The 57,659-nt window shown below is 36.0% G+C and overlaps 1 protein-coding gene across 1 annotated transcript; it reads left to right on the plus strand.

The window, feature by feature from the left end:
* Positions 1-22,413: 22,413 nt before the first annotated feature.
* On the plus strand, positions 22,414-56,797 carry LOC129263729 (uncharacterized). Its single transcript, XM_064100432.1, has 4 exons — positions 22,414-22,497; positions 49,113-49,313; positions 50,021-50,499; positions 53,899-56,797. Exons 1-3 carry the CDS (start codon positions 22,414-22,416, stop codon positions 50,468-50,470), a joined length of 735 nt encoding a protein of 244 aa, XP_063956502.1. The 3' UTR covers positions 50,471-50,499; positions 53,899-56,797.
* The last annotated feature ends 862 nt before the right edge of the window (positions 56,798-57,659 follow it).

The following is a 57,659-nucleotide window of genomic DNA, read 5'->3' on the forward strand; positions in this document are numbered from 1 at the left end:
ATGATTTTCATATACTACTTCGTTCATACATTGCGATTTTTTGCACTTTAGTGCTCATTTTTGTGAAAATTAGTTTTCCCTATTCATATTGTACATAATAAAGTATACAAGGGCCTTTGGCGGCCATTTTGAATATCAGGAAAATAAATATTTTGTCAAAAATTATTTTTTCAGAGAGTATTTCACTTCTGCCACACAATTTCATGCATTTCGTAGCCAATGTGTGGACAATTTTATGATTTTCATGGGTAATTTGCATATTTTGGCGGCCATATTGGATTTTGCCAATTTGCGGAAAATGCTCAAGGTTACACGAGTGGCATCATTCAGATTCGTAATCAGCACCCTCGAATTGACAATAAACCATCAAAAAATATTGTATATATGAAAAAACAAGGTTATGCCTCTTCTATCCTGGACTATTATGCTGTTTTACTATCCATCATTTAGCCACTCCACACACAATTTTGATATCATATGTTCATGGTTGAGTGAGCACAATGTATTGCAGGGGCCGCGGGGGGGGGGGGGGGCTGGGCAGGGACCTTCAGTCCCCCCCCCACTTTTTTCCAAAAGCATGTAAAAAAATGTAAAAATGACCATACGATTGTGATTTTTTGCATGGTCAGCCCCCCCCCCCCACTTTGAAAACCCTTCCCCGGCCCCTGTATTGTGACGTATCATCATAGGGGTTTATGGTAGTATCCTCTACAACTTATTAGATCATGTTAAAATTTGAAAATGTTGGTGGCTCCCCCCATTATAGACCCCTCCCCCATTTTAAAATTCTGTACCCACCACTGATTTGTCCATAAATTAAACTGATCATGAGAAATTGTTAGGAAAAGAATACATTTATGCAGTGTAAAGAGCATTCATTCCTAGGTTTTCGAATGTGCTCGCTCAACCATGAAAATGTTTAAAGTTCGGAAAGTGTTTGGTGATAGAAATGATGTATGATAAAAACATTAGCAATTAAAGTCTTATTTGAAACAGAATTTGCCCCCAATATTCACTTTATTACCCTTTAAAATGAGTCTGTGACATTGAAAATACAAATTTTCCCACTTTGATGCGTGCTCACTCATCCATAAATAAACAAATCGATTTCATTTTTGCACAGAATTCTGCCCATAGGTTGATAAACATTACTGCCAAATGACATTGCTAAAGACAGCCGTGAAAAAAAGTTCCACCATATTGAATAAGGGGTTACTTATTCTTAAACATGTGCACCCATAATGTACACAAGTCTATGAGAGACGAAGTCAAAATTTTAACAAATATGAAATGAGGGTTTGTTTCATGGACGGTTTTTATTACTTCTGCCAAAAGTTATTTCATGAAACTTCGTACATGGCTTCAGAGTAACACTATCCAAAAGGCGCGCACACCAAAATAACCATTCGATACGACACAGAGTGGGGCCAAGGCCTTGAACTTTCTTCTCGTTTGCATAATTTTCGAATATTGTGTGCTCACTGATGCATTAAACGTCGGGATTTTCATAAACATCGAATCAAATGAACTATGCAAGGAGGTTTGTGACAGATATCCATAGTAACAAATTGCATTTTTTCCAATAACGTACAAAAGAGCTAATCGCATTCCACATGTTCATTCAAGCGTGGATATTTGATTAAACGCCTTTGAATCATTGAAGCATGTTAATTGGTCATGAACATAACGAAAAAGTCGAGAAAATATCATTTTCAGTTCCAAAAATGAACCAATACTTGCCTATGATATTTGAAAATCGTATTTTTTGTTTTCAATAAATGTTCATTGAACCGTGAAACGATGAATATTTGTGAAGAAACTCTTCCAAAAATAACTGTCATCATATTCTATCATTTTTATTGATATAAATGTGTCAAAAATCCAATTATAGCAAATTTGGACTTGTGTTTATTCAACCGTGAAATTTAGCCAAAAAAGTTGTATCGTCTTTTAGAGAGTACCTTTTACAAGCCTTCTGACTATTTTTTATGATGAGAATGTGGAATTAGTTCCAATAAAATGGAATCAAAGTCATGATATTTGGCTTGTGACTTTTGAAAAGTGACATTTTTGCCTTCTGACGGTGCTCACTGAAGCATGAAGTGAAATGCGTTCATAACGTTTACTCAGAGGGTAGCTTATAAAATTACCTACACGCTCATGTAAAAATATATTAAAAACTCGCATTGGTTCGGAAATTATTGATGTTTGTTTAAGGGGGGACTTACTTTTTTTGTTGTGTATATATGGATCCGCTCAGTAGTTATTTAAACAGTTTAATCAATCTTAAACAATCATGCTTGAATTATTGATAATCAAATATTTGAATTTTTCTATTTTATTTTGTTATTAACGATTTTAAACATGTGTTTAAAATGTTTAAACAACCACTGTGCGATTCAGATAGTAATCAGCGTTGTTTAAATTATTTTTAACAGCGTATGAAGACAAACCGTAAAGTGACCAAAAACCCATTAGACTTGCACCAAACCATGTCTTAAATTCATGTCGGTTGACCATTATATGCTAATGCAATTATTCGATCGTCATGGTCGTGGCCAGGGAACAGCTTAGTGAAACTCATTTTTTTTTAAGTAGTTAACCATCATGGAAAGATCAACCAATGCAGATATCAGTATGACGTGTAAAAAATTGAGTCATAGGGTAACACAAGTCTTGGCTATACTCGTTCAAATAGCTTATTAATCTTATTTGTACATTCAAAGTACTTACAATACCTAAGTTAAGGTCAACCTCTGCATGTAGCAGAAGAAAAGCAAACAGACGTTGATTATGCTTTTGCTGTGTATTTTTCATTATCGAACGTTTGAAATCATTCATATTTCATAATAATGCACGATACTTTACCTACACGTTATGTTTCAGATAATGATAGTACATGTACAGTATTCAAAGCAACATCCTCTAGGACATGCTTGATTCTTGTCTTTTCTGTAAGAACCACACTCAGTGAATATCTTTCATAAATAATTGACAACCACGTTTAGATATTCGAAGTACCTGACTTAGCCAGGAAATTCTACTTTGCCCTCTTATTTAATTTGACACAGAGTCATATTTTACAACATTGACAATGGTTAGTGTTCACTGAAAGAAAAAGAAAGTGCCATCTGACATGGGACAAAAATCATACTATGAATCTTAGAAGACTTCTAAAAAGTGTAGACAAAATATAGATATAGGAACTTTTATACTCAAGCTCCGCAAACTCGAACACCATGCGTGCCTCCAAAAGAGCTAAGTGTGGCGGACTGAATCAAGGCACACACTATTGCATATTTTGGCGGAATATTGGAATTTGCCAATTTGCGGAAAATGCTCAAGGTTACAAGAGTGGCATCATTCAGATTCGGAATCAGCACCCTCGAATTGACAAGAAACCAGAAAAAATTATATATCTAAAAAAATAGGTTCGACCCCTTCTCTATGGGGCCTATCCTTTGTGTTACGGAGCCCGGTTAGCCTAATGCGGTGACACCTCCTACACAGAACGCAACTAGACATTTAAGTGCGACTCCAAGTCACTCTTAAATCTGTGTACTTACTCCGGGGCTGATATCAATATCTGATCACATCAAAGATGATGTGTCGAAACAACATTTTTTTAGCACTATTAGCTGATTTGTATACACCTTTACGAGCCCGAAACCGATCTGCTGCTGATTGACTCACAAATACACACACACGCCCACACCTGCATTACTTCACCCACACCCACGTCCTGAACAAGACACGCACGCACATGTTCATGTTCCGACAAAATCACACACAAACCTCAATACACATCTATACCATGGAGCTATTAATAGCTCCATGTCTATATACACCCTCAAACGCACGCTAAAACATAAAAATGCAAACTACAAAACCAAGCCAATTATTGTGAACTATACCACGCCAGGAAATCATTATGTTGGGTTTCTTATGAAATTATTTATTAATGGGGCATCCTTGGGTTACGGTGAAATTGAAAAGTGATAAAAGCCCTCAAGGGAGATGTCGAGTTAAAAGTGTGATATAACGCGTAAAAAAAATCAGGCGGATGGCAATATCAGGCTGCATCGCTAATGGTGGGAATGAATTTTCCATCTAATTTCTGAACAAAAGAAAAGATGAGCAATTTTTGAACACGATGTACTTCAAATTTCCATAGAAACACACTCACAAGAATCGGTCAAGCAAAAGCTTTGAACGTATTGACGTAAACCATTATAATTATATTATGTAGAGACATAGGGTCTTTATACATATTGCATGTCCTAGTCATGCAGTAAATTAAATGGACATGGAAAGTGAAATGTATACCTTGTTCACATATGGTACTTCGGTGTATAGATTAATTAAAGTCAAATATGTTCACCATCAATCCTCGTGCCATTATCGAATTGGGTGTAATGGTTTGAAACGCTGTGTTTTAATGAGTCTAGTTATACATGCTTTACGAGACGTCGTGAAGGTGGAGCCGGGATCATTAACAAAGTAATTGGGACATAAATAGTTTGGTACATAGATAAAATTGATAAGGACAATGGGACAGAAATTAGTTAATCAAGATCAATTAAGGCGTTTGTAATACTGTATGAAGTAAAGAAATCAACATAATTATTATAAAATCGGTTTCTATGAAATACCATCGCTAAACAGCTTCAAATCAAAACTCAACATACCAAGCGTTTGTAGCGTAATGTAATATTTAATTTGTTGAATAGTTTCTGCTCTCTATAAATCTAGTTGTTAGAAGTATTAGGAGCAGTACAAATATTAATAGTAGTATAGTACCACCACCACCATCATTATTTTAATTATCACAGTAGTAATAATGATAATGTTATCATTAATATCATAATTACTAGTAGTCATAGTAGTAGTGGTTATAGTAGTAGTAGTAGTTTTAGTAGTAGAAGTAATATAGTAGTAGAAGTAGTAGTATTAGTAGTATTAGTAGTATTAGTAGTATTAGTAGTAATATTCGTAGTAGAAGTGGTATCAACACTATATCATTATCACTGTTATAATTTTTAATTATTTTATTGTTATCATTATTATTATTTTTATGGTAATTACCATCATTAATATGATTAAACATTGTTATGTTATGTGTTCGAATTTAATAGTTTCCTGTATTTCAGATAAGAATCAAGTATATAATGATCAGGAAGATGGTGTTAATCATCCAAAAAATAAGTATCGTCAGAGAGAACAATGGATGAGTGCTATGAGGGTACAATGATTACTTAGTTTATATAGGAATCAAGAATCCCCAAACAGCTACAACAGATCATTGTATAAGTTTTTAACCCAACTGCACTATCCATTGCCCCTCACAAATGCACTATACAGTGCGTCCCACAAAAAACGAAACCGAGATTTATCGATGATTTATAATAACTTAATCGCAAATACAATAGACAAATGACCTACCATTTTAAAGCTTAGAATCTATTCTTTCATCTGAAATTACTTAGATTATTTCTCATTCACGCATGAGTGAGTAAAAAGAATTTGAAAAGGGGATACCAAAAAGTCACTTGGCGGGCCGTATCTGGGTTTTAAAAATAAAACCACATTTTTAAAAAGTTCAATATCTGCTCTTTAATTTGATACCTCAATTACAGAATATGGTCAAGAAATAACAAAGTTCTGGTTATTTGAAATAAGGCTTCAATTTCAATAATTTCATAAAATGAAGAGGTTTTACAGGCTATCGTTCAAACTCACTCGACACTCCGTTTTGTTGACGATCAGCCATGCATTAACTCTTTTGTTACCGTGCGATAGCTTCTGTGGGAAACCGGTGAAAACACGTTTATTTAATGAAATTATGGAAATACAAGCATTGTTTCGAGGGATCATAACTTTTTTACTACTTGATCCTTTTCTGTGATTTAGGTATCAAAGAAAAGAGAAGATATTGTACTTTTTAGTCATGTGATTTTCTTTTTGAAATTCAGATACCTCCCGCCAAATGAGTTTTTGGCATCCTTTCTTCGAATTGTTTTTGCTCAATCATGCGTGAATGAGGAATAATCTAAGTAATACCAGATGAAAGAGGAGATTCTAAGCTTTACATTGGTAGGTCTATTTTATTTGTCTATTTATTTATGATTAAGTTATGATAAATCATCGCTAAATCTCGGTTTCGTTTTTTCTGGGACGCACTGTACAATAATAAATGTCCTTGATCGCTTCAACGACCTAGGACGTATTCAGGAAAATAGAAAATCTATTGTCAGGTGCCTTTCACGACAATGAACAACCATGCAGTAGTTGTCGATAATTGATTAACCAAAACAAAATGTTTTCGAGATTCTAGACAAACGACATATTTGCAATTGTCCGCCAGCTCCGACACTTATGACGAAACTGCCGTACCGGTTCACCTATTTTCGACAAAGTGCTTCTAGCTGTTCGTTGTCAGTTGGCGGGCATTTTCAATTTGAATTGATATATTTTTATGGTTTCCTGTCAATTCGAGGGTGCGGATTCCGAATCTGAATTACTGTGTTCTTGAATTCATCGTGTGTCTTGGAAGCGAAAAATCCTTATTGTTTCTTTCTTAGCAACTAGTGGCCGGTCTAATTTCCATTTCCTTGAATATCCCAAATTCATCATTTTCTAGCTATACCACGAATTAAGTGCGATGGATCTTTATAAAAAAGAAAACATCTCTCCTCGCTCCGCCCCTCGAAATTTGGGCATGTTTGGGGGAAATTGTTCACCCTATCAAGCACTAACCCATTACACTTTTTCCCCCATTTTGTCACTGATGTGAGCCTTTTATGGACCCAAATAACGGTATATAAAATTATGGTTTCTTTAATAAACAAGTCGGTACAATTATCATTGACATATTTTTGTCATTATGCTTGGCCTAATCGCGAAATGTAATTGCCCCTAAATTTGCAGGTCGTTTAAGTGCATTAAAAGGTTCTGGAGTGGTTTGTTATATCCGGTTTGACTGACCATTGTACTAAAATGTCAATTTATTGGTTTGCCAATTGGAGTAGAATTAAGAGATCAATCCTGTTCTAAATTGGTTGCGAGGAACTTAAAACAAAATCATTTACCCCTCTTTTTTGTTTCTGATTTCTTTCTTTCTTTATTATTTATTTATGTTTTTTTATTTGGGGGGGGGGGGGGGCGAGGGTGTCGGTCGGCCAGGCTTCCACAGTGACATTTTGACAAGGTTTTCGTGGAAATTGCGATACAGAGAATGGGAATGGGCATGTTTAAACGACAAAGGAACGTACGACTTTGCCATGATTTTTATTTCTTCAACAAGTATGACACCGATATCATCAACGAAAACAACAACACAGATTAGAATTACGACAACATGTATTCATTATCCTATAATTGATGAACTTCCTTATCATTGCTAACAGAAATGTACAGAGAGCGCATGGAGGAGAGAGGAAATATGGAAAAAAGGTGCAGTTCTCATATATTACCCATTAAAACAGTTATGGATATAATCTATGTTACATGTTCATCAACATAATGGTGAGACAGGGAACCATTATGCTTGGTTAGGATATTGCAAAAAAAAAAATGGCCATCTCTTAATTTGAAATCATCTGCTATCATAATCATGTAAACTGTTACCACATTCGCCATGCTCGCTAAATAAAGGACAAATATTTTGTAGAACTAATTAACCTGCTAATATCATGCCATTCCATATGAAGAAATTAAAACGAATTTATCCAAAACATAGAAGAATGTTATTGTATTAACAAAATGTGAAGAAACCTTTGCTGATTTTGTAACTCGTCCAAAACTGAATAATGGAATAATGAACACGAATCAATCGAAAAAAATGATTAGTTTCAATATTATTTTGCAATAAATTGTAAAACCCAAGCGAGATTTATTAATGATGCATAATAATCGTATTCTACCGAACATTGTCAGATTGTAACGTAATATGAGGCCAAAGTGCAATATGATTAAAGATTACAAAACCGATATGGACAAAAATATTATTGCAGATTTGTTTTATACAGCTTATAAAGGCCTATCCATGTTTTCTGAGCTTTACTGGCAAACAGTTAAACATACTATCAAATCCTAAAACTATCGAATGCCTTCAAATTTGGAAAATGTAACCATTCCGAGAAAAGTTTCGGTTCGTTTCGCTTATTCTGCTATATTCCCCACTATTCTTAACAGCAGCGGAAACTGACCTTCTGTTTCCAACGTTTATGCTGCTCACTCCCCACTATACTATGTTTTAACAATTGTTAAGGAGACCTAAGTTAATTCTGATTTTACCCGTTATGCTGCAATCTCCCCACTTTTTATTACAATACTGAGAACTAATTTTTTTTTTCCGTTATGCTTTTAACTCCTCATTATTTTTAACGATACAGAAATGTTTCTGTTTCTACCAGTTATGCTGCTAACTCCCCACTATTTTTAACGATACCAAGAACTTAGTTTTTGTTTCTATCTGTTATGCTCTCACTCCCCGCCTACGCCCTTGCTGTTATCTTTAGAGTACGTGTGTCTGGATTGCGCGCGCATCCTTTGAACATTTTTTTTCTGTGAAATGAATAAAAAAAAAATCAATAATTTACTATAGAAACGTCAGTCTCTATAGGGCTACCCGTACTCGGCTTTCTGATGCTCGTGGAACCAAAAATGTGGATGACCCCGCCCTTGAACATGAATCATAACGTATCATTTCAAAATTTCGTCCGGCTGGCCTGGCTTTTCTATGAACAGGATAAAGTAAACAACTCACATCAGAGTTTATGATTCTTTTTAAGTAAAACTTTATTTCGTTATGTTAAACAATTGCTCAAGATCGACCGGAACCTACTATGTTGGTGGACATGGCTATTGTTTTATGACTAACGACCTTTCCTCCTATTTTGACCATAGACTCTCCTCTCCTTTCAAGACTGGCGACCCTATTCTACCAATATGACCAGTTACCCTCTTTTCGTATGACTAGCGACCTTCATACGCCATCACATACCACAATATAAACTTCCAAATCGTGGAAATAGCACAATTATGCAAATGAAAGAGACAATTGCAAAAAGGAGATATTTCTAATAGTTATTCGTTTAATCACCTTTAAATTATCTCTTTTTACAACGACACCCCACACTCACAAAAGCGGTAGAGTTGGCAACTCTGATTTAAATGTGGGTCCGCCGTGACAAACCTCCTGAACCCCTGTTACATAGTTTACACTGCCTCCCTAATAGACAACGGATCATTTTAAAACTACTTCTTTTGGTATACAAATCACTCAATAACCTAGCCCCAAAATATTTGTCTGATTGCTTAAAAATTTATGTCCCAGGTGCAGTGGCGTACCTAGGATTTTCCACAGGGGGGGGGGCAAAACCGTCCGCCAAAAAATTTGACAAGCAAAAAAAAAAAAAAAAAAAAAAAAAGGTCTTCAAGCTCGTCAGGGGGGGGGGGGGGGGCAAAAAGGTCTTTCAAGCTCGTCAGGGGGGGGGGCAGGGATACGTCCTTTGCATGGGTTGTGGCTCGTCAGGGGGGCAGACTGCCCCCCTGCCCCCCCGTAGGTACGCTAGTGCCCACGTGGAAGAAGTAGATCCTCTGAAGACCCACTTAATACTAAACGAACACAGACGTGAGATAGAACCTTCACTGTAGCATCGTCAATGGAATGGAACAAACCCCCTCTTACCTTAAGACAACCCCAAACAGATCAATCATTTAAGAAGTCCCTAAACACTTTTTTTGTTTTTCATTTTATATGTATGTCATCCTGTATAACTGGGGCTATTTGGGAAAAGCGCATTATAAATATTGGGTATAATTATTATTATCAAAAAATAATTGAGATTGAAATTTTATAATTATCATTAAAGTGGAATGAAACTTTTGGAACAAGTAGGCTTGTGTCGTAACAGAAAATCAAAGAATAAGAACAAGAAAATTTGAGAAAAATCGGACAAATAATGAGAAAGTTATGAGCATTTGAATATTGCAATCACTAATGCTATAGAGATCCTCCAATTGGCAACGCGACAAGGATGTGTGATGTCACACGTGAACAACTTTCCCTTTGATGGACTAAAAAATACCCCGAAAATGTCTCTTTTTGCTTTTTCTAATGGTGATGCAAAATCTTTATCCATGATGTATTTTAAAAAAATCTGTATTACATGCCCTCCTGTAGAAAGAGTATATGATCTACCGATAGATGTGATAAAAGAGGCAGTTTAAGTGAAATATATAATAAAGTAATAGGGAGAGTTATTCTCAAGTGACATCACACATCTTTGTCGCATTGCCAATGTGAGGATCTCCATTGCATAAGTGATCGCAATATTCATATGCTCATAACTTTCTAATCATTTGTCCGATTTTTCTCGAACTTTCGTTGATCTGTTTCTTTGATTTTTCTGTTATGACACAAGCTATCTTGTTCGAAAGGTTTCATCTCCTTTAAATTATGTTTTGGATTATATCACAATAAGATGTTACAACATCACATACAAACGCGTGCGCGCGCACATCCACCCACACAAGCTTACACCCACCTAAACCCACACCTATCGACCCCAACACACTCACCCCCACACCCTTAACCACCCCCACACATACCCTTACCACCCCCACTCACCACACACACCCTCACGTAAAGATGCATACTGCCAAGAAAAGAGATTAAACCCACGATGTCTTGGCATTCAATAAAGTCAACAAAGATGATTTGCTATAGTCAAGCAACTTTCCAGGAGAATGCTACACTGTAAAATCGCTGTTTAAGAATTCATGAAGTGCTGTTTACTGTATTAGATTTACAGTAATTGTTTAACAGTTCAAATAACCACGCCAAATTTAGTGAGAATCAGAAATTACACTTCGAATAAACAACTGCGTTAAGGCTTGTATAATAAAGAGTGTTGTATACAAAAACTAAACAACGTTTGTCGAGTACATCTTTGGACCAGTTCAATAAACTATTAAAAATGCCAATTTTATTTCAAAAGCGCTTTCATCGATTTTATTTCTCAACTTTATCGTTTGAATGAATTGCGAAACGCTTTGTAGTAAGCAGCTGCAAGGTAAAGGACACTATACCAACATAATACTTCATGGCTTTTTATTAGAAATGTGATTTTTTTTGTGTGGAAATTGTGACACCCCCCCCCCTTGGCGTTCTTTCTTTAAATTGTAAATGCTTATTTTCTTTTTTTTACTCACTCATGCGAGAATAAAGTTACACCAGGTAAAAAAAAACTTTGAAATGATATGTAATTTGTCTTTTGTACTTGTGATTAATTAAAAAAGAAAATCCACCATTTTCGTTTATTATATAAGGGACAGACTTTATGTAAATGTATAGATATATTCATATTTTAATGATATCTTATTTATCCTTCTTCAACTGTTCAAGCATGAAAATTGTTACAATAAGTCATACAAATTGTACATGGGCGATTCTTTTTCATTCAAATACTGAGAATGAAAAAGATTAATAGATCACCTTCCATCGAACACTTACACTGTATTTAACTTATATCCACACTCTTCTTCTAGTTTTTTTCCCGTTAAAGCCATTCATTAAACTAAATTTTCCATTAAACAAGAACACTGTTTGTATTAAGCAGGTGAAAAGAAGAAAATACCTAATAATAATATCAAACCCACCTCCTAATACCCCCTTTCCCTCCTTTCCCCAACACTACGTCTAAACACACACACACACACACACCCACACACACCAATCTTCAAACTCAAACCCGCACGCACATACGCACAAGAACAATTCATTATTATCAAATATTTTATGATGATTCAAACTATGCTATGCATTACTGGCAATTTATACGCTAATAAAATAATCTCTTAAAGTATATAGATATATATATATGAATATCTTACAATCTAAACATTGCTCGATTATGGGCGGGAATATAAAAGTTATTTTGTCATTGGTTGGAATAAGCCTCTAAATACCCCCTGAGCGGGCTTAATCTAAAAAAAACTCGTACAAAAATCTAGCAGTTCACACGTAAAATGATACGTATCAGTTCCAGGTATGAAAGATTACCCCTATAAAAAAAACATTCGTGCAGCTTACCTACTATAATTATCGAACACAACATACATCCATTGCATATCACCTATGATCAACTGGTCAACCCTAACAAAAAATAATATCAAACTTTTTCCATTTATCATGAATCAAAACAATTTTTTTTAAAGGCACGTGGATTGCTTATATTCAGCAAACACCATAAAATGTGTTACGGTGATACTGATATTGTTGGGTTATTGATGAACTTTTTGAAAATAAAACACAATGGGGGGGGGGGGCTATTTATGTTATCAAAATTTGAATGGCTGGATTGTATGAATGGAAAGTCGTGATGTATTTGGGAGAAGTAGAAAACTCTCAATCGTGAATTTTAAGATGTTTTCGTGATAGTTATCAAGGGCGAAATATGGTCCAAAATATATATAATCATTATGTGTTTGCTCAATGATTCCAAATATCCCCCCCCCCCCCGAAAAGGGGGGGGAAATGAAGGTCTGTGTGTATAGTGCATGTGACTTATTTACGATGAATCCGCTTTTTGAAAATGGACAAAATTTCAGATAATTCGCGTTCTCTTTATATAATTCTGATATGTTTCAGATTTTTGATACTGATACAATAGTCATATGTTTTGCTAATAAAGAAGATGGGTTTCATTTGTAGTGGACATTAGTGCATAAGTTGAAACCAGCTATAAAGTCGGTCTACAATCAATGTAATTTCAATAACTGAGCCAAAGGAATATATATATATATATATATATTGACATTACATTTTTAATAAAACTTACCCTATAGTCCCAGGTGTAAACACTCTTGAAGTCTGTACATCAGAATACCACTCATTACACTGGTTTCCATGGTTACAGAGAAGCTGAACACCAGTCATCACCCTGCGGAACGTGATAAATGACAATAATCTAAGAATAAACGACTGCTTAATATCCGCAGCTAGTTCAAGCTCATCTACAGCAATTACTCGACTAATATAAGTACGTGTCGTGTTTTCGACACGACTTATTGGCACGATATATATTATATTTCCGCCTATTCTCCGTTTGCACGCGCGTATGCGCGCGTTGTGCGTTTGATTCACGGATCTGTACCGCGGTGGTTGCTTGCTTTGTGGGGTCTGTTTGTTAATGATCGAGAGGACGTCGTTTTGAAAGTGGATGTTGATATAATTGATTATTGCATTAATAAAATAGTAGAAGTAGAAGTGTTATAAAACAACTGGCATTGTCATCCATGTATAATTTCCGACTATTTCACATTTGCACTCACGTCTCCGCGCGTTGTGCGTTTGATTCACGGATCTGTACCGCGGTGGTTGCTTGCTTTGTGGGGTCTGTTTGTTAATGATCGAGAGGACGTCGTTTTGAAAGTGAATGTTGATATAATTGATTATGGCATTAATAAAATGGTAGAAGTAGAAGTGTTATAAAACAGCTGGCATTGTCATCCATGTATAATTTCCGACTATTTCACGTTTGCAAGCACGTGTGCGCGCGTTGTGCGTTTGATTCGCGGATCTGTATCGCGGTGGTTACTTGCTTTGTTGACTCTGTTTGGTGATGATCGAGAGGATGTCTTTTTGAAAATGGATGCTGATATAATTGATTATTGCATTAATAAAATAGTAGAAGTAGAAGTGTTATAAAACAGCTGGCATTGTCACTCATGTATATATTTCCGACTATTTCACGTTTGCACGCGCGTATGGGCGTGTCGTGCATTTGATTCATGGATCTGTACCCCGCTGGTTACTTGATTTGTGAAGTCTGTTTGCTAATGATCGAGAGGATGTCTTTTTTAAAGTGGATGCTGATATAACCGATTATTGCATTAATAAAAATAGTAGAAGTAGACGTCTTACATAACAACTGGCAGTGTAATTTTCTTACGCTAAGTCACATTGACTGCAGACCAACCACAGATATTAAGGTACATCTAATTGAAAATAGATTTCCCTTATGTTGTAAAGTTTTGAACAATTGATTATTATGAAATTCAATCTACTGAACAGCCCTACTTATGTCATACTATGATGTCTCCATTAACATCGTAATCTTAAATATAAAAGAAAGTAGTTGCAGAAAACAAGGTTAAATGCTGCTAAAATTATATCATCGTTGATCTTATTCTGGAACATTAAAATAAACTATTTTCAGAGCTGTTTGGCACATATTTATGATTTATAATGCCCCAAAATTGGGTGGTCATTTTTATTGCATTCTGTTCGAACTTATTTTGAGATGGTCACCACAACTGGTATTTATCTTTAAGCCTTTGACCGAAAAACTGATTCACAATAAAAATAACTGCAGTGTGCGCGTTGACGATCCTTGAACATATTGCTCAAATTCACAAAGGTGGTTATTAAAACTATTGGTTTTGCAAATTGCAAATTTTCTGTATGAATTACCCTAGTACACCCGTTGTCGTAGTTATCCTCGCTATCCTATTCATGAGTCCACTGTTTTGAATTAGAGGCCAGAATTCACAAAGGTGTTTTTTAAAACCATCGGTTGAACCCATGGTTTATGCAAATATCCTGTATAAGTTACGCTTATTCACTGCGTGTATTAAAAATATTCAATGCTGATGCGCGCTTTTGTCACAGTGCGCTAATTTGACGCCTGTTGCCATGGTTAAGTACGCTATTTTATTCATTAGTCCACTGTTTGAAGAGTTGACTGATTTATTTAATACAGTGGACTAATGAATAAAATCGCGCGGATAACCAGGGCAACAGGCGTCAATATGGCGCACTGTGACATAAGCGCGCATCAGCATTGGACATGTTTTAATATGGGCGGTAAATAAGCGTATACAGACAATTTGCATAACCCATGGGTTCAACCGATGGTTTTAAAAACCACCTTTTTGAATTCGGGCCATATTGGCCCTAGTGTTTAGGCGAGGGCTATATAGTTCTTTTAAGAGCAATATATTTATTGTTTTTCCCCCCAAAAGAAGAGATAAAAAGAGTCAATATTCGTATTATTACCTACATAATTATGTATAATGTGTAATTCAAGCTATTATTTAGAACAATTTATATGTCGTGTGCTTATCACTACTTGTGATATCAAGCTATTCACAAACTAATAATCCTTGTCAAGCAATTGCGAAGTAATTGTTACTGCCCAGTCGCGCATCATGCATGGCGCGCAAATACACTTTAACGCGTAAAAAATATTGCGCTTGGGTCTGATTTGCTGGAATGCGTATGCACTGGCTGTGCCGCGAAATATCTACAATGCATATGTTCACAAACGGGTTTTAACCAGGGGGTGGGGGGGGGGGCGTTTCATGAAAGGACTTGTCAGACGTTTTATCCGACAAGTCCCATTTTATCCTACAGTTACCATAGTAACAGTACCTCTCAGCCAATCAACATCAGAGAAAGGTGTCAGATCTGACAACTTGTCGGATGGAAATGTTGATGAAACACTCCCCAGATCTCCTAAATACTAGAATTAGCGATCAAAATCGGCTTCTACTGCGCAAGCTCACTAGCAGAAATATAACCAATGTTGCATTTTGTTTTGTACAGTATTCCTATTGGCAAAGCCCGGAGAGGGCAACATGGCAAATGCTTTCCCCGTTTGCCTCGGGTCGAAAGTAGAGAGCGAAAAAATATGACATTTATTTATCTGCTAAAATGCCTGGTATATGTAATAATCTTCTATATACGTAGTATCCTTTAAAAAATATGCTGTTGCCCCTCCAAATACACAATTCACAATCCTTTTTTCTTTTTTGAATCTTTATTGCTTCAATAAAACAAAATATATGTACAATATTCATCGTGTACAACAAGATACATCAAGATACATCAATATTCATCGTAATGAAGATAAAGTATAAAATACATAACAAATACAAGCAAGTCTCAACTTGGTTCAAAATTAGTAAAAGGTCTCAATTTTTTATAATGTAGCATCTCCTTGCCCTTTTTGAAAGCAATAAACTTTTCAACATTTTCAACAAATTTCAACTCATTTATGAATATAGCTAACGAAAGTTGTCCTTCTTGACATTTTGTTCTGAAAATGAAGTATTTTGCAAATAAAATTATTGTGTTTGAGAGATGTTGAAACTTACTTGGAACACCAAAACATATGTCAATATTTGAAAATTTGTGATAACTTATATTGTGGAAATTCAACCAAGTATTTACCTCCGTCCAAAACTTAGAAACAATAGGGCATAAACAAAATAAGTGTATCAACGTTTGTGGTTCAGTTTTACAAAAATTACACAATGGTGAATTCTTCACACCTATCTTAAATAAATACTCATTAGTTGATATACGACGGTGAATAAACTTATACTGGAACATTCTGATTTTTGAATCCAAAGTAACCCAGTTAATAGTCAAAAATCTATTTTGCCATTGGATCAGAAGACTTAGATCTACATTTAAATCATTCGACCATTTTTTACACTGGTTGGTATCTGATATATCTAAACAATGTTTTTTTATAAGCGTTAAATAGCAGGATTTAGTTACCTTCTTATAACTTATAAATCTCTTTAAACTATTTACATCGTCAGATTCATCATTTGTAACACTTGATCTTAAAGTATTTTTCCATTCTTTTCTAAAACAAGAAATCAATGAAAAATATTCCAAATAACATCTTTTAGGCAGATTGAAGTCGTCTTGAAGTTCATGAAAAGTTTTAAATAGTCCATTGTTCTTTATAATATCTTTTACATATAAAATACCTGCTTCAAACCATTGTTAAAAAAATATCGTTTTACCGTCTATTTTAATATAAGAATTATTCCACAATGATTGATTAAAAATATCTTTATATTTAACTGGGTTGAAGTATCTGTAATGAGACCATGAAGTTAAAACATCTTTCCAAAAATTATTCAAGCGTTTATCCAAATCTTTACCTGTAAAGTTAGATTGTAAAATATAATCACCGCCTATCTTATTCATATTCATATAAAATAACATCTTCCAGTTACCTTCGTTTTCTTTGTCTAAAATTCTTTTGACCCAAGCTATTTTCAGTGCCTGACAAAAAGTTTATGTATGAATCATTTTCAAACCACCATCACCTATATCGTTATACAATATTTTTATTTTTATACGATCTTTCTTATTACTCCAAATAAATCGAAAAAGTTTACTTTGGAGAGAATAAAAAAAATGTTTTGGTGGATTTCGAATAATGCTAAATAAATATACAAATTTTGGAATTATTAGAGATTTGATGACAGTTATCTTCCCAGCTAATGATAACGTTCTCATATTCCATACTTTCAGTAGATTGTCAGCCTGTTGTATTTTATCATCAAAATTTAAATGGTATATGTCCAATTCATCAGAAACAGGTATTTTTATTCCTAAGTAAGAGAATGCGTCTTTTACCCATTTAACTTTACTTTCTTTGAAATTATTATTTTTAGCACTATCTAGCCGTATTACGTTACTCGTTTCTATGTTTATGTTTAAACCTGATATATTTCCAAAATGAGTTAGGATAGAACAACAATTTTCAAGATTCTTCTCCGTAGCTGATAAGTATATGATTGTATCATCTGCGTATTGGCTTAATCGTATTTCTTTATGTCCAACCTGAATCCCTTGTATCTCTTTAGATTGTCTTATCAATGCCCCTAAAATTTCGGCCCCTATTAGAAAAAGATATGGGGAGAGTGGGCACCCCTGCCTTACCCCTCTCTCGATATAAAAAACCGGGGAAGAATATCCATTATTAAGAACACAGCTTTCAATATTATTATATAAGGTTCGAATCCATCTTACACAGTCTTGTTTAAACCCAAATTTTTCGAGGCATTTAAATAAAAAATTCCATTCGATGGAGTCAAAGGCTTTTTCAAAATCAATTGAAAAAGCTAATCCAGGTCGTTTATTTTCCTTACAATATTCCAACATATCTAATAATAAACGAATATTTTCTCCTATATATCTCCCTTTCATAAATCCTGTTTGGTCTGCTGAAATTATCGAGGGTAATACTTTTTTTAATCTGTTTGCTATTATTTTTGCTAAAATGTTGTAGTCAGTATTTAAAAGAGAAAGGGGTCGCCATTTTTTTAATTGTGTTGTGTCCTTCCCAGACTTAGGGATCAAAGTTATAATGCCTCGTCTCATAGAAGAGCAAAGTTCACCATCGCTATAGCATTTGTTAAACAGTTTACATAAAATACCCTTAAGCTCATTTCAATAGCATTTGTAAAAGTTAGCAGAAAGTCCATCTGACCCAGGGGTTTTATCGTTTGGCGTTGACATCAGAGCTTCAAAGCATTCAATTTCTGTAATAGCGCCTTCACAAACCATAGCTAAGTCTTCTTCTAAAATAGGTAAGTTCAGTTCTTTGTCCCAAAATTCATTGTTACTTAAAGCAGTGTCATTTGACTTGTATAAATTTTCATAGAATTTTTTTCTTCCTCAAGGATATCTTTTTGCTCCGTTATCAGGTTTCCATCAACAAAAAGTTTTGTTATAAGTTTTTTGTTAAAGTTTCTTTTTTCTAAGTTAAAAAAATATTTAGTATTCTTTTCACCTTCCGCAACCCATAATGCTCTGGTGCGGACCATTACTCCTTTAATGTAACTTTCATGAAGATTTATCAAATCAGCTTCCTCACATTTCATACGTTTTTTTAGTTCTTCATTATTTGGATCTTGCTGTAATAATCGTCTAAAAAAATCAATGTTTTTTGTCTTTTTTTCTATTTTCTGTTTTCTTTCATTTTTGTCATATTTGGAAATTGTGATTACTTTTTGTTTAATATGATATTTAAAAAATTCCCATGTTTTTGTAACATCAGATATGTCATTTTCCTCTAAAAATGTTGTTATTGTTGTTCTTATGTCGTCTTTCATTCATAAGCAGTGAGTTATTTAATTTCCAAAATCCAGGCCCTCTCCTTGGAACCAATCTATTTATTTTGATACTGATTGCCGAATGATCGCTCCGATAACCATATTTCATATCACATTCATCAATAAAGTCTCTCAATGAGCTGGATATTAGAAAAAAATCTATTCTGCTTTGAGAAAAATTAGACTGCCATGTATACTGAATTTTACACGGATTCATGTCTCGCCATATATCAATTAGATCGTAATCACGTTTTAAAGTTTCGATGCAATCAAATGATTTAGGGTGATATTGTTTTGAGGTTGGATTTCTATCTAAATGTGGGTTTTGAACTAGATTCCAATCACCTCCAATAATCAAAGGTTCAAATGCATAATCTCTTACCATTTCATGTAAAGTAATAAAAATATTGTTATTATCATTATTTGGACCGTATATATTCACAACTGAAAAAGTAGTTTTACCATATGTAATATTCAAAAGAAGGATCCGTCCTGCGTCATCTTTTTGTATTGAACAAACTTTAAAATCAGCATTTGGTTTAAATAGAGCACAGACACCTGCACTGGACGATTTTCCATGTGAAAAATAACATTTGGATCCCCACTCACTTGACCAATATCTTTCAACTTCGGCGGTACTATGAGTTTCTCGTAAAATAAAGATATCATATTGTGTATTTCTTAACCAATCAAACATGCATCTTCTTTTTACTTTGTCTCTGAGACCTCTAACATTCAAAGAATATAGATTTATATCAAGACTTGTCTCCTCCATCATCATAATATATAAGTCTCATTGTAGATATCTTGGCCGTTACCTTTCCAAATCCCCTTTAAAATTATTGAAGATTCTCTGTCCGTTACCCCTCCTATACCCCTTCCCAATGCTTGAATACATTCTCTCTCCAAGCCCCCTCCCAATCCTTGAAGATATTCTGTCTGTTATCCTTCCAAGTCCCCTCCCGAAGATTTGAAAAATACTCTGTTACCCCTCTAAGTCCCCTTCCAAACGCTTGAATATATTCTCTTTTACCCCTCTTATTCCCCTTTTCAATGCTTGAAGATATTCTGTCTGTTACCCCTCCAAGCCCCCTTTCAAATCCTTGAATATATTCTGTCTGTTACCCGTCCTATACCCCTTCCCAATGCTTAAAGATATTATTTTTGTTACCCCTCCAAGCCCCCTCCAAATTATTGAAGACATTCTGTATGTTACCCCTCCAAGTCCCCTCCCCAATGCTTGAAGATATTTTGTCTGTCATTCCTTTGAGCCCCTTCCCAATCCTTGAAGATGTCCTTTCTGTTACCCCTCCAAGCCTCCTTTCAAATCCTTGAAGATATTCTGTCTGTTAAACCTCCAAGCCCCCTTTCAAATCATTGAATATATTCTGTCTGTTACCCATCCTACACCCCTACCCAATGCTGAGATATTCTCTCTGTTACCCCTCCAAATTAGTGAGGACATTCTGTATGTTACCCCTCCGAATCCCCTCCCCATTGCTTGAAGATTTTCTCTCTGTTACCCCTCCAAGCCCCCTCCCAATTAGTGAGGACATTCTGTATGTTACCCCTCCAAGTCCCCTCCACAATGCTTGAATATATCCTGTCTGTTACCCCCCCCTTCCAAGCCCCCTCTCAAATCTTTAAAGATATTCTGTCTCCCACCCTTCCTATACCCCTTCCGAATTCTTAAATATATTCTGTCTGTTACCCCTCCAAGCCTTCTAAATCTTTGAAGATAGGCTGTCTTTTACCCCTCAAAGCCCCCTTTCAAATCCTTGAAAATATTATGTCTGTTACCCCTCCAACACCCCTTCCAACTGTTGATTATATCCTCTATGTTACCCCTCTTTGCTTACTTCCCGATCCTGCCTGTTACCCCTCCAACACCCCTTCCAACTGTTGATTATATCCTCTATGTTACCCCTCTTTGCTTACTTCCCGATCCTGCCTGTTACCCCTCCTACAAGTACTCTACCCAATACGTGAAGATGTTATGTCTATTACCCTTCCAAGCCCCCTTCCCAATCCCGAGGTAACTAAGCGATCCTCACTTACTCATCCATCCGTTTGTCGAGTGACTCGTCCCTCGTCGTTGGTGCGTGGTACTCTCCTTCCAACCGAGGTTTACAGTCTCTAAATTCAAACCTTTCGAGGTTTTCAGATTTGTTTCCTTTACAAATTTTGTTAGGTAGAACTACGACCAGAGATTTTAAAGCTTGATTAAACCCCAACAATTTTTTCTGAGCATAATTCTAAAAAATCAGTGATAACCTATAAAGAAGCTATGAATAAAAAAAAATGTTCATGAAATTCGAACTCTAGTTAACTTGTTCGAAGACTGAAAAATACATTTTGAATGTGCCTGTGTTTTTTGCCGGCTACCCAACTTTTCTATATTTAGATGTTTAAATGAAATATTGGGACTGACTTTTTTTTTTAATTTCATGTCATTTCATAATTACTACCATTGGCGTAAATCCTCGCATCACACCTATTGTCAAGGGAGGAAAATCTAGTGTCCCCCCCCCCCTGTACAGTGTACAATATGTGTGATGCAAAAATTTACACCAGGGATGAATACACATTTTGGAAGATTAAGACTATTCATTTCAAAATTAATTCAATAATGTATTAATATTAGTCGACCTAGTCTAATTGGGAAGTTTCAGTTTGACCTAAAATCGATAATTTGTACAGTAATATATTTTTCAATTTGAATTTGCGTGTCAATAGTTACACCTGGTATATATAGGACGAATTTTCAGTTTAAAATAAATCATATATCTGATGGCTTTGCGTACTTCCAGTGCAAATATTTTGCCATGTATGTTATAAAAGATTATATACACTGTAAAAAATTAAGTGCTAATTTAGCACTTAGAGTGCTTGTATAGTGACTGCACTACGAGTGCTGATTTTCTAGTTTAAATTTGAACTAGAAAATCAGCACTAGTAGTGCAGTCACTATACAAGCACTGTAAGTGCTAAATTAACACTTCATTTTTTACAGTGTATATATTGGAAAAATATTAAATATTAGGGGCTCCAAAATGTGCCAAAAAGTAATAATAGGATTTAACAAAACGAAAAAAGTACAAGGGAAGAAGTAATCAGCAGCGATGGAGAATAAGATGATGAAGACTGAGACGAACTAACTCTATGGTTTTTGTTTTTAATACTTATCTTGTATCCCTGCACACGAGTTGAAACCCGACTGAAAATCAGACTAGCATTCGTTACTAAGAAGGTACCCTGGTACGTTATCACTGATCCCCAGCAACGTCTAATGCTACGAACTATGCACCTATCATAGAGTTCTTGTGTACCCCCTGCGATGCATGTACGGTAATACATTTTTTTTGTTATACGTAGCACATATCGTCGCGGCTGGTTGATAGCAAAAACTATTGCACTGTTTGGAATTAATCGACTATTTGTACGATTATTTGAATTTGTCAGGGACATAGTAAGTTCTCAAACATGGTGAAGCCTACGGTATTTTCCGTAGAACAGGACCCTAAAAAGGATAAGTCATCGGATGTTTGTCTTATCCCTGTAAAGGAGGTGAGTTTCTCTCTTTTAATAATCGTTTCATTTTACTTTTCATAGTTATTTTTCTTCCGACTTTATCGTCAAGTGTATCAACTTTTTGTTTCGGAAAATTTATCAAGTCATTTTCCCCCATTATTTCGTCCTCTCTTTACCAACAGAAGAATATACATTTAGGTTCAATTAACTTTTTTATATAAATAAAATCGAAAATGAATAAATAATAAATCTTAAAAACTTGTTGCTGCCAATCTATGATTATGTATGGTATAGTTAATTAATTATAAACTGTAACTAAACACAAGTCATGAATATACTAAGCAACAAAATGAAAACTCGCACATTAATTATTAAGCATGGCTGAATAATGCATATCAATTGTGATTGTTGTATAAGATGACTATTATCAGCGATTTCTTTTCTTATTTTCGACAGTGATTATTCATAGCATTGTATTGATTCATATATATTTCGGCACAGCGCAAGCGAGTGAGGGGGGCATTCAACCACTTAAGATATTGTCGCGAAGTTGTCGGAATATCAAACTCTTTAAGCTAAGATCAAATAGAGTTTTAACCAAAGTTGCACCGCCAAGAGAAAAACATAATTATCAAGGAAATTGCCATTGTGACGTCAAGTCTCGTCATTGTGATGTCAAAGTTTAGAGATTTAGACAAACAAGTTCATGAATTGTAGGGCCTGATCAAAATAAGTCTCAAGAAAGATTGAACAATTACTGAGTCATGTGAGTGATGATGTGGAAGAGGTCCATCTTGGCGATAGATGGACATGATGGAGTAGAAGAAATAATCAGTTGTCTTGCGATGGATCAAACGTCATTCCACAACGTTTGGTCCATCGTAAAGACAACTGATTATTTCTTCTACTGAAATTACTGAATGATATAATTTTTATATAACTTAAAGTAGGCAAATTTTTAAAAAGATTCATTCAATATTAAAAGTCGAAGATTTACAAATGATTGAAGCCTAAAGGTTGAATTGGCAATTAAAAAAAATATATCATTGGTTTAAATATATCAATCAACTTTATCATTGGTAATTGAAGTTTCTTTCCTCTAATTACCAAAGTCATTACCAAAGCCATTACCATCGAAGTGAAACAGGTCCTAAATGTTGCTAAAAAAGATTAAGCAACGCTTTTTAAGCCCGTTACTCTTACAGCTATTGCTTAAACTTTTAAGCAATTGTTCAAACTTTTAAAACAAATTGTTTAAACGTTTAAACGATAGCTGTTAGAGTGACAGGCTAAAACTGCGTTTGCTTATCATTTTTAACAACATTTTTAACAACATATATCAAATGGAATAATCAAATTCTCTCTGATTTGATACTATAAATGGTTTATATATAAAGCCTTGTTCATACGTCCACCGTGTAAGCAGGTTATTAAAGCATAATTCTGTGTGATTGTTAGACATGATGTGAGAGATCACCACATGGTATCAGACAACATAGTAAATGAAACTAGGAGAAATGGGTTACAATGGATTGATTATACTATAGAGGTACAGAGGTTCTGAAAAGTTGGTGAACCCCATCATAATTTGAATATTTAAAGTGTTCAAGGTCTACCACGTTTAGATATTTTACTGTTAAGTCGGGTGATGAGATATTACATTAATATTCAATAATAATGTTTGTTTCTCTGGGCTCGCCGAACATGTGCAGTGTTGTTGCCTCTTTTCAACACTCATCATCGTGGAGTGCATTTGTGGTGGGGTTTACTAGGTTTGGAGCACTACTGTGTACTATGCTTATCCAACGAAATGCATTTAAAATGCAAATAAACGCACTACAGTGAAATTAAATCTCACATTTCCTTAATCATGTCAATATCTTGGTGCTCTACAAATTCCCATTTCCTGGCAGCAGATCATCATGATTTTATTTCAGTTCCACACATACACAACAAAAAAAGTAAGTCCCCCTTAAACAAACATCCATAATTTCCTAACCAATGCGAGTTTTTAATATATATATGAGCGTGTAGGTAATTTTATAAGCTACCCTCTGACTAAATGTTATGGACGTATTTTCATGTCATGCTTCAGTGAGCCCAAACAGAAGGCAAAATTGTCACTTTTCAAAAGTCACAAGCGAAATATCATGATTTTGATTCCACTCTATTGGAACGAATTCCACATTCTCATCATGACAAAAAGTCAGAAGGCTTGTAAACGGTACTTTCGAAAAGAGGCTAAATTTCACGGTTGAAAAAACACAAGTTAAAATTTGCTATAATTAGATTTTATACACATTTCTATCGATAAAAATGATCGAATATGATGACATTTATTTTTGGAAAGAGTATTTTAAACAATATTCATCGTTTCACGGATCAATGAACATTTAATGAAAACAAAAAATACGAATTTTAAAAATCATAGGCAAGTATTGTTTCATTTTGGTAACTGAAATGAACTTTTCTCAACTTTTTTTGTTATGTTCATGACCAATTAACATGCTTCAATGATTCAAGTGCGTTAAATTAAACATTCACGCTTGAATGAACATGTGAAATGTGATTAGCTCTTTTTTACGTTATTGAAAAAATGCAATTGCTAACTTTGGATATCTGTCACAAACCTCCTTGCATAGTTAATTTGATTTGATTTTTATGAAAATCCCAATGATTAATGCTTCAGTGAGCACACAATATTCGAAAATTATGAAAATGAGAAGAAAGTTTAAGGCCTTGGCCCCACTCTGTGCCGTACCTAATTATTAGTTTGGTGTGTGCGCCTTTTGGATGATGGAGACCTTTCGTTTTCTTTGACGAGCCATGTGGACGTACGAGATTAAGGAATTTCGGGAGCGCTGCGCATGCGCGAAGTAATATGTGACGAGCCTTCTCGTTCACTGCCCAAATCTGTGACTCGTATTTGAGGGTTTTGACGTTCGGTGTCATAGTGCTCGAACGAGCGCTAGTTCGTACATGATGACGTCATCCAAACCTAGCAAAAATTTTGATTTGATTTGATTTATTGTTTTCTTCTGCATCCATAACATTCGTATAATACATTTTTCATAACATAATAAACATAATATGCTAGCATTTTTGGCATAAATCATAAATAAAGAGTATTAAAAAGATAATTTCAGACAAAAATGATTAACTATATGATATTTACAATTTGCAGGAGAAGGATTGTCATCATAAGCAGATTGCTTGAAAAAAATGACAATCCCAAACTTATACTTATTGAATTAATTAATACATTTATAAAGCAGAATGGGCATACATTTTCAAATACGAAACATGAATTCATGCAATATTATAGTATGAAGATGAAAATGAATGAAGCCGCATCAACATTCGAGTTTCGTTGATTCAGCAGGGCTGGTAAACTGCAAATTACTGCTTGTTACCAGCTTTTCCATTACATTTAGTGTGTCCTGTTTTCAGACACTACATATCTCATAGGTAATTGATGTTCTATTTCCAAACAACTGTGTTTTTTCGGCTTTTTGCGCAAGAGTGCAAATGTTGCACCCACAGTCGCCCAACTGGTTCGTAGCGTGATGCTACGCCTGAATCTCCGGCCGAGCATCGGCCCACGGCCTGCTCGCTATCACGCTGGTATATGCTGTGGCCTGGTGCGGGTAGGTCGACTTAAATCGAAACTTGTTTTCATCAATGTACGAACGCGATACTGAACGAGCGGTGTCACCACATCCGGTGAACTAGGACTACGTTGCAGTCGCAGACAATCGAAAGCTCCTTAGTGTTAATCTGAAGCCATGTGCGAAGTTTCATGAAAAAATTGCTCTCAGAAGTAACAAAAACCGTCCATGAAACAAGCCCTCATTTCATTTTTGTTAAAATGTTGACTTCCTCTCTCATAGAAATTGTGTTCACTATGGGTGCATATGTTTAAGAATAAGTGACCCCTTATTCAATATGGTGGAATTTTTTTTCAAGGCTGTCTTTAGCAATGTCATTTGGCAGTTATCTTTATCAACCTACGGGCAGAATTCTGTGCAAAAGTGAAATCGATATGTTCATTTATGGATGAGTGAGCATGCATCAAAGTGGGAAAAGGGGCATTTTCAATGTCACAGACTCATTTTAAGGGATAGTAACGTGAATAATGGGGGCAAATTCGGTTTCAAATGTGACTTAATTACTGTTGTATTTATCAACCATCAGTTTTATCACCACACACTTTCCGAACTTTTTTACAATTTCATGGTTGAGCGAGCACATTCGAAAACTTGGGAATGAATACTCTTTATACTGCATAAATGTATTCTTTTCCTAACAATTTCTCAGGATCAGTTGAATTTATGGACAAATCAGTGGTGGATCCAACATTTTAAAATGGGGAGGGGTCGAGTAATTGGGGGAGCCACCAACATTTTCCAATTTTAACATGTTTTAACAAGTTGTAGGGGATACTGCCATAGACCCCTATGATGATACGTCACAAAACATTAATTGTGCTCACTTAACCATAAACATACGATATCAAAATTTTGTGTGAAGTGGCTAACTAATGGATAGTAAGACAGCATTAACACCATAAAATTCACATTAAAACAACCTTTTCCCAAGTTTGTATTTACACAATCTGAAAATAACGACTGTTTTGACTTTCAAAAATTTTCATTTTTTATTCAATCTTTGATTACTCGTGCATGACTCAACCGATCAATTTCCATTTCCCCCCAGGAGTTGCCTATTGAGTGTAGTAAACTACCTACGAAATATCATATTTCAAAATTATTCCGTTCAAAAGTTACAGCAATTTGATTTTGGTGGGACTTACTTTTTTTGTTGTGTATAGATCAAGTAAATTTACTTGATGCCCTTTTAAAAATCCTTTTTAGCACCGATTGTGTTTACGATTTGCCGCATGAATGTGTGTAACTTTATGAATTGTTAGCAAAACGATCAAAATGGAGCGAAAATAATTCAAACTTGAAATAAAATGTCCAATGGGGTGCATGCATACAGGGAAACCTGAAGGACAACGTTCTTACTTATACGATGGTAACAATAGAGAAATGTTAGACTTGTCGGATTTTATCTGTTAATTCATATATTTTCCCCTTCATCCATTTTATTCATTTTTATTCAGTTAAACCATTCATTTATCTATCATAACATATTTATAGAGAAAGAAGATAGATAAGTGACGGCTGTCTCCAATCAATAAAACAATCACAATATGAACATGAAAATAAGTAAAACCATAATGTTGGAGTATAATAACAAACTTAAAAGTATACTGACAAATACTATTGACGAAATATATGTATGTGTGTGTGTGTATATATATATATATATATATATACATATACAGTATATAAACGAAATAATGAAACATGTTCTCCGTCAAGGAAATACATAAATGCATACACACACACACACATATATCTATATATATATATATATATATGTATATTATCTATTTCAATAAAAAGAACCTAGTTTATAGCAATCCCCATCATTCTTTCCCCTCTTTATGTTTTTGTACCCGTGTGGGGTGTGTATGCCCCCGCATCGTCCCTATATGTATAACTGCTTTTTACACGTTCCCTAACCCTTACACTCTCCCTTCATCCTTTCTTATTTCCACCCTATCTTCCTTTTACCCCCCCCCCCCATACATCGTCATGTCCTTCACGCTGCAGTTTATATTAAGTGCGTCCTTGTCTCGATCCACTTCACTCCCATACATGAATTAGTCATGATGATATACTTCAAGGTATATATTAAGGGGGAACGCAAGGTACATGTACTCACCAAGAAACATTATTACAAGACTGCAATGAATACAGCAAATAGTAGACAACGATAACAGTAGAATTGTCATGTTATGGTTCCCTATACCACCATATAAGTAAATCACAACTGGAACTTTAGGAACTATTGGAGAAAGATTTTTTTTTTAACCACCGAGCTTTAAAAAAAAGAATGATATCTTGTGTCAGACATGTCAATATATATAAGCGTAAAGGCTGAAAGTGTGGCTCAAATCTAACATAATTTATAAATGTTAGATAGGCCTGTGTATTTTTGTTCCCATAGTATATTACGAAAAAAGGAAGGGAGGAAGGGGAAGAGTAAGAAGTAGGAAATAAAAATACTAATAAGATATAACGAAATAAATATCTTATAAGCAACGCCGTATGCTACCTTTTGTTTTGTAGTAATAAACATTAGTTTAATAATGGAATTTATGAAGAAGGAAAGGCGACTGCGAACAGGTGAAAATGGAAATGTAGAAAGGGGGTCGATTCTAGTCGGGGCAACTCCTCATATCTCCATCCTCCATAGGACGGTCAATTAATTGACTCATCACAGGGGGTTTCCTCTGAATCCTTTTCTGATTCCCAAACTGACTCACAAGATTACCTCCGACCAAACGGATTTATTACAGCCACCTACATACTGTACGTAGACTTTAAAGCAGTTTATAAACCATCATAATCATTGGCAGATCCAGGGGGGCACATCCGCCCCCTTAGAGAGCCATAGTCAATATGCCGTTTTTACCCATGTGTGCCCTCCCCCCTTTGAAAATGAGGACTTTGTTTTACTTGTCAAATTTTTCGCGGGAGAAATGACCTTCAATTTTAGATGAACCCCCCCCCCTTTTTTTTTTTGGGGGGGGGGGGCTTTCAAATTTTCATCCAAAAATTGTGCCCCCCTTGTTAAATCCTGGATCCGCACCTGATCACAATAATAGAGTAATGGATGTTGGTGGGATTGACATGGAGCAGAAAGTTAATTTGAAGAAACTATTTGCCTGATGGAGTGTAGCAATGGACCTCTGAAAAATAAGGTTTCAATTACAAATTAGACAGATGCAACTTTGATTCGGCATTTTCCTCGCCTACGGACGTGACGATGCATCCATATTCCTTTCGCACCTTTATTTCACTTTATTACACACTGCACTGATTTAACACCAGCCGGGTAACTGTATTTGATAACACCAGAAAAGCGTTGAATCAACACCAATTCATAATCACACCAATATTAGTTTCACACTGATTAGTGTTGTTTAAATGTTCATCTGGTGATAGCGGAAGTAGTACTCTTTCAACACCTATTTTTTTTTTTTAAAGGCTATCGCATACCTATGTGTCATTTGTAGATATGTAGATAAAAAGCTGGTGTTAAAGAAACACCAGTATTCTTGCAGTGAATTATGCAATCATACTAATTATCTTTTATCATTGATAATATTTTTATAATCATTATTGTTGTTATTGTTTATTATTATCATTAATAATGGTATTTTTTTTATAATAGTTATGATTATAATAACAATAATAAAATATATTGTCAAGACAATATATAGGCGCTTAATAGGGACGATTGAAAACACTAAAAAAAAATTTTTTCGTATTTATCTAGTCCATTAACTTATTCAACTTTTTAATATTCTAAAATTCTTATTTACCCGTTTGTTATGGCCGTATTAAAGATAATTATAATCGTTCTTCGTTTTTATTATTAACATCAATAAGGATTTTAGATGAGAGGTATAAAGTTCATAAGTTAACATGAGTTTAGGTTCAAACAAAAGGATCCCATTAAATGTCTAGCTTTCATCTTCTCTATTCAATAATAATAACAACTGATATTTTTCTGAAATCCATTTTTATATACCATTAAACACTTTGCATCTTCTTCTTTTTTTCGTTTCATCGTAAAGCTTTTTTGTTAGAAACGATCCACTACATTTTGTTATTTGTTTTAGTTGCAATGGCGCGCAATAAATTGTGATCTGTGCTGAGCTAGGTTTAAGGTAATCACTGATATTAGAATATTTCCAGCCTTCGAATTAATAAGTATAGTATATACAAGCGAAATCAGTAATCCGCCATTAAACATGCCTGGGGCCGTTTCATAAAGCTGTTCGTAAGATAAGATCGACTTTAAGAACGACTGGTGAACCTTTCTTACGTGCAAAACCATCGCTAATGAATTTACCATTTACCACGAAAAAGGATCCCCAGTCGTTTAAAGTCGCTCTTAACTTACGAACAGCTTTATGAAACACCCACCGGATATAGTCTTATTTACTTCATACCATCCCAGCAAAGGGCATCTTCAACTGTCCAATACGTCAATATAACCCTTATCTCCGTCTTATTCCCTATCTCTCTCTCTTGTGAAATTTATCATGTTCATTATTTATTAACACACACAATTTCACTCTCTCGATCCCCCTTCTCTTCCCCCTCTCCTTTCTTTCTTCATGTTGTACTCTCTCTTTCTCTCTATGTCCGTGCGTCAATCCAACCTCTTTCCTCGTCTCTCTGCATGGCATACACAGACACACCGACCCTAACCAATGTACAAGCACACACACACACACACCCTCTCCTTGTTAGTATATCACCTCTCCCCGCCCTCCCTCTCTCTCCCCCTTCCTCTCTCCCTTTCTGTGTCTCTATCTCAGTCTCCGACATGTCCTGCAGGGAAACATTAAAAATAATTTCCTGTATTGATCAAACCTGATTAGGTACATCCCTTCCCTCTCCACACTGCGAAGCTAAGGAGGATTGCTTATTAACACGTCATATAACACTTATACTGTTTGATAATCAAATCAAATCAAATCAATCAATTAACATATCTTTGTATAACGTTTTCACATGCATGCAGATAATATCGTGCAATTGATGACATAATTATGTCAATTTACCTGTAATACTGCTGGAACCTCGGTTCCGTCACCATTATAGGGGAAGTTCACCCTGACAAAAAGATGATTGTAAAAATAGCAGAAAAAATAATGAAAAAAATTGCCGAAAGTTTGAGAAAAAAATAATCAAAAAGCCAAAAGTTATTTGAATATTAATCATTTGATTCGTGATGTTATATATGAGCAGCTTTTCGTCATACCCTATGGTAAAAAACCCATGAAATGAAATTTTTCAGAAAATTGAAAATGTTTTTTTACTGTACCTTCAGTATATCAATAGACAAATCATTTCAGACCGTTCCTAAAACGAAACAAAAATAAGTCATCACGAACCATTTAGAAAATTGACATTTATGCATTAAATATTGCTTAATATGATTATGGGGCCGCTGCTCGTTTATGACGCCTTTCACTTAAATTCTAATAACTTTCTTTATATTAAATGTATTTTCCTCAAACCTTTACCAAACTTTTCCGCCCCTTTTCTGCCATTTTGCAACAAACTTTTCTTCATGGTAAACGTCCCCTATAATATGCTTATTACTAGTCTCAGTCTGTAGCGAACTGACATGACTTATGAGAAAAAAAAACCAACAAATCAATTTCGTGATAAAAAAATTGTTTTAAATTAACACAGCGTGATACAGGTATCTTGATATTTGCAATAATGAATCATTGCTTCAAAAATTCTAATTCTGGCATTCACAAATTATATTTTTGATAAAAATCATTGATCCTTTTCAACAAGCGAGATGTCATGCTTAACATGATTAAGAGTCTGACTGCCGAACAAGATATACTAAGAAAGATGATATTAATGATGATAATAATAATAAAAACAATAATAAAGATGAATAAAATAACATTGATGATGATGATGATAAAAATAATGATAACATTGATAATAATATTAATGATAATAATAGTAATACTTAAAGCATATTTACCGAGGGTAGCCATTTTGGTTCCGAAACTGTTCTCCCGGAGGGCCTTACTGCCTAGGCGTTCAAGCATTCGGGGAGTTTCCTCCTACCGGGTACCGGTTTTTTTTTCAACTCGTCTAATGCCAATTCGTCAAATTTGGTTCGTCCACTCACCGCATGGTCTACTTTCATTTAGTCTAATGCCAACCCGTCTAATAACCAGTTAGTTCAATGGCCATTTAGTCCATATACATGTACCATTTGGTCCGGAACTAAGTGTTAAATTGTGCAAAATGAATGAAAATGAAATGGATATTAGACCAACTGGTTATGAGACGAAATGGTCATAGACGAAATGGTGATTAGACAAAGTGATGATTGGAGCAAATGGTTAATGGACCAAATGGTTGTTAGACGAAATGTTGATGGACGGAATGGAATAAGACTAAATGAAAGTAGACCATGTGGTGAGTAGACGAGTTGGCAGTAGACGAATTGGCAGATCACCCCGGGGGCCCATTCACCTCACATGGGTTGAGTGCAGTACATTTTAATGACAAAACGGCACACGCGGATAGGATCTGAAATAGAGTCTGAAATAAAGAACAAAAATTATTTAATTATTCCCCCATTGAAGTCACCATAGATCGAGCGGGAAATGCCTTTTAGGTCACTATATTCACTATTTGACCTTTACAATTTCATATCTGCTCTATATGTCTTTCTTAATTTTGTCTGACTTTGTCATAAGACGTACTGAATTGAATTGCTATAATTGGAAAGCAATTTGTTACTGGATTTATCCTTTCCACCTCTTCATCTGACCGCAAGGATTTGCAGATACTTGTTACAAGCTACGAAAAATCCTTGTCTCTGATTGGCTTATAACAGAAACTGTCAGTGGAAACGATGGGCATGGTGGTTAATGATACCTCCCCTATCGTTCGATTAAAATGTGTAGGGTTATATCCATATCAATTATGCAGTGCACTCGATGTGAATATTTCATGAACTTCTTCTTCGGACCCGCTGCAAATGAATCTGTGCAAATTTGTTTGTGACATGGATAGTTAGCCTTGTCTGATAGTATATTGAACGAACGAAATTACATACATTCAGTTAACATGGTTAAAGAAGGGCATACATGTAGATTTGGGACTGTGTGAGTGTAAGTGTGTGCGTGTGTGTGTGTGTATGTTCAAAACAAAAAAGTACGTGTATGAGAGTGAGTGAGAAAGACACAGAGAGAGAGAGAGAGAGAGAGAGTTAGAAAAAAATGAAGAGAGAGGGGCTAGAAAATAGTAGCTTCGAGCGAATGGGTTATAAAAAAATCCATCACCATTATAACATGTTAACCATGATTGAATCTATTCAAAATCAAACATGTCATGTACATGCAAAACTGCAAAGTTTAAATAAAGCATGAATGCCTTTTCAGGATCCCGAGAGAAGCTATGCTTGTGATATTGGAATTGTGTGTATTGAATGTTGTCAATTTATACTGGTTATTTAAGCAGCTTCAAATACAATTAAAAAAATCAAGATATCTGCCTACAATTGAATCCCTATGTAAACAAATGTTTATTTTTTTAATACGTACGTGCCTGTTTCTTAACCAATTCTATTTTGCAATAAGCACCTATGCATTTGCTGCTGTTACTTTGTATCATTAATGCCTGCTGTACTACTGGTATCTAATTTTGTTTATAAATATTGTATCATGGGAAGTAATTCATGCCCGTTCTTCTTCTACTTGCTCGCCTCTCAATCTCTTTTCTTCTCTCTTCTATTCCTTTCCCTTCTCTTAGCCCTTCCTTATGGGCGATTTCATGAAATATGTACGTCCGACTCCCGATGTGCGGGACCTCCATGACATTTTCTGATTCCTTGTTCTTTTTGAGAGTCTGTTAAATGTTCTCAATGGACCACGACTTGGTCAGTTTATAAAGTTAAGTAAGCCTTGAGAAAAATGGGGGTCGGACGTAAAAAAAAAAGGTTGATCATTTTATGGAATTGCCCTTATGTTAATTGTTGTTTATTTATGTATAGGTGTATTCAGACACAAGCACCTGCTTCTGGGTTTATAAGCCTACTTCCATATACATATGTATTTTCGTTCATCGTTTTATCATGCAATTATTCCTCTGTATATTTTGTATGAAATTGGATGACATGTCAATCGGAAAAAATGAATAAATTAATGTTTAATTGAATTGAATTGTATCATCATCATCATCATCATCATCACCTTCGTTATTCATCATTATCATCATCACCTTCGTTATTTATCATTATCATCATTACCAGTCTGAGAGATTTAATCGGTAATAACTTTTTACCTTTCTAGTCTCGGCTTTCAAACGCACGGATACCGATCACATAAATTTAGACCTAAATAACCTTCTCCAATGTATGAAGAGACCTCGACAATAACGAAGCCATGGCCTCTAGATGCCCTTTATAATGGGAATCGAATAGCTTAGAAAACGGAGGTTACATCCCCGAGCTAAGATGAAAGGAAAAGATCAAATGGAGTATTGATTAGTCCGACAGCTTGTTTCACTTTATTTTTGTCTCTCTCAATTCTCCATCTTCTTTGTCTTTTTATCTCTCATTCCCATTTTCCTCTAAAAGCATTTTAATTCGAAAGGTCTTGGTGATTTGGCGGGAAACTAACGCACCATACCCTTCAGTTTTCCCGCGTATTCAGTGCAAATTGTGTAAAACTATTGTTATTTTGATGGGTAGAAACATGAGTTTTCATTAGGTTACATGAATTGTTGCAAAATAATAATACTTAGAATAATAATTACTCTAGTAATAACGATAATGATAATAAATAATAAAACAGAAATGAAATAACAAAATAATAAAAATAATACATAAGAATAATAATAGTAGCAACCGCTTAGTATCATATCATTGTAGCAAAAAGCGCAATATAAATCCAGCTATTAATAATAATGATAATAATAATAATGATGATGATAATAATAATAATAACAATAATGATAATGACAATAATAATCATAATAATAATCATATTAATAATAATGCTGTGAATGAATTGAGAGAACATTTGATATACATGTATGAGGTTACGGAGAAAAGGAATCATCTTTTGTTATTGCCATATATTTGAAATAGCACAAATGTATGGTAATATAATATACATATACTCATACATACATAGTTCCATGTTTTTGCAATGTTATTTGTTGTTATCTAAACCGAGAGTAAAAAGATTCCCTTTTCTGAGTCTTATTTTATTTTACCGTGTACATAAAACTAGACTTGAGGTTCCTTATCTAAAATATTGTATTTCAATTCATTGTATTTGTTAGTTATTTTTAATTCTGTGATTTAATGTAGATTAGAAAGTAAAAAAGGGGCCTAAGCTTTCGATCCTAGCAGAATCTTCGTCGGAGGCAAAATGACAAACATATAAAGTGGAACAACCATAATATAGACCACAAACAAGCTACAGCAACGCTAGAAACAAGGAGACAAAAGGGGCATTAGTGAGTAGAGAAGACCAATCAGGTTAGTGAAGGGGATGAAAGAAAAGGAGTAGGCAGACACAAAGGGAAGTTAGTGTAAGTAAGGCCAGTAAAATACCTCAAGCCAAGAGGGATTAAAATAATGAGGCAGGCAACATCAAACAGGATTTGGAACAAAACAGTGATAATGGGATGAAAAACAATAGAATTAGTGAGAGGTGGGTCAAACAGGTTACAAAGAAAGGCTTAATAAACTGGTGCATAAGAGTGGGGGAAAAAAAGAAAAAGAATGGGGAACAACTGATAATGTGCAAAAGACATATAAGTATATATGATAAAGCATTAAACAAACTAAGAGAAGAAGGTAAGTGTAAATATGTATCTATAAATGATATGTATATAAATATATCCAGAAAAGAAATGTATATGAAAAAATATATAAATACACATATGGTGTAACTGATATTGTAATCCGCTAGGTGTGACGGGAAAAAAACACAAGACTATATAGTAGGAAAAAAAAAAAAAAAAACCCTGTATATGTGAAAAAGAGGAAGCAAATTGCCTAAAAAGGTAAAAGCAAATATAGAAGAGAGGGGGTGTATTATGAAGAAACCATAGTATACATGTAAATAAGCAAATGTGGTAAATCTAAAAGAGGTGAGTGGAGAAAAAACAAATATATATATATATATTTAATAATTATAATATCGCCTGAATAAGGAAGGAAAAATTGGAGCTGAGCTTGTATGAGATATGGGAGGAAAGTAGAGTAAGAATCTATAAAGTAACTATTCAAAAGAGCTGAGGGGAAAAATTATATGTATATATAAATTGAAAGTGGATAGGAAAGAAAAATCAGTCGTTCCCCTCTTGGATGTTCAGGCCATGAGGTTGGGTGGTGCGAAGTCGTCTCATCCAGAGCTTCTCCCTGCTAGTACGAACTGAGTCAGGACGGGTACCTAAAGATTCGATGCCCTGTAGCATCATGTCAGTGATGGAGTGGTTGGGGAGGTTAAAATGGCGGCCAACTGGAGTGTCCAGCTTTGCTGTGTTGACGGTGGATCTGTGCCCGTAGAATCGTTTCTTGAGTGTGGTCTTGGTTTCCCCTATGTATTGTACCCTACAAACTCTGCAAGTGATGAGATATACAACATTAGTGGTAGTGCATGTGATGTTGCCCTTGATTTGGTGAGACAGGCTGGTAGAGTTGCTGGTGAAAGTATCGCCCTCGTGAAGGTGTATTTCACATATGATGCACCTGTTGCTGGTGCATTTGAAGGTGCCATGCTGTATGGGAGAAGAATGGTTAGTGAGGGAGGGCACTTCAGCACGAACAATGAGGTCCCTGAGATTCGGTGGCCGTCGGTATGCTAGAAGGGGAGTATCGGGAACGGCCTGTTGGAGACGATCAGAAGTGTGTAAAATGTGGTGGTTATCAAACAGGATTTTGCGGAGAGGGGGTAGATTGGGATGGAAGGTGGTCACAAGCGGTATTCTGTCGGTGGTCTCCTTGTCACTTTTTGGTTTGAGAACTTCAGATCTGGGGAGAGAACGAACTTTGTTAATTGCCAGTTGGACTGCCCTGGCCCCGTGGCCCCTGGCACAGAGATGTTTCTGCAAATTCCTGGCATGGAAGGAAAAATCAGGGTCCTCGGAGCAGATACGGCGAAGTCTGAGGGCTTGACTGTAAGCGATGCCGGTTTTGCAGTGACGGGGGTGGCAGCTGGATGAGTGGAGATACTGGTGGGTATCTGTGGGTTTAGAGTATAGGGTAATGGTGATACCATTATACTTTTTCTGGACTGTAACATCAAGGAAGTGGGTTTCCTGTTGGGAGAAATCAGAAGTGAATTTGATGGTCCTGTGGAAGGAATTGATGTGGTCAATGAATGTATGGAGGCTGTCTTCATCCCTGATGTAGATATTACTTTTACTCACAATCCAATTGTTTTCATCCCTTAGACGACCCATGTGTATTATCAACCTTGCCTTGCATATCACTCAATGTTTACTGAGTTTTCTTCACCATTTGTATTTTCATAATTACGTCACTCTGTTCAAATGATAATTAAGCTGTATTTTTAGTTACTTTTGCCTCTCCTGCACTGTTAAATATACTAGTAATTAAAAAAAAAGAAAAATTAGGAAATTAACAGGATGTTTACCTTACAGACGACACAATGATTTAACAAACCAAACGTATTTGTGCAGTGATATGTATTACACATTAGATGTAAAACAAAGTAAAATATATTACTCTTTGTAAAAATACCAACAAACTCGTGTTTTTACGTTGATCGCAATGCATATATCGTATAAATAGTGTTCGTATTTGTAAATTAACCGCGATTTTTAATGTTAAATGAATGATATATATATATATATTTTTACAGTTATCCAGTATTTTTGCATTTTTACAGCCCATCGTAATTACACAGTTTATACTTTTTGTGAGTCCCAGCTGCCAGTAATAATTACTGTTTTTTACAGTTTCATTTTTAACAGTGTGCTGTTGTATCTCACTCTCTCTGCGCCATCAAATATTTAAAACCTGACATGCCATACTAGAAGAGCAGACATCTGTAGATGATGCCAAGCGGCTTAAGCCCCGTTATCATCCCTTCCATAGAGATTACAAACCTTTTTTTTATAGATAAAATGAACTTTTTTTTTCTTACATCAACGTTTCCATGGTAATGACGTACTATGACACTGTATGTAATATACAAAAGTTTAGAATGTAGGACCTTGGTTTCGGAACGACATACTTTTTTGCTATTCGAGTTCCAATGAAATTTCACACCGGGTGATAATTGCGGGAAGGCAATTGGATATTGTTTTCAAATTATCTATAGAGGGTGAGGAGGAAAGAGATGAAGAGAGAAAAATATAAAGATGTGTGTGCGCTGAGAGAGGAGGTATAAAAGAAGGAGAGGGAGAAAGAAAGGGAGAGGGGTAGAGAGAAAGAGAGGGAGGGGAAGAGAGTGGGAAGGAGAGGTGAGGTACTGACAGGTAGGGTGTGTGTGTGCTTGAGCATTGGTTAGGGTCGGTGTGTCTATGTATGCGAAAGAGACGTGGACATAGGTTGGATTGACGCACGGACATAGAGAGAGAAAGAGAGTAAAAAATGAAGAAAGAGGGGGGGGGGGGGGGGGGAGAGGAAGGGGAGGGTGTAAGGAAGAGATAGGGAGAAAGGGTGGAGCGACAGATTCATCAACACATTATAATGCATCCAACTAATATATGAAAAAAGGCAATTTATATTCAGAAATGTAATATAATTTGCATCTTTAAAAGAAAAGGTAACATAAATTATAATTTCCTCTCGGTAATTTAACCATGTTTGCCGGAAAGGAGAACAAAACAGCTATTCCAGGTCGTGTGTATTAAATCATGTAAATGAAAGTTTTCTTTAATAAACACAACCGAAGACACCTACAAACTGTACAGTGTAATACTATAAATTCCAAATAAAATGAAATTGTTTTTGTTGTTGTCGTTACTATCATTACATCATGCATCATTATCTGATCATCAAAGGGGTTGAATAAGCTGTCTTGGATCATTCACTTTTTGCCTCTAACTACCTAACTACCTAACTAAATAACTAACTAACGAACTAACTGACTGACTGAATAACTAACTGTCTAACTGTCTAACCAGCTGACTAAATAACCAACGAACTAACTAAATATAACAAGAGACCAAATCCAGTCGCTCCAGGATTTTTCCAAAACTGGACTTGACCTTTACGGTCTTAATCATCTACTCGTCATCTCAGTGTGATTCTCATCTTTCCTCATTAATGGTGAATCATACTCGGTTAGACACGACGAAACAGGTGGTTTCCAATCGAATTGGTGTCCAGGCGACAACTAGTCAACTACCAACACTTCATGATCACACATCGCTGAGTAAAATGGCGAATTACGGCGCTTTACCCCGAATTTTGGGTTTAGTTTGATTTGGTCCAATGCCAATTCATCAAATTGCCAACTCGTCTACTATCATTTGGTCTACGATCAGTTCGTCCAATATCCACATGGTCTAATTGTCATTGCGTTCGCTCGCCATTTCGTCCAAGAACCAGTTGGTCCAATAGCCATTTAGTCCATAAGTTTGTTCTGATTAGACCAAATGTTAATCGGGCAAAATAAATGAAAATAAAACGATTAATAGACCAGCTGGTTATGAGAAGAAATGGTCCTATACAACTGGTGTTTAGACGAAGTGATGATTGAACCAAATGGTTGGTAGGCGAAATGTTGATGGAGGAATGGCATTAGAATAAATGAAGGTAGACCATGTGGTAAGTGGACGAATTGGCAATTTACCGACGGAATTTTGATGCAGTCAGATCACGCTATGATGGAGTTTATCCTAGGTAGGTTACAAAGTTTCGCAGCTTCCTTTGAACCGTGCTTGCCGAACAAAGCACTATTATAATACGCCTTGCTGTAATCCACAGAAAACGAATTGGCCAAACTCTAACATGTCTCTAGGGTTTTGATTGCGCGCAACTCAACAGGCGAACCACCGCGAATCGCCATCTAACAAGGCGATATGTGATCATTATACATGCTTTTTCAAATTTTTATAGAATACGATGCCCCGAGACAGCACCTCCCCCATCTTTGTTCTTGTTTTTCTTTATTGTGTATTAAATGAGGAATCAATCTGAAAGGATAAATTAATGAATAATTAACCCAATTGATGACTAGGATACTTTGCATCCAACGCGTCGGAGGGCAACATTAAAAAAATACGCATGATCATGTTCATGTTCACAATTGTTAGTAAATCTCTGTAAATAAATTTCCAGATGAATTTCCACATACAATCATTATTCATTTTAAAAGTTACATGTCCGATAGGTAGGCGTGTGAACACAGGTGTCTTGCTTCGGGATAACCATCTTAACGCGTGGCATTTCTACTGGGAATCGAGGCCAGTGATATGAACTCGTGATATTTGCGTCTACCCTGTTTTAACTGTTTGTGTTGAGAATAATTGTCAGATTGGGAACAGGTATTGCCAATAGCGTTATGATGAATCAATAAATCCCTACAACAACCAAGAGAACCTAATAGATCTGTAATTGAACGTCTTGGGGGAAAAGTGGAACAGGGTGAGATATATCCACCGACCTATTACATTGTTAACATTTAAAAATAACATTATGAGAGGCCTTCGTGTAAAATAAGTTATGTCACGCTCACCATAAATGCGTGTAACCGGAAATTAGCCGAAATTTATCAGTTTCATATTCATTTTTTGTTCTGTTATTACAGTTCTTTCCTGAAATATTTTCACATCTACAATCATAATTTATATGCACCAGAAGATGTCTGTCTTTGATTGATTTTATTTGATAACAATGTAAAACGACAAATACAGAAATTACAATTATTTTCAGTGAATGCCTGTACCGTTAACCGTTCAACAACAGTTTTACTTTACAAACGCACATTGGGTTTACTCCAAACTAAGTGTGATTGTATATTCCCTACCATTTTAGCTAGAGATTTTTATCATTTTGTGATTCCGTTTTTTCCTTATATTTAATAGGTTTTTTTATGTTAAATGGTGTATTAATTAGTAAACACTACCAGACAGCTGTCTTTGGCCAACTGCCGCACTGTAGAAGCAGGGGGGGGGGGGGGGGGGGTGTTGGATTTGGTCCACATCATCTGTGTGTGTACAATACACAAGATGAATGAAGAGAGACAAGTTTGAATCAAATTTTCGCCCATAGGGCTATATTTGGTTTTATGTACACACACACACCCACACACACTTATATATTTAAATAAATAAATAAATATATATATATATATATATATATATATATACATATATGAATATATATATCCATTCATCTATCAAAATATATCTATACAGAATAACATGCTCAGATTTATTTTTAGCATGAACTGGTTAAATATATAGATAAGAAGAAATACGAATTCATTGTTGTATGAACAACTAGAACTACAAAAGGTTACTTAAATTTGATGACTTAATAAGAATACAATAGCCAATTTTTTTGGCAAATTTTTAATCAGATTAGCATATTAAATAATTACAGAACTAATCAAGATATCACCTTCCCCTTTTTCTTCCTCACGACCTGCCCTTTCACTCGGAAAAAAAATCGTAATTTGAATGATAATTCCAGTGAAAAATAAGGCTAATGACGAATATTTAGCAAGTGTGAAACCAAACTATAACATGATTAGGATCACGAACGATAATCACAGTCACGTCACGACTACAACAGCAATCATCATTACAACGATGCTTCAAAATTTACGTGTGAAAAGGCCCTTAGTAGTTTCTGGGAACCTTATCTCTTTTTCAGACTCTACTGTATGCATGGTACAAGATTCCTTTTAGGTAACACAGCCAAGGGGCCCATGCTTTCAAAAAATCGATCATATTAATGCACTCAGGATACATGTCACGTTCTACTTGTGGGAAGGTTGGGGGAGGGGCGAAAGTGTATACTACAAAAATAAAAAAAGGGAAAAGTTTAAGAAGTTTGGATGGATATAGAAGGATGGTGACTTCAGTTGGTTAATTAAATTGATAGACATTTACGAGTTTGTATGTACATGTAAGATATATGGAGCAGAGACACAATGACACCTTATAACTTACATTATCTTCTCATAAATTTATCCCGGAATCGATTTGGTTGGTTGTCATGGTTACTCGACTCAAGTTTCCAGAGTAGAAATGGAATGTGGATTAAGAGGGGATTTCTTCTTCGCTGTAACGATTATCATGTCGTCAGATGTATCGTATGGCGGTGAATGAACGCAGATAATCATTCCTTGACGAAGTAAGCAGTTATAGCCTTAAGCATCCTGCATGATTCTAATTATATGTTATACTATTACAATTAACATTCATAATGTCTTTTGTGGTGATATATAGTTTTCCAAGAATGGAATATCATTCTTATTTTTTTACTATTAGATATCTGTTTATGCTAGTTTTCTCTCTATTTGAGTGATGCATTTGATAATCTAGGCTGTATGAACACGTGAATATAGTAAAGTGGCAATGATTAAAGGTAATCAACGTTTATCCCTTGGCCTCTGACAAAGGAAGGATCTTACCTAATGTTCATTAACCTACCTCATTAGATTTTATTTCTTATTGTAGTCCACGCAAAGTATACTGTTAGCAAAAGGTTGTGATTGACAGGGGGCGCAGAACCGGGGAGGGGAGGGTCACCCCCACAATACTTTTTTTTTCAAAACAGTGTACTAAAACGTAAAATAATTACGATCCGGTTGTGATTTTTTTTTAGCATGCACAGTCCCCCCCCCCCCCCCTGCTCCGCACGTACACCGTTCCGCGTTCCCTGATTGGTAATTTTTCAAGTTCTGAAAAAAGGGAGGGAAGGAAAGGGTAGTTAGAAGGAAAATAGGAGTATAACCCTATTCAAATAACCACGCAATTTCAAATCGTCGGGTTAGACGTCTGCAACATAGGAAAAGTTGACGCCTGGCCCGCTGGTGTACTCACTCAACGATGTGGCTTTACAGCGAATACATGTATATTTGTTGTTTTGTTTTATACAGGAACGATCTACTTTCCTCTCATTTATTTATTACTTATAATGAGTGATAAATAAACTCTGTTCACATGCAGTAACGCATTATTTCCATTGTTTCTCTATTGGCTCTCTTCCGCTTTTCTCTCTTCCAATGCCCCCCCCCCGTCCTCTTTCTCTCTCCATCTTCATTCCTTTTCCCTTTCTTCGTAGGTTTAAAGTCTAATGCAAGGAAGGTTATATGATAGTTGAATTTGTATAAGGCTCTGTGATGGATCAAAATGGATTTAATTTGTCATTCCTGAATCCAACCAAATATAAGTTATGAAAATGACCCCCCTCATCCAGGAAAATTAAGCTATAGATGGCAGACTTTAACTCGTCTACTTTTACAACGTAACTAGGACAGTTGGCGACCGCGTTATAAATGTATATGCATTTAATGAATTAACACTTGGAATTGAATTTTGAAATTGTGTGAATGGAATCGTTGCTTTTTAATTCAAATGCCACTTCAGATTTTCTTTAAAAACTTATCTTTCACTTTGATTCTTGAAAGGGAAGAATGTGGCATAATTGAAATATACTGTACATATACCTTTTTCCTGTTGGGGATTTAGTTTTATCTGATTTTCTTGTCTTAAGTTTTTAGAAGTTTATGTGGTGAAGTAAAAACATGCATGGGAGATCTACCAGTCAGTGCCCAGAATATCTTGATTGTCAAGAAATAATGTTGAAGTGCATTTTATGTTTTGTTTTAGTATTTCAGTGACTCGAATTTAAACATAGTGAAATTCCTTGAAAATAATTCAATAAGAATGGAACAGTTATATGGCATTTTCTTCGGCGACAATTGCTCCGATGGAAAATCTACACATTAAGCCAAAAATAAAATCTAACCACCATAAAGTAAATAAACCCTTATCCTTATCTTTACATTATTCTGAACCAAAATCTATATTACAATCCTAATTCCAAACTCTATGCCCGCTGAGATATCAAGACAGGAGCAAATGTCGCCGGAGCAAATGTCGTGACACGAATGGGACACAAACACATCTGTGACTTATACCCGTTGACAACCTAATTCTCAAGACCTGAGGAGACGTTACCATGGTAACAGTATAACCATGACGATGAATCTACCCTCAATGTCGTTGGCAAGGGGGATCCACTGGGGAAATCATTCGGGGAGGTTTTCACGCACCGCTTTGTCAGTCATCTTCACTCACAAATACCACCTCAACCAATCAGATTCAAGCATTTCAGTAGATTGTAACAGTTGTCAGTGAAAGATCATTGAACATTACTTCATGACACACTTCCCTCTGCCCCTTATTTCTTGAAGATTGTCAGATAAACACAATGACAGACGCAGGACCCTGGGAAGGCTTCTTTATGTGGTCTTCCGTTCAGAAAGTGTTTGTACAACAATATTCAAGATTCATTTCTAACGACAAAGCGATACCCAACAACATGTACCATTATTATTCACCATGTTCAGTACACTCAAAACTCTATGGACTCCACCGACGATAAAGAGGCAAATAGAAAACAAAAGGACGTTGAATGAAAACAGCACCATGGTAAAGCTTTGACCAATTAGCGTTTTAAGATCCTGAAAGTTTGGAAGAAAGTAGTCAAGAATAAGTAGTTTATTTTTATGAAACGTTTTTAAAAGCCATGTACTCCTCAGAAAATCGAGATTCATATGCCATGTAGAGAAACGATATATCATGTAATTGCATTTATTATAATTTATTGTAAGTTTGTTTGCACGAAACCATTTACAGACATTTATCAGCTCAGTATTAACAGCTTCACACTGTATTGATAAAGATTTTTGTTACAATATAAAATGATGGTATCGTCAGCGTACATGATAAAGGAAAGGAGATTGGACGTGAGATATATGTCATTGGTAAATAAAATGAACAGAGGTGGGCCAGGTAATGACCCTTGTGGTACTCCACATGTTACTGTCTTATATTCGGACTATACACTGTTGAATATGTATGCATTTTTTTACGATTTGTAGATAACTTGCCAGTTCAAGGGAAGTGCCACGGATACCAAAGTTCCTCAATTTTGACAAAAGTATAGTATGATTGTTCGTGTCAAACGCTATTGACAGGTCAATGAATAAACCTATTGCGAATGATGAATGTGCTTAAAAGACTCAACCATTTTAAATGGCATGTGTGTGTGAGTGTGCGTAATATATTTCTCCACTCTTTCTATCCCCCATATTTTGTATAAACCTTATGTCTGTATATAAAAAGCGAAAAATGTTAGGAGAAACAGTATAATTTATCCTTCTTAAACATAATGGAATGACGCCTGGTTTACATATTCCTCATCTGCTCATATTCTTATTAATCTCGCGTTACATCAAGCCAACCGCCTTCTCTTTATCAATACATCCCATGTTTCTTTTTCCTTCTTCTTTCTTTTTCTTATCTATTTCATCATCTATTCATTACTTTCCTTGGCTCAAGGTGTTATCCTAGTGGGATCATCCATACGCCAAGATAGATTTCCCCACAGATCAAATATGAATTAGTTTAAGCACAGGGGTATATAACTGTGGGTTGAATCTCTCCGGAGAAGGCCTCGGTTTCTAATCAGCCGTCGTATCGTATGAAGATATCAGCACCACGTAACACAAAACTTAAAGATTGATCTAAATGTTGATTAAAAAATGTCAAATTATTCGGTTTTATCACATTTTGAAACGGTTATCATTCAGTATTTTACCCAATATCAGAACACAATACGCATTTGATATATTTTGTTCATTATGTTCAATATCTATGTTTGTGCTCAAATAAAAATGGAAATATCCCAGTTATCTATTTTCGCCAAAAATCAATTTTCTGTTTTTCCATGAAAATGGCGGCATCACAGGTCGCCACCAAAGGCTACATTGCACCTGTGTATTTCTTTTGTACTTATTTAGAAATTTGAAGCTATTTGCATATCGTTGTCATTCCATTCTTTTTACCTCCATGATCTAAGAGTTGATAGCTAAGATTGATCTTTTGCTTATTATTGTGTGCATTTTAAGTGTGAAAATCAATTGTATGACCCCATAATACGATTGTGTAACGAGGATTAGACGACTTATCTCCTGCTTGAAAGAAACTAAGGAATTGATTGTATTTAATGTATGCATATATTTAGTAACGTAAATATAGGATATGATAATGATTTATAAAAAGATGTAATGATTAAGGGCAAGAATGTTAATTTTACTGTTTTGTCATTTTGTTTTCTCACTCATAACCTTTATTTATTATTGCAATTTTGTTATCATCATTTATTTACAATGCGTTTTTTTTACACTGCTTGTTTTGTATTTATTTTGAATCAATCATGTACTCTCACTGTATATATTTAAATTATTGTTATGAATCGATTCCTCGTCACAGAACCTCTTAGAAAAATAATATTATTTATGTTTTCAATCTTTCCGGTTTAAGAGAAGTAGCATATTATATATCGTAATATGCTAATTAGATGATTATGCTAATTAGGCTAATTAAAACAAATGCTCAAGGTTGCCAAGGTGGCAACCAAGCTGAATTTACTTCAATATCCATCTAGAACACAAATCAACAAAAAAACCTTGTACTGAACAATTTTTCCAGGTATGACAAATTTCTACTGGACTACAAGGTGAGAGGATGTATTCCCTGTATGGGCAATGCATCCTCTCACCACCCAAATTTTCTGATCAACAACTGTCCCTTTTCCAGCCAAACGTTCTCTGCTCTTTAATTAATGATTAACATGGGCAGTGAAACCTGATCTTATCCTCAGCATCCTAACATAGCTTCAAACCACTACCTCTCTCTAAAAATCGCCCATTATCAACCACAATACAATCCATGAAATAAGCACAATATGAACACAAAACAAAACCAAAAAGCCTGTGTATCCATTGACATCTTTTATTATTGATAATATATCCACGCATAAAGGATTTGGACATGTTCAAAACCATCACCCCCACCCCATGTGCGCCACAAATTCTACTCCCTACACGTACTATAATAGCCCCCTTTCAGCTCACCAAACGCAACATATGTTATTCATATCTGGTTCCAAAATACACTGGATTGATGGAAATTGATATAAAGAAGAAGGACATATAAAAGAATATCCCTCTCTATTTTCCCGAATCGTAGCCTTCAGGCCCACACCACCCTGCAATCTAGGCTTTGTTCATTGTGTATCTTCACAATGATTTATGTATTTTCCCCCAATTGTTTTGGTTTGAAGGCCTCTAGAATTTTCTCAATCTTCTATTATATCCCTGGATAATAACGCGTGACTCATCCACATTGCTCTGCCAAAATTTCGGCTAAGACAATTACTTTTAACAGGAGCCATGCTGTGTTTCGCTTGGTTAAAGTTCGTCGTGTTTTGTTTGAATTGTTTTCGACAACACAAGAAATTTAAACTTTGAAAAATTGGACAGGGGTTTTTGACACGGGAGCAAATTTTAAATGTCATCCTGTTGACTGCAGAATTTTGTGATTCCCATAGACTTTGTACAGGAATCACCAGGTTCCAATAGGCAATGGGTTAATATAACATTCCCTAGTAATTTCATTTTTGATTGACACTTAACCAATTTGGTTATTACAATAGAATAACATATTAAAAACGGTTTAGTAATTGTTTTACAGTTAAAGTAATTTTTTTTTTTTTTTTTTGGGGGGGGGGGCGAAAAATAAATTTGGGATTAGGCGTTCTGGGCAACCTGACCTTGAGTGATTAATTTAAAGGTAAATTGTAATTGCTTTTTTCTGTTTCAGAAAAGATACCGATTACAATTGAGGGTTATTACCAGATTTTTAATGTTATGTTGTGAATGAAGTTTTTGCTTTAATTTCAAATTAGATAAAATGAATCAACCTATCAATTTCGTTATCACAATGAAATAAAATAATAATATGAATACGAAAAAAATATAGATCATAAATAAAAATGTCAATGTTTGTTTTCACAATGCCAGTAGATTAAACAGCATGACTACTAACAAATGTAGAAGATAGCAGGTGTTTCTGATTGCTTGTGGGGCGTTGATTGGGAATAGCTAACTTCAGGAAACAAAGATGGTCTTATATGCATCCAATCCATAATATATGGTGACGTCTTCAATTGTAAGTCTTTTCTCAAGTGCCAAAAGGAAATTTGGGAGTGTGTCCCGTGCCAGGAAAGTACAATTAAAGCCTTGATTTTTCGCCAGATTTTAGTATTTCTCAATCTGAGATTAGCCTGTTGACTACTTAATAATGTGATTCCCATAGACTTTGTACAGAAATCACCAGTAGGCAATGGGTTAATTTGCAAGTAACTTGTGAATCTCTCACCAATGATGGCGGTATTCACCGACAAGCGAGAGTTCTTTGTTGTATAGCGATCTTTCAGAGCAATAATGTGAATAAAGTCGTCCGTTTTCGGATAATGCTTAATATTTCTTAACATGAATTCTCAATTTCTATCTTCTTCTTTCCTAGTCACCAGGCGAAAACATTCGGTTTCCGCAAAATAAAGAATGCATAGTATGAAGTACGAGACTAGATTCACCCATATAGCACGTATAGTGTGGCTGCCTATCTTACTTGACACAAATATCGGGTTTGGAGTCTAGCCAGGGCACAGACCCTGATTGAAACTTTGATCAACAAGTGGGTTTCTACGCAAAGACTAACACATATAAAATTTGCTGCATCAATTGCCTTCAGTACACAAGCGGAGCATTAGTAGGCATCACATTCAGACCCTAACTCCAGTGAAGGGTTTGCACAGCAGACTAGAGTCTAGTTTAAGTGTCAAACCTCAGTCTGTGCTTGAAGACAACTTCCTTCCCTCCTCGTTGCCATATTTTTTAATACATTGTTTTATTACGTTTTTAGATTTTATTTCATTCTTGTTACTAGGTGGCGTATAAATCAAGCTTTGATGACGACCAACCACTCGTGACGGCTCGGAGTGAAGTCTGCACATTACAGAGATGCGCATGCGCACTATTAATCATTCTGATTGGGTTAGGCTGCCTGATCGGTGCTGGGGTTGGTCTTTACATTCATCTTAACAACCAATCAGAACCCACGTTGATCATCACAGCAGCTGGTCACCCGGTGAGTCAAGTAAAATCTTTCGTCTATTCTCTTGCCCTAGAAATATCCCCAATCACGTAGTAGGGTAGAGCGCCACCTTGTGGTATTAAAATTCAAAGCAGAAATTGATTAGTCTCGCTCTGTCGTGTGCACTGGGAATGAGAAGACTGATACCCCACGCAGGCCTATCATCTTTCTATTCGATTTGTCATGGCTTGTCTTGTTTAATTTCATTGGTAGAAAAACATGGGTGACAATAATGTAAACATGTATGTTCATGGGGTGAGGGGGTATTAGGCCTAGCTTGAAATGTCACCAGCCAAAATAATGGGGCGAATTCTCGAAATTAAATCGAATTATGCTGAATTGAATAAAAAAGGAAATTTGACGAGAAGGAAAGTAACCAAAATTAAAGAAAAAAAAAAAGGAGGGGAAAGTAGACGGAACTGAATTAGAATGAGAAAAGAAAGGTGAAGATGGAAAAGAGAACGCAATAATGATGATAAGAAATAGATGAATAGCTTAATAGGGACTACATGATATTTTTTTAGGTAGGCCTACATGAGCATATTCTGCCTACCAAATTAATGTGTGTAAATATGATTCAATGTTTCGATCGTAATCCGTACTTTTTGTTCTTGTAATACATTATAATTACAATGGACTCCATTTATATGGTTTCTTCTCCCCCCTCTCTCTCACTCGAAATTTCCCTCAAACCTTTCCAGTATGGCAATGACGCCCTCTATCCGCCAGACTTCCACAGGCCGCCACACTTCGGTGGTCACGTAGATCGTCACATGCCAGACTTTCATCACGGATCACGTGATCGTATCTTCGAGCCAATGAGACCACCGCCTCCTCCACCTCGCTTCCCTTACGGTCATCCTCCGATCATGGAACGTCCCTTCGGTAATGACGGCCTTGAGCCGCCCTTCAGTCACGACGCTCTGGAACCACCCGCCCCGGAAGGGCCCAAGACTCGATTGCATGAAAGACCGATGGCTCCACCGGGACCTCTTCCTGGTGGTCCCCCTCGCGGCCATCGACCTGGAGCAGAAGGTTCTCGTCGGCTTGGGCCCGGGTATGATCTTCATCATGGCGGGCATGTAGAACATGAACATGCACGACGCAGAGGGAAGGTTAACCGAGCTCACTACCATAGCAACCTACCGTAAACACAACCAAGCTACCGTACACACAAAACGTAAGTAGAGAGTCTTACGTACCAGTTACGTCATCCTTAATTTACCAGGTTGGAGGCCGTTGGAGGGCTATAGAAACATGTTTACCTAACCGTGATAAATGGCCTAGTGCAGTGGTCCCCTATGTTTCGTCCTCTATTCGGTGGGAACCCTCTGTTGAAATATGGAACGTGACTTAAAGAGAAATTCCAGTAGTTGCAGTAAACACTGATTTCATGAGAAAGTCTGTAAAACCAGGCTTGATTGTCAGTATATCATCGAGGATCTAGATCTGGTACAGTTACATAAACTGAACTTTGTGAATTCTTGAAATCTACGCTGAAAAATGTTCAGACTGAACTTCCCCAACACAGATAAGCGCACGTGGGACAGTGTATAATTATTGCTTTGAGCGTCGGACCCGACGCTCTACCCGAATCCTGTGCTTATTTGCTGATTTCTTAGCAATTACACAATTTCTTCCAGAATCCTTTGGCACATGCGTTTTATTTATACAAACAGACACTTTGGTGGTCATTTCATTGGATAATGTACGAACTCATTTTGATATCGTTACCAAAACGAGCATTTACCTTTAAATCTAATTTAAAACTATAGCCATGCCATCAAAGTTCATCTGGGGCATACCGCACAGGTGACACGACACATGCTCCTGCGACAGTTTCCCTGGTCTTGATATCTCAGAGGTCATAGGGTTAGATTTAGGAGTGTAATAACAGTATTTAGTTCACAATAATCTAAGAATAACTAGGATTAGGGTTTATTTAATTTAGGAGGTAAGGTTACATGTTTAGTGTATCGTATATATTTTCAATCGGAGCAATTGCCGCCGGAGCAAACGTCATCGAACCTGATTTTGACGATTAATTAGACAATGCAGAGGCGGCGGAAAGTCAGGTTCATACAATGAAAGTGGAGGGGCACATATTGTTTGGCAGACAAAAGGTGCCCCTCCATTTTCTTTGTCCGAGCCTGATGTTCAGCCGCCTCTGAGAAAATGTAGTAAATGCGATAAATCTTTAAAAAATATGTTATACGCTATGATCGCTAAGCTTTACAATCAAAGCACAATATATTTTAACGATGTATCGCATTTACGAACATGATTCATAATAATTTTGAAAATCAAGCGTACGATTAATCGCCATCATTTGTGTTACGGGACCCTGATATGTCTTATTGATGGGTCCCCACTAAAGCCCCTTTCACAATTGACGTACGACCATTTGCGACCTTTTGGTCGTGCGACAGGCTGCAACAGGCATCAATCGCTAGTCATCTCATATAATCGCACAGAGGCTTTCACAGTTGCAACAGCTGTCGTACAACAAAAACAACCAGTAAACCCCGTTGCAAGAGTAAGTCGCATATGCTCTTATTGTGCTCGTGCGATCACATGCGAGTGTTGCACGAGGGATTGCGAGTGGAACGGTCGCATACATGCGAATGAAATGGTAGTGCAATGTTGTAAGCCGTTGCGATCGGTCTTGCAACAGTCTTATTGCCAATATTATTATCGCAACCAGTCGCAAGACAGGTCTCTGTACATGTAGGTCGCTTACACATGTGCAAGTGTTGCACGACCTCCAGTCAAGTAAATGCGACTACTTACATGTAGTTGTGCCACCTCTCGCACCAAGTCGTACAACGTTGAACAACACTCGCACGATGATCGCCCAACCGATGGTACGACCCCGGGTACGGCCTGATGCGAGTGAATCGATCGTATTTGATCGCGTTCGGATTTTGAACATGTTCAAAGTTCAGATGTGACCAGCCACGACCACCTCAAGTTCGTGCGACCGTCTACAACGACTGCGAGTGCTCGCAAGACACCAAGAGATCGATCGTGCAACAACAAGAAAAAACTGTTGCAGGCGGTCGTAAACTGGTCGGACGTCAATTGTGAAAGGGGCTGAACTGTCGCATACATGCGAATGCAACGGGAGTGGAATGTAGTAAGCCGTAATTTCGATCGGTCTTGCAACAGTCTCATATTATCGCACCCAGTCGCAAGACTGGTCTCTGTAGGTCTCCAGCACATGTGCAAGTGTTGTACGACCTCCAGTCGACTAAATGCGACTATACTTAGTTGTGCCACCTCTCGCACCAAGTCGTACAACGTTGAACAACACTCACACGATGATCGCCCGACCGATGGTACGACCTGTTGCGAGTGAATCAATCGTATTTGATCGCGTTTGGATTTTGAACATGTTCAAAGTTCAGATGCGACCAGTCACGATCACCTCCGACCACCTCGAGTTTGTGCGATCGTCTACAACGACTGCGAGTGCTCGCAAGACATCAAGGGATCGATCGTGCAACAACAAGAAAAAACTGTTGCAGGTGGTCGTAAACAGGTCGTACGTCAATTGTGAAAGGGGCTTAAGCGACTCTGAAGATTGCTTTGGCCAGGGGTAGATCCCGGATTTTCCAAAAGGGGAGGCACATTTTCCCGAGGAAAATTTGACAAGCCCCCCAAAGAAAAGTCCTCATTTTCAACAGGGAGGGGGCAAGTCTAGAGCCGGATGTGCCCCTTGGCATTAATCTTTCGAATTTGAGATGCAAAGCCTTGGCCTAAAGAATATCAAAAGTTATAACGGTAAGCCCCCAGTAGCAATTTAGAATTAGATGACGTCAGTTTGTGGTAATTCTAAAAGCTAAAGTCCAAATGTTTAAAGTAAAATCAAACCATTACAAATGTAAATGAAAATGTATCGAAATAGTAAAATATAAGAATAATATAAATGATAAATGGTGAGTATGGGAAAATATTGCGTTTTCCTCGGTGCTAATACCTGAATTTTTTGTTTTATCAAGTGCAACTTTTAATATGGCATAACTTTCTCATTGTCATCCATTATCATCCTATTCTTACATTTGGAGGCCAGCGCACACTACGCAATCCGATGTCGTTTTTTTCGCATTTTGCATCAAATGTGAAGATTCCAAGAAGTAAATTTGAAGTTTGGCAGTATGTTAGGAATGATTAAATCACAGTTTTGCTTTGCGGCAAGCCCTGTGGTCGGAGTAAAGTCCAAATCGGCTTTAAGTCGCAGCTTATGATGACGTCACTGCGATTTGAAATTGAATTTGCTTTTATTCCTACAGGGAGGATCGAACTAAACTGAATTTCGATGTCAGAAGTCCTTACCACTATTCTGAACTCTGATCGCTAAGGTTTTATCGGCCGGAATGTTCATCTCAAATGTTATTATATCTTTGAAATTCTGATCGCTACGAATCGTATAGGATTTAGCTTACTGTTTGCATGATTTTTTGGGGGGAAGGACATTAAAGGAAGCAGTTATTAACGGTGTTTAATGAGAACATTAACGACCTGATGATATGATAATTTAAAAGTCAGCCTATAATTTTTCTCCGTTTCAATAATGCAGATTTGATCACGACTTTTTTTCTGAACGTTGAGGACTTTATGGATTTTCTTCGAACATCTCCAACATGGCATTCTATGAACGTCACACAGCAAGGAACGCCACTGCTAACATGAACTCCGCCATGTGACGCCATGACGCTATTATTCATCTACACTCTTAGAAAAGGATTGGTCAAAATGACCATTCTCCTGGATATTAAGGTGTCCGACCAATAAAATGGGTAAAAATCAACCAATTTCTGGTATATTGTAACCATTGGTTGGTTGATTTTGACCATTTCTTTCTCGATCGGATATAATATCAACCAAGAGATTCGTCATTTTGACCCAAATCAACCAATTTTTGGTATATTTTAACCATTGATTTGGTTGATTTTGCCATTTGTTTTTCTCGGTCGGACATATAAACCTAGAGAATCTTCGGTTTGACCAGTCTTTTTTAAGAGTGTTATAGTTAATCCATTGTTGCGGCTTTCGTCTTTGGATAAACGGAATAGAACAACAAGAAGATTAGTTAGTACGATAATTCGAGAAGAAAATAAAAAGTATCGCCAATAACAATTACAGACAGAGAGATAAAGTCTAAGCTCTTCTCAAGTCAAGTAGAAGATTATGTGCAAGTCGACATACTAAAAGAGAAAGACACGCAGTTTGTAGGGTCCTCACTTCTTCTAGAAGTCGGCTTGACGGCATCCTGGTTCCAACAGCCTAGGGAGAGTTTCATCATCACTTTTGTTCGACAAGTTGTTGGATATGATTTTGATTGGGCGAGTTCTGAGCACTGTTACTTTGGGAACTCTCAGATAAAACAGGATTTATTGGATAGAACGTCCAACGAGTCCTTCCATGAAACGTTCCACTCAAGAAGTCAAATTGATGAGTATCACGAGATAGAGGATCTTTCGTTCTTATCTGCTCTTATTCATCAAGTCAATTTCTATTGGCATGATTGGGATCAGGGTCTTCTCGCCCTGTCTTGTCATGCTTGTAGGGAGTTTCCAAAACTTGCGCTTGATTGAAAAACATTAATTAGGACCAAAAGTGAAGTAAAAGTCATGTTTTAAATTGGAAATTTACAATTGATTGTCTGCTCATTATATCAGCAAGTATGCATAGATTTGCTCGAGTTATAATTAATATATCACTTGTAAATTTGCATGAAATTTGCGATTGATTGCAATTGTTTTCTTGCAACTCCCCCTCATTCCGAATATTGTTTATATCAAGTTGAATTGATGAGTTGATGGTTTGCCCGTGTAACTCGACCCAATGAAACTCAATACAGAGTCTTCTAGTATTCTTAAAGTAATTGATTTCTGGCCCTCCTTAATACAATGATCTCGTTGTATTTGTCCCGTGCAGTGGATGTCTCTTCATCAATATCAAAGAGAGACCTCAACGGGCAAATATGGCGCAACGGTTGTATATTCACGAACAAGTGCCTTGTAAATACAGTATTATAAATAGCCGGTAATTAACTGTAAGGGGAATTTTCAAAGGCTTTATAGTCCAAGGGCAATTTATAGTGCAATGCTGTGAGTTACCTTTCAGTGTAAATAGCTAAAAGATGGAGAAAATATATAAGATATTATCAAATAAAATAATTTTGTGCAATATGTTATCTATGTATCATTATAATATTATCACAAACATGGCTGAGAGAATGATTATGTTACCTTAAGCAAATTATTCGAATACTATTACATATTAAAATTAGAATTTGAGCTTCTGCATGTGTTTGTATGTTATGTATAGTCATTCAACACTACCTACACTCAAGTTACGTAATGTGCGATTATGAATCATGTCATGTGTGTATAGGCAATGTAAAATATTGATGCGATAATTTGCCATTCTATTAACGTGCTCGTATTTTAAAATGTATATCTTAATCCACTTCCATTGATGGTGCGACTGCTTATACCCAGTATCCACTGTGACGAATTACGCTACGATTCAAACGGCGTGCTTGATCGTAGAGCAATCGTAGTCAGATCGCATCAGATCAGTCGTGGCAATCGTATTGATCGTATAAAAAAATTTGAATGGTTCAAATTTTTTTTTTTGCGATCAGTAAAGGGGCTTTCACAATTGCTAGTGCGATCGTTTACGATCATTCGGTCACAATATATGTTGCACAAAATCGCAACGGTTGTAAGCAGTCGCACCACCAATTGTTAAAGGGGGTTTTACGAAAGGCCAATCGTGGCTTTCGTAAAAGGATCGTACGACAATGGGAAGGAGGTATCACAACCGTTGCGACTGTTTGCAATATATATTGTGACCAAATGATCACACGAGCAGTATTGAGAAAGCCCCATTAATTACAGGGAATATAGATCCGTATTGTAATATTATAACACAAAATAAACAAAGAAGAACATTTGCAAGTACCGGTATATTGCCATCTTTGGTTAGCAAATTCCAGAACTCCTATCAAAGTATCGAATGATTGTAGCCCTATAATATTCTCCACCTGACGAACTATAAACAACTTTATGATGCGGGTAGAAATATACTTGCTATGAAAGGGCGACATAATACACAGCTTACCAATGATGAAATGAATGTGATAAAATTCATGGTTTTTTCTTTTCAATAAGATTTATATGCTTAGTTCTCCTCTGTTTAACTAACCGTCAAGAAAATCAATATTTTGTTTTTGCTGGTTCGCTTAAAGTCCATTCAAGCACAAGACTGTAAATTCAGAGTTCTTCGAAATTGATATTATGCATGATTATTATATTCGTCCACGCTGCTTTGAATCAACTCGTGTAAGTGCTTAGGATATTGTTAAGATTCTGTAATGTATTCTAGTAAAGTAAATATTTCAGTGTATAAGAGCATTCTTTTGTAAATAAACATATTGATATGAATCTATCAAATTGTATAAAACGTTATGAATCGATCTAATTTCGTTTTATGTTTTTGATTTTTATCCGATTCCTCACAAAAGATGCGAAAGAGAATGAGAAAGGGAGAGAGAGGGAGAGAGGTCCAGGGAAGAATATGACACAGAGTGAGAAGCAGGAAATTTGAAAGTTTAAAACACGTCAAAATTTATGAAAAATACAGCCGGCTTTTATAACAAAGTACATTTCTAATCACTTCAAATCATTTTTGCCATAAACGTGCTTTCAAAAGAAAACCACATGCATACTATTAAATACATAATTTAAAAATATGAATAATTGATAAAACGGATCCCCCTGAAAGCATGTTTTAGTATAATTGAAATATGAAAACACATGCGGAATGAGTTGTTAGCAGTGTGGACTGCAGTGAAACAATGATTATCAGGCACCAGTTTATAGCTCTATAGTAAAAGAATCATTGTGAATTCCAATTGGAATCAACTGATATTTTAACACAAAAGTAGAGACCGCCTTCCCCCCCCCCCGCCTATTGCTTCTTTCGGGAAATATTAAGCATCGGGATCGACGAACAAAAACTACGCACATCCAGACATCCAACTAATTGAATTCTTTTATAAGAAGATGCACGAAAGTCGAACAATACGTGAAGTATGATATTGACCAATAGGCAGAAATATGATAATTGGCATTTATAAAGCGCTTTATCAATCTACGACTGTTCAAAGCGCTTCACAATTATTATTACCCGGTCACTGGATTCAGATCATAGCATTCCAGGCAGCCTGTCAGGTGCAAACTTGCTAAACTAACCACAATGACGGTTGTTTCCTACCGGTACCCAATTAGCACCTGGGTGAGAGTGGCAAAGTGTGAATTGACGCCTTGC

This window comes from Lytechinus pictus, chromosome 6 (genome assembly GCF_037042905.1).
Source record: "Lytechinus pictus isolate F3 Inbred chromosome 6, Lp3.0, whole genome shotgun sequence".
Classification (NCBI taxonomy): domain Eukaryota; kingdom Metazoa; phylum Echinodermata; class Echinoidea; order Temnopleuroida; family Toxopneustidae; genus Lytechinus; species Lytechinus pictus.

Excerpts from the sequence above, each read along its gene's own strand:
- LOC129263729 (XM_064100432.1), top strand. The coding sequence starts at position 22,414 with ATGGTGAAGCCTACGGTATTTTCCGTAGAACAGGACCCTAAAAAGGAT. Across the intron at positions 22,498-49,112 it reads GTCTTATCCCTGTAAAGGAG|GTGGCGTATAAATCAAGCTT; the intron begins GTGAGTTTCTCT and ends TCTTGTTACTAG. Across the intron at positions 49,314-50,020 it reads TCACAGCAGCTGGTCACCCG|TATGGCAATGACGCCCTCTA; the intron begins GTGAGTCAAGTA and ends AAACCTTTCCAG.